At 40.2% G+C, this 72,089-nt stretch overlaps 1 pseudogene; it reads right to left on the bottom strand.

Annotated features, from left to right (window-relative positions):
* Positions 1 to 44,505: 44,505 nt before the first annotated feature.
* LOC139002474 (large ribosomal subunit protein eL28 pseudogene) lies at positions 44,506 to 44,873 on the bottom strand (annotated as a pseudogene).
* Between the last annotated feature and the right edge of the window lie 27,216 nt (positions 44,874 to 72,089).

Below are 72,089 nucleotides of genomic sequence, written 5' to 3'. Positions count from 1 at the left end.
TGCACCTATAGGCTGACTTGTCTCTTGTCAATAGCTTCAACCTGAAACAGTTGGCCCCCTCATTTTCTGTAGGACCATAGACATGTCCCATGTGACAGTTGTGTGCCATTTGGTCAAGCCACCATGAAGGAGGTAGGCCAGTGGTTTCTATCCTGATTTGGCAATGTCTAGGCCAATGGGCCCTCAGTCAGTTTGCCTACCCTGGGGGCACTTGCCTAGTGCCTATTTAGAGAACCGATACTTTTTGTACTTTGAAGAGGGCAAGGAAGCAGGCTGCCATCCCAGAGATTCTACCTGGTAATCTGGAATTTCGAGAAATCTTACAGCCTGATTAGTGGAATAAACTCACTAGTGCCTCCTAGTCAGTCACCTTGGTCAATAGAAGTTATCTTTCAAATTAAAAAAGTGCCTATAGAGATCATTAAAAAGTTTTTTAGGGCTAGTAATACAGAATTATGTAAAAAACTCCCTATCTGAAGTTGTTCAGTTTTAAAGCAATGCAAAATTTGCAAAGCAAAATATAGATTTGGCAATACTATATTTAAACTTTCTTACCTCAAACCAAAAATAGTAATAAATCAATAAATGGGAAAAATATTCATAGTTGCTATGGTAGAAAGATGATTAATATTTCAAACATATAAAGAATTTACATAAGTCACTAAGAAAAACAGTAAGATATCAATAAGTAAGTAGGTTAAGGATAGAAGTAACTTTACAAAAGAGAAAGTTTAGCAATTGTGATCATGAAATTATCAACCTCACAAAGTATTAAGAAATTTAAATTTTAAAAATAAGCCATTTTCCCTTAAAGAAAAATACAGTTACTTTTTAATAACAGTACTCAGTAAGAATATTCTAAAGCCAGCAAAGCCATGTATTTCTGGCATGGCAATGTTTAATAATAGCTTTGGAAAGAATTTTAGCAGAAATTATCAAGGACCTGGTATGATTATTTTATTTCTGAGACGCTATTCCAAGGAAATAACTTGGGGGAAAATAGCTATAAGCATAAATGTTTTCTACAGTGTTGTTTGAGGAGAGGGCAGATTGTATGACTTAAAATCCTTGTCTGATTATAAAAAATTTAAGAATAAATAACACTGCCTGGCTGGCATGGCTCAGTGGTTGAATATCGACCTATGAACAAGGATGTCATGGTTCGATTTCCTGTCAGGGCACATGCCCAGATTTCGGGCTCAATCCCCAGTGTGGAGCATGGAAGAGGCAACCAATTGTTGGGGTCCAGCCCCAGCGGGTCCAGGGGTCCCCAAAGGTGTGGACAGAGTCAGCGAAGAAGGAATGACACGGAGACAGCGTTCAGTTGATCAGCAGCCTAGGCAGGATCTCTAGCCAAGTTCTGGTCAGGATCTCCAGCGAAGTTCTGGTTAGGATCTCCAGCCAGGTTCTGTCTAGGATCTTTTGCCATGTTCTCTCACTAGGTTCTCCAGCCAGGTTCTAGCCTGGATCTCCAGTCAGGTTCTGTCGCCAGGTTCTAGTCAGGTTCTCTTGCCATGTTTTCTGGCTAGGTTCTGTCTCTAGGTTCTGTGTCTAGGTTCTGTGTTCTGTTGTCTTGTTACATCTGTATTTATACCAGTTGATTTTAATCCTATCAATTTCTATTCCAAAGGTTAGGGTGTTTCTTATCTCCATTCCAGGGAGTAAAGATTATGTAGCTTAAGCGTGACTGTTTGTAGTTAAAGTGATTAACTACCCGCCTGGCACTTAGTTAAGGGGTTTTATCCCCTCCCTAACTTCAGGGAAAAATCCCTACCTGGGGAAACAACCTTTCTCGGAGAGGTGACCTTGGTTAAAATACATAGCACTAAGGGGAGCAAACATATTAAGAACAGTATGCCATATACGCCAGGTCTCTTGAAACATATGCTGTGCAGATGTTCCTTCTCTGCAGCAACTGTGTCAAGCAGCAAGGATGGACCAGCTCCCGGCAAATATATATTAATACACATAATTGGGTTACAACTGAAGGTACTATTACCATCCCCATTTTACAAATGCCAAAACTGAAATTCAGAGAGATTGCATATGTAATTTGCTTCAAATCATAGCCTAGTATACACTTGGAACCTGAGAAGATGTGAAGCCAACTGGTCTGGCTCCAGGGGGCCCTTGTCCCGTGCCCACAGTTGATATGCTACAGTAGCCTTAGTCTAGCTCAACACTTATGGGCACACCCAGAAAATACTCTCTAGAAAGGAGAGCTAATGTGCTACATTAGACAAACAGACAAGTGGGGAGAGTGTATAAGTACTCAGTACCCAATTTACTCAGTTGATCAGAATTTTTGAGCACAAAAATCACCTCCACACACTGCCTATGGAGACTGGCCTGAGTTCTAAGTCATGGCAGCAGTGGCAGCTGGCATCCAGAATGGACATAGTAACCTTGACAAAGAGAGAAAGTCATTGCCCCGAGTCCACTGTTCCATTAATTCTACTAGTCACGGTGCAATATAAATAGGAAAGTCATGGCACCGATACACCATAGAGAGGGAGAGGGGAGGGATGGAGATGGCAGTACAATTAACAATGGCTGGGCTGTGAGCTATACCTGCATGGTCTTGTAACAATCTCATGAAGTTGATATTGTCTCCACTTTATAGATGAGTAAATTGAAGCCCACGTAGGAGAAGGTAATTGCTCAAGATCACACAGCAGGTAGATGAAACCCAAGTCTGTCTGTCTCTAAAATTTTTGCTCCTTCCATTGCATGCTCCAGAGTTAAAGCAAAATAATACTTTTGAGATCACCTTGCCAAAATTCCTCATTTTACAGAGGGAACTAAGACCCAGAGAGGTTTAAGTGACTGCCCGAGGTCAAACAGCTAGTTAAAAACAGGGGCCAGGACCTAGGAAATAATTTCGCAGTGTGCATATCTAGGTCAGTGGCCCTTTTTACATAACCCAGTGGCTGGAGTTTGCAGCACTTATAAAAAGGAAAGTAAAATAATCACACAGGGCTGGCAACACTTACTGCCTGTTTGCTTAATATTCTGCTGCTCTTAGCTGTGCGTTATGAAGCGTTTAAAATGTCAAAGTCCGCCCTAGCCGGTTTGGCTCAGTGGATAGAGCATCGGCCTGGGAACCGAAGGGTCCGGGGTTCGACTCCAGTCAAGGGCACATGCCCAGGTCGAGGGCTTGATCCCCATTAGGGGGCGTGCAGGAGGCGGCTGATCCATGGTTCTCTCTCATTAATGATGTTTCTATCTCTCTCCCTCCCTCTCCCTTCCTCTCTGAAATCAATAAAAATATACTTAAAAATAAAAATAAAAATAAAATGTCAAAGTCCATCAACTACTGTTCCAATCCTTGAAAGCCTTTTGGGATCATCTGAAACTCACATCCTTAGAGCCACCCAGAGAACACCTTTGAAAAGAAATACGAGCAAGTCATAGTCACAACTGTGAGACATATTCTTCTCTGGATATATAGTTTTGGGGGTTGAAGATGAATAAAAATTGCCTAATATACAATTCTTACTTTTTCGTAAATTCTCAAATACCTTCCATACTTTCTCTGGTGTCCCCTAACCCTGACCCTAACCCTGACCCTAACCCTGACCCTAAAATCAAAATTAACTGAGGTTGCTTGGTTAAGTAATTTGTCCAGTGTCAGATGAGCTGTTCAGTGACAAGGCCGGGATGCCCGAGTCCATATTCTCCCATACTGCCCTGAGAGATCAGAGGAACCTCATACAAAGCTCCAGAGCTTGATGCCCAGGGCATCTCAGATTAAATTACATAAGTGGAAAATTAACAAGATGATTGAACCCAACAAAGAAGGCTCTAGGAGAACATGTGGTAATGGAAAATACATTAGGATTTGGCTGAAGGCAAAAATATCTTTTTTAACCCTTTGAGTGCCAACCAATATCCTAGGAACTATGCTAATGATATGCTAAGGCTGTTCAACTGCTCGCTATGACATGCACTGACCACCAGGGGGCAGACGCTCCAACTGGTAGGTTAATTTGCTGCTGGGGTCCGGCTGATCGGGACTGAGCAAGATGGGCCAGACACGCCCTGGAACCCTCCTAGAGTCCCTCCCCAGCTGGCCAACCTCCCACATCTCTCCCTGGCCCCGATCATGCACTGGTGGGGTCCCTTGACCTGGCCTGCACCCTCTCGCAATCTGGGACCCCTCAGAGGATGTCAGAGAGCCAGTTTCAGCCCGACAGCGGAATGACCGGTCGCTATGACAATCACTGACCACCAGGGGGCAGACGCTCAATGCAGGAACTGCCCCCTGGTGGTCAGTGCACTCCCACAGGGGGAGTGTCGCTCAGCCAGGAGCCAGTCTCACAGCTGGCAAGCACAGTGGCAGTGGCAGGAGCCTCTCCTACTTCTGGGGCAGTCGGATATCCCCCGAGGGCTCCTGGGCTGCAATAGGGCACAGGCTAGGCTGAGAGACTGCCCCCCAATGCAAGAATTTTGTGCACCAGGCCTCTAGTGCATATATAAAATCCTATTATGTAACTCCATCTCATGTGACATTTATTCGACATTACAGCGTGAGAATTTTTTCATTCTCTTTTTTCAATTAAGTTCTGCATGATATTATAGCATATGGATATATATGGCCATTTTGTTAGCCTCTACTTTTTAAAAAATGTTTTATATTTTTGTGTGTGTGTGTTTTTTTTTCCAGAGAGAGGAAGGGAAGGGGAGAGATAGATGGAAACATCAATGATGAGGGAGAATCATCAATTGGCTTCCCCATGAACTTCCCCTACTGGGGATAGAGCCCACAATTCAGGCATGTGCCCTGACCAGAAATCAAACCAGTGACCTCTTGGTTTCTGGGTCAATGCTCAACCATTGAACCATGCCAGCTGGGCTATATGAGGTCTTTATATATTAAGAATATTATTTCACTTACATGTTCTTTTTCATTATCTATATTTTTAAGCTTTTGCTTACTTTATCTAAGTATTACTTATAAACATAAAAAACAAGAAATATTCTAATTATAAGAGGGAAATACTTAGCATATTATGCTACATTTCTCTGATGAAATATCATTCATTGAATAAAATGTTTCTGAAAAGTTTTCAATAAAATGAGAAAAAAAGGTGTATTTCATGGTGTTACAAGAAAAGACAATAAAAAGTTAGATGTTCAGTTTCACGATATATGAAAACAAACAACGTGTATAAAAGATTGGAAGAAAATCAACTCTTAACAGTAATGATTTTATTAGTATTGTGGCTTTGGTTGTTTTATTTTTTCCCCATGGTTGGAATTCACTATATTTTCAAGAAAAGAAGCAATACATTTGAAGAAGGAAGAAGAGAAGGAAGAAGACACTCTGGAAAAAAACTTGAAAGAGGAAAATGGAAACTAATCTTCCCCACAGCATTTTCCATTACTATGACCCCTACGAGAGCTTCTCTAGGAAACTGCTTTTCTCAAACCTGAATGTCTTGCTCCAGAATGAGCCATCGTAGCAGAGGGCCAGAGCACACACAGTTGACCTTCCCTGGCCCTTTCTGGCCGCGCAGAGTGAGCTGGTCTCCCTGTTCTCTTAGACTAGAGGGACCACCGGGACCTCAGAGCACAATAAGGGTGGGACTTGGTTCCAGGACTCAGGGACTCACTAATTCCCAGCTGAGCCAAGTTAAACCAGCAACTGAAGATCAAAGCCTTGTGCCCTACCTCCTGGACCGAGAGTGGGGGAGGGCTGCTGATTCATGCAGAGCCACACCTTCACCAGCTGTCACCCATCCAGCTGCAGAAAGGAGAGAAAGACCAAAGCAGCCGGCTTAGCTGACTGCACAAGGGGGACCTCTTACATTCCATCGAGTTAGCTTCCCAATTCTCTTTTCACCAGATTGTCTTACCTCGTGGGGTTTTATAACCCCTTTGTGACAGACCTTTCTACTTACGACCACAGCATCCTATTTTTATTATTTGCTGTTGAACTCAAAGCATATTTCCAAACATCATGATGTTCCTTAAGGGAAAGAAAGGGAGTTAAGGCCAGGATTTATAATCCCTGCATTGCAGGTAAAGGCACTGGTTCTCAGCCCTGGCTGCACACTGGAAGCTCCTGAATCACCTGAGGAACTTCACAAACTACTGACACATCAAGGGTGGAAAAGCACCACAGGTGATTCTAATTGCCTCCACGGTTGAGAATCTCTAGGTCAAAGTGATGAGTTAAAGCAATCTAGGTGAAGACAGCTAAACCCACAAACATGAAGGGTTTGAGGAACAGACCTGGTGCCTCTCACGGAGCTGCAAAGAACATTTGCAATTGTAGAATTCCAATTCACTTCTTTTACAGGTGAGGAAACGGGACCGGCAGAGGTTCTGCAATGTGCCCAAGGCCACACAGCCCGCAAATGGCAGGGTCTCCGATCCCTGCTCTCCAGGTCCGGGCCAGCACCCTTTCCACTCCAGGCTGCATCTCTATCTAGAACCACCTTCCCTATTTTCAATGATGACAGAGAGAGGGTTAAAATATCTTAAACAGATATGCCTCACTACTACAGGATGAGGCACAGATAGATTGAATAATATAAAGGGAGCCTAAGGCCCCAAGCCACAGCCCTGACATCCTTGCTATTAATAGAACACTGTTTACATTGGAGTGGAAGAGCTTCTTAATGAAGTTGGTGTATGTGCAGAATAGTGTTCAATCAGTGGAAGATTGAGAAAATATTAGGAGGAAATTTGCTGCTACTCTCATTATTAATTTGTAATGGATCTTTAATACAACAACAAAGGAAAATATGTTTGACTACCTGTTAAGCCAGTAGAAATAATGAGAGAAAATCAGTGTACTAAACAGCATTTTAGAGACAATTACTAGAGATGTGTTTAGTAGTGAAAATTCTATCAGCAACAAACTCAAATAAAAACTCTGTCTTTAACAAAGTATATGACCTAATGTTAAAATATTATTAGAGAAAAAGTCAAACTGTAATGACGTATAAAGATATAGATATGTGAGAAGTTTATCCGTTAATAAATATAACTAGTTCAGGAATTTAAAGTTTAATTGATAATTTACTTACAATTTTGTAAATTGAAAAGAAAAAAGGAACCAATAAACACTGCATGGGAAGAAACAAGAATGAAGGATCTGGTAATTTCAGATGCATATTTACATGGAAAAATGTCTCAGATTCTCTGGGATGATAAAATATCTGTTGAAAGAAACATAAAAGGAAGATGATGGGAAATTTAATAAACCCAAATTATGGAATGTGTTTCTTTCCATGGCACAATTTAGTTGTGGTTACATACAACAGATAAAGATAAAGAAATGCAATCGGAAAAGAAGAAAAGTTTAATCTTGCTGAAAACTATGTTGTCAACAGCCAGTAACATTTATTTTTAAATAGTTGTTCTCTTTTGTTTGCATGCATTCGTATTTTGTTAACATAACAGGCCAGATACATAAAGCTAAGGAAACAAGCAGATATCATTAGAGTGGGAACTGGAATTGGAGGTGGGTGGGCAGGGAAAGACTGTGGGGTTGGGGCGTTTCAATCTTCTGTTCTCAAACCTATAGTTAAGTGACAGGTTCAGAGAACAAAACTCTTGTTCTGCAGCTGGAGACGAGTTCAGCAGGTTTCTAGACCATAGAGGGAATTCACGGAAATGCCAATCTATCCACAGTCAACTATTAGTCAAATAGTATAGATGACAGATCTGGAAGGACCCACTGAAAGCCTAGTTGAAATATTTAGTTGCAAAAGAACACCAACAGGAAAATACAGCTGCGGGGAATGAACTCTGGTCAATCGGCATGGCCCGGAGCAGACTTCAGAAGTGATCCTGATCTGCGCCCAAGGCCTATGCTGATTGGCCAGTGGGGTCTCCTCCTGGCCCTGTTCACAGCGCAATGGAGCCTTCCCACAGCTGTTTGGACCAGCTTGTGGCACGTTGTTGTGTCTGTTAAATATAATTAAGAACTGCTTGCTCTAGGGGAAATGAAGGATTTGATTAAGGGGGAGTGTTTCTTCTTCCTTTCTTCTTTCTTGTTTTGTTCAGCCTTATCCAAATTTTTTAACTGTTTTTTAAATCATGTCACGTTCTGGGGCAATTTTCGCTTTTTGTCATAGACAACCAAATGCCAAAGGCACATATTTATGGCGTGTGAGGAGCATGTGTGTGTGTGTGTGTGTGTGTGTGTGTGTGTGTTCTGAGATAGAATAAAGGAGGCTTGGGAAAGGGATCTCATCCCAAACTAGCTTATTTTGGACCCCAAAAACAAACAAACAAAAACTCATCAAACCAAGCTGACAAGCAGATTATGAAGAACTCTAAGCAAATGCCAGTGGCGTGTTCCCCGGGCTCTGAACATCATTTGCACTCTGCAGCTATAATTTCTTGGTTAACAAGTCAACCCTCCCAGTTCTCTCCGTGGCTTCAGATGTGTCACTATTATATACAGCTATGGAAGGACCGTGGAGGGTGGGCTGGGGAAGGAGGATATGTGACACCAGCCATCAATCTTTTACAAACCACAGGTTCTAAAAGAGCGAGGGATTTATGAGCGAGCAAGTCCAGGAGCCCCCGCCAGAAAGTGCAGAGATCCAGGGTGTGGGATGACTGTGGACATGTCAGAAGCAAACAATGAGGAGAGACAGATAACATGACAAAATAGCTCTTCCTTGAAGACTGATCATTCTGATTGTTGTCCAACTTGATTTCAAGAGCATTTTTTTAGTTCTGGAGTTTTTTTTAATGAAATACAGGATGGGGCAAAAGTAGGTTTTCAGTTGTTCATACGGAAAATCTATATCTATAAAAGCCTAAGCAACCGTCCAACTGTTTGACCAGTAGCTATGATGCACACTGACCACGAGGGGGCAGATGCTCAATGCCCAGGCATGGAAACATGGAACAGACTGATGAATCTCAGAGGGAAGGGGGGAGGGGGGAGGTCGGGAAGAGATTAATCAAAGATCTTATATGCATACTAGAGGCCCGGTGCACGAATTTGTGCACCAGTGGGGTCCCTCAACCTGGTCTACAGGGATCAGGCCGAGACTGGCAGTCTGACATCCCCTGAAGGGTCCCGGATTGCGAGAGGGTGCAGGCCAGGCCGAGGGACCCTACCAGTGCACAAATCCGTGCACCAGGCCTCTAGTAGTACAATAATCCTATATAATAAAAGGGTAATATGCAAATCGGCTGAATAGCAGAATGACCGGTGGCTATGATGCACACTGACCACCAGGGGGCAGACGCTCAATGAAGGCGCTGCCCCCTGGTGGTCAGTGTGCTCCCACAGGGGGAGTGCTGCTCAGCCAGAAGCTGGGCTCCCGGCTGGCAAACACAGCGGCAGAGGTGGTAGCCTCTCCTGTCTCTGCAGCAGCAGCGCTAAGGATGTCCGACTGACGGACATCCCCCGAGGGCTCTCAGACTGTGAAAGGGCACAGGCCGGGCTGACGGCACCCCCCCCCTCCCCCCCCCCCCCCCCCCCCCGCCCAATGCACAAATGTTGTGCATGGGGCCTCTAGATAATAAATAATAATACAAGAATAAACTCTGTGTTTGCATACTCACCACTATAAATCTACTTTTGCTCCACCCTGTAAAAATAACATGCCAAAAAGTGTGACTGATACTTGAAGTATGCTGATGGTTGGCTAATATTCCAATAAGGACATTTATATTTACTCAATTCTTAGTGGAGTTCAAGCACATGTATTGGATGTATCTGCTCTGAGGGACATGCAGGGTCTTGAATACAGTAGAAATTCAGCAAATACGAGGGTATCAAATTGGTTGTATTCTACAGAATTCGGCATCCCTTCCTCCTCCTCTATTGTCTTATCAATTATCAAATGCTCTTGCTTCATCCCCCATGTTTTTAAATCAGTCTTTTCTTTCCTATTCCCAGAACTGCACCCATTTTCAACAGTTACCATGAGTAATGCCTCAAATACCCCAACACCTATTTAGCCAGTCTTCCAGCTTTTACTTTATCAGATTACTCTTTGTTAGCATTCATAAGCTCAAAAAGCTTTCAATCACTTTTGAGATGAAGCTCAAATCCTTCCGCTGATGTTCTGAGTTCACCACAATCTCACTGTGCCTCTCCTAATGTTCAACAAACCTCAAAAGGGAGAATACTTGCATGAAACCAAAGTCCTCGCTGGACTTGGTAGCAACATGCGCATTTCTACCACTGTCACTTCGCTTTTGCTATGCACGCACTCTGCCCCACCTAGAAGGGGCCTTATAGTCCCTCCATTGCATCCTTCCACCTCCCATGCTTCAGGATCAAGTCCCACCTTTTCCATGGAACCTGGCCTCCTCTCTTTCTCCTAAGGTAGATTCTTGGAATTTCTCATCACTTTCTGATTGGCTCTCATCACCCATCCCAGGCCATTAGTATGATCTCCTCTCTCAAGTATTGCCATGCTTTCTTGAGCTGCTCTCTATTTATTCATCAATCCATGCTTTCATTCAACAATCATTTACTGGCTATCTATTTTGTGTCAAGCACTATGCAAGCTCCCATGTATAGAAAGATAAATCAGAAAGAATCTGTTTTTGAGGCCCTTTTAATCAAAAAGAAGAATTCTAATGCACTATGCTTAGTTCAATAAAGCATATTTATATGCACATTAATATGACCTTATGGTTAGCCTCATAAATTCCTGAAACTAGAGCCTATACACCATGGATTTCTTTCATGATCCCCATTATCCTTGTTGAGTAGTACCAGGCTTTGGAACATCCTTGCTGAATGTAATTGAATGTTTCAATAACAGACTAGGGCTCAAAATTATCTAGGCAATTAATTTCAGCATTTCTTCATTCTGCCAAAAAGAAAACTCAGGTCTAAATGAGATTTACATATGGTACACAGAATATCTCTGAAAGATCCACAGATAGCCCAACCAGCATGGCTCAGAGTTTGAATGTAGACTATGAACCAGGAGATCACAGTTCGATTCCTGGTCAGGGCATATGCCTGGGTTGCAGCCTCGATCCCCAATGTGGGGCTTGCAGGAGGTAGCTGATCAGTTATTCTCATCATTGATGTTTTTATCTCTCTCTCCCTCTCCCTTCCTTTCTGAAATCAATAAGAATATATGTTTTTTTTAAATCCACAAGTAACTAGTTACCTCAGGAAAAGAAAAACAATTTGAAAAAAGAGTCACATAAAAAGAACATTTTTCCATAGACACATTTTTGTACTTTTGAATTTTGAACCATGTAATTTACTGAAAGTTAAATAATGCATTCTAATCAATATAGTTTCAATAAATTGATAAGGACAAAATAAAAATGCCTAATTTTTCTGTTTCTCTTGTCTTCCTGAGGATCATTGGTAATATGATAATGTAGAAAATCTTTACTATAGACTCAGATGAGAAAAAATATGGGAAGAATGCAGGTGAATGCATAATGCACATAGCGTTTCAAAGATAATGCCTAATTCTCTCTTTCTTCCTGCATCTGTTCTAGCCTGGATCAAAGTTGGCCCCAGAAAAAACAGTAACAACAACACACACAAAAAAAAAAACCCTTGGGGGTGGCATCAGCCATCTCTGGTTCTGCAGGCCCTGATGCTTTCTTGCCCACTCTGAAAATAACCAACAGCAGAGTCTGTGGGGTGATCTGGAAGCCTTCCGGACCCTGCCAAGGGCACCTGCCCTGGCTGGCCATGCCTGTAATATAACTGGGCACAGTACGTTCTTGACTGTCAACTGAGCCCTACTCAATGCCACTTCACCCCTGTTTATCCCTATGGATCTATTCATCTTTTCAGCTCATGAAGAAGGGGCTGTTTTTAGAGTACTGACCATGATATTAAGATATCAGCTGCCAAGCGTTTAGTTAAATGACACAATACTGATAACATCCTTTTCTACATCTTTCCAACAGCTGGTAATCTTTTGTCAAGAACCAAAAACATATTAAAGTGGGTATTCTTTGTGTAACCAATATTATACGATGGCAAGTTTTTACAGGATACCCTTTTAACAAAGCACCATGTGACTGGGTTATATCGAGCTCAGTATCACACACTCAGAGTTATTAACAAAAATTAAGAACTCTCCAAACTATTGAACACCTATTAGCTGTCCGTTTCTTTTTTTCCTTTGTGAAAATCACAGTCAGCCCACTTGTGATCACGTTCCCACCGACATGCCTGGAAACAATTAAAAACAGATGTCCAGACCGAGCTCCAGACATCTGGGGATGGAGAAACTGGTTGCGTCATAAACACGTCTCTGTGCATGAGGCTAAGCTCCCTTCAGGTGTCTTTTTTTGTTTTCTTTATAATACCAAATATCTAACCCCCAAATAATAAACTAAAGGCAGCTTTTATTTGTATTTGCTTTGACATCTTTTTTGTTTTGTAATTTGCTTTAACTGGTTTTGAAATATGAACTCTTATCTTGAGCTGTTGAGTCCTTCATAAAGATTGCAGTCAGACCACACATTTATACCCTGAAACTAGAGATTTGTCTTGTGTACATTATCTACCCTGGAAATGCCAGAGCCCACTTTGTTGCATCCAATAAATACTCTGTTATTAGGAAAAGAAAGAGGGGAAGAAGGATAACTATATTTAAAACAAGTTTTTTGTTTTTGTGGGTTTTGAGGTTGTTGTTGTTTTTTCCTGCACTGTTGTTGTAAATTTGGTGTTTGGTTACTGGTTTGTTTAGGTTTTGTTTGTTTTGGTGTGTGTTTTTTTTTGGGGGGGGGGGTTGTTTTTTTGGTTACTGTTTCTCTGGTATTTGCAGTTTCTGAAATTATTTGAACCAAAGCAACATTTGTCCCAACTTCTCTGGTAATAAAAAAAAAAAAGTATGTCTGATCTTATTCATACGATCAGAACACAAGAGTAGGCTTTGAGCATGAATAAAAGGGTAATCCCAAAGAATTGATTTGCTAAAGAAATATTTAAAATTGAGAGAAATATGGCACTATTTACTCTTACGTCTTTGAGTTTTGAGAACTGTTGCCATGCTGATAGTCTATTTGTCAACTACAGTCACTGGGGAAGGATTCTAACTCATCCCATTTGGGAAGAATAGGTTTAAATTGGCAAGTGTTGAGATCTCCAGAGCAAGTGGATAAGTGAAAGATGAAATCAATGACTGTCTTTTCTACTTTTCCCTTCCTTTATCCACCCCACCCAGTCTCTCACTCCCAGGAATCCACCTGCCATGAATGTCTGTTCCTCTCAGGCAACTGATCTGAGCAGGAGGGAGCTACAGGAAGCCCATAGAAGAGAGGGGTTTCAATATATTTTATGAGTTTTTTAATAAATCTGCTTGGAGTCTTATGGATAAAAATTTTAAGCCCCTATGATTCATGGAAGACTTTTCCCCCCTCACTTCCTTTCCACCATTGCCTTTCCTGCTTCCCTACCCACACTTTCAAACACTTACTAAATCAGAAGCAGCCACTGGCTCCTGGAATGTTAGGATTACATCAAAATGCGAAGAGAATGAACCCAACCATAGTCAGGTTTGGGTTTCAAAATTGACCTATGAGATGCATGATAGATAATAGTCATGCTCTCCAAAGGTTTTGATTTTAAAAGCTGGGTTTTTGAGTTTCAATAGACTGAACCTATGAAGCACACAAAGTTTATGATAAAAATAATACATTGGAACTAGCACAGCTGAAAATTAAATTACAGTCCCATTGGCTAAGGTAGGAAAGTTGAGCAATAAAGGCAGATGATGATGCAGGTCTGCAAGAGAGTTCTCTAAACCCTGCCCTATGCCCACCCTCAAGGCAAACTCTGGAGGAAGGGGGACTGATGGAAAACCCAGATAGGGGCCTGAGGGCAGGGGAGCTTGAGATTCCAAAAAGAAGCCAGGAAGTTGAGAAACCTCAAGGAGAAGTCACCTTTGTCAGCAGAGTGCGGCAGCCAAAGAGGTGAAATGGCAGTAGGTCTAAGACAGCTCCTGAGTCTCAGCCCCAGAGAGGTGGGAGAGAGCATCCAAAAACTTTCCCTTGCTCTCCTACCTCCACAAAGGGACCAAGGGGCTGAGAAAGCCTGGGAGCCAAAAGGAACTTTAAAATCAGAATGAGTTTATCTTCAGAGGAAATGGTGAAACTGTCCACAGCTCATGAATGCTTCAATGAACAGAAAATGAACGTGGAGGACCAGATGCCCCTCCCCTCCAATTCACTGACAGCAAAGCCCTCCCCTACATTTTAGATGCAGCCCCAGGGAGAATTTACTCCTAGCTGACTAAGTTTTAGTGCCCATTATAAGGTAGAATAAGGACTCTAATGTAGAAACTAAGTGAGAGGTTTTGTAAATTATAATTTTTTTCACACTTAAGTTTGTGAATAGTGAAAACTATACAGTTGCTCCACTATACTAACAGGAAAATAATCATAATACACAATGGCCACTCAATAAAGAATGTTTAAAATTTCTTAACATCCTGATGAGCCAGGATGGGTCATCCTGGATAGGTCACTCTCAGGGTCACTTAAGAAACAAGCTTGCCTGGCCAGGGTGGCTCAGTGGTTGAATGTCGACTACAAACCAGGAGGTCACAGTTCGATTCCCGGTCAGGGCACATGCCCTGGTTGTGGGCTTGATCTCCAGTGGGGGGTGTGCAGGAGGCAGCCGATCAATGATTCTCTCATTATTGATGTTTCTCTCTCTCCCTTCCTCTCTGAAATCAATAAAAATATATTGTTTTAAAAAGCAAGAAAGAAACAAACTTGATAAAGTTTAAGTAAGTACGTAGCCATCTCCAAGTAATTATTATCTTACTCTTTTTGTAATAATTAGATCTTTGTTAATATAAAACAATTCTAGTTTCAGCACCACAAATGAAAAAAAAATCAGAAACAGAAAACAGAATAAGTGAAAAGCAACTATCATGGTGCAATCAGGAAAGGTAAAAAGTAAGAAGTACTTTCCATAGCTCAGCAGGGGTGAGGAACCTCTTTCCTGCCAAGGGCATTGGGATATTTGTAACATCATTTGCGGGCCATACAAAATTATCAACTTAAAAATTAGCCTGCTATCTTTGGTCAAACATTTAATTAACTTATCCCTAATGCCTTGGCAAGGCCAGACCAAATGATTTCGCAGGCCTTATGTGGCCCATTCCCCACCCCTGGCTTAGAGCATCAAGAAGAATGAACTCCTCCACAATGATCTTGAGGACCCGATAAGTAGTAAGCACTTGATAGATTTTTCTTAATAAATAGCTACATTTTTAGGATATATCCTAAATAGCCCGTAATTTTCCTCCTTTTCATTGTTCTCATTCCATGAAAAGAAAGCAATATTTGAGCCCTTTTAGTTATCACTTCCTGTTCTATTTTCTCGATTTCTCTGTCATCATCCACAGGCTAATTATTTTATTTATTCATCCACCACACTTAACAACTATGTATTGAATGCTTACTAAGTGCCAACTAAGTGCTTCTAGGTTCTAAGAATACATCAATTAGCAAAAAGACAAAAATTCCTCCCTCTAGAAACTTATATTCTAATAGGAGTGCCAGACATTAAACAAAATAAAATGTTAGGAGACGAGTGTTATGGAGAACAACAAAGTTGGAAAAGGAACAGAAAGTATTGGAGAGAGATGCAAGTATCTTAAATGCAGTGCCCTGAAAATATCTCATTGAGATGGTGACACTTGAGTAGGCACTGGAGGGAGGCGAGGAAGTGAGCTATGCAGAGATTTGGGAAGAGCACTACTGGTGGAGTTTAAAGGCCTTGGAGGAAAAGCCTGCCTGGTATGTTCATGGAATGGCAAGGACATCAGTGTGGCTGGGACTAAGAGAATGTTGGGAATAGTTATAGGAAATGAGGTCAGAAAAGTAATGGGAACCAGATTGTCAAGCCTTTCGGCCACTGTGAAGATTTGGCTTTTACTCTGGAGGACTGTAAGCAGAGGGTGACATGACCTGAATTACATTTTAACAGGACCACCCTGGCTGCTGAGTTGAGAATAGACTAAGTGCAGCTATGGCAGAGACAGGCCATTTAGGACTACTGAACTAGCTCAGGCAAGAGACTATAGCGGCATGGATTAAACTGAGAGCCATGAAGGTGATAAGAAATGATTAGATTCTACAAATATTTTGAAGACAAAACTGACATGATTTATTTATAAGTTAAATGTTGAATGGAGAAGAGAGGAGTCAAGGATGACTCTGAATTAGAAGAAACTAGAAGGATGTAGTTGCTGTTAACTAAAAATAGGAAAGCTGAAGAAGAAATTAATCTAGAGGCAACAATCAGACACTCTGATCACATTTTCAAGTATGCCGTTGGATGCAGACCTAGGCTGGAGATATTGATGGAGGCTGATCAGTGCATAATGATGAGTTTAGACCTATGAGGCTAGCTGAGGTCATCAAGAGAGTGAGTATAAACAGAAAAGAGTTCTAAGACCTGAGTCTTAGGGAACGCCAAAGATATGTCAAGAAAATGACAAGGAACAAGCAATGTGACTTCCTTTGAGGTAGTTACTCCTGCCTCAACCAAAAGAAGGGATAATCCTGTAAGCATCAGAAGGAAACTGATCACTTGAGAACAACATTGATATTGACTGCTGCCTGCCTTTAAAGAATTTTTTGCTCTTTAGTGATAAGAAGTGTAAGGAACAAGAGGTAAAACACAGAATCTTACTAAGCAGGTGAAACTGAGAGGAGACCTCCAAATAAAAATGATGGTCCAGAAAAGGGTGAGGGGGTTAAGAAAAGGCAAAACAAAATAAAAACAAACAAACAAAAATAGACCTCATAGATAAGACAACAGTATGGCGATTACCAGAGGGAAAGGGGGTGGGGGGAGGTAGAAGACAGTAAAAGGGGATAAATGGTGATGGAAGGAAACTTCACTTGGGGTAGTAAACACACAATACAATATATTGTATTATTGTATAATGTATTATAGAATTGTACATCTAAACCTATATAATTTTATTAACCAGTATCACCCCAACAAATTCAAAAAAAAGAAAAAATAGTTACTACATATATAAAGCACTTAGAACAGTGCCTACCACATACTAAGGGTACAGCAAACTATGAATTACTACATAGTACCAGCCAAGTGTGTGTTCAAAACATACAACTCCATGAATACACAGTAACTTAAATATATATTTAATAAGAAACACTGGAGACTAATCTTGAATCTGAAATGTATAGACTTATCCAAATCCTTTTAAATACCTTATCTTATTACATTGAAAAGATTCTTTAAAATATTGTGATCCAAAATAACCCACAAGCCAAATTTTTATTTTAAAGGCTCACAGGTTGATAGTGACCCCATTCCTGAGAGAAGCAAATTCTTCTCTGGAGGCATGCTACTTCATCCAGGTTGCAAAGAATTCCCATAGATAAAATTCCACTGAACATGGTCTCACATTCAAAAAATGGCTGAGTACATGCGCAAACAAGGAACCCTGAGCAAAAGTCAATAGAAATGATAGACAGACCTGGAAAGGCTTCAGTTTTTTATATAGTTTGAAAATATATCCATTTAAAAAATATTTCATGGTTTATAAATGTTTTATTATATATTTAAAGAAAGGGGGGTATTGAAATCACTAGTAAGGGGAAAAAAAGCTATAAAATGACCAAGCACTTTTGAAAAGCACAAAATAAAACTGGTAGAAATGAAAATGGTAATAGTTGAACTTTTTACAATACTATACTAGTAGATGGGTTAAATAGATTAAACACATCTGAGAAGCAGATTCAAGATAGAGGTAAAATTATTATCCAGATGCAGCAGAGAGAGACAACTAGCTGGGACTGGGAGGGTAGAGGGCCAGAGAACATCTAATGTACAACTGACCAGAGTTCCAGAAAAGTATGAGAATGAAGGAGAAGCAGTATTGGGAGACAAAAAAAATAACTGAAAATTGTTCAGATCTGATGAACAACAAAATTCAGATTCAGGAATTAAAATGGATTCAAAGTAGAATAAATGAAAAGAAATCTGGAGCTAGACCCTTATAATGAAACCATAAAATAACAAAGCAAAAGAGACCTTAGAAGAAGCCAGAGCAAGAAAAGAATGTGTAAGTAAACACACACACACACACACACACACACACACACACACAATTATTATACAGACAGGATACAATGGAAGCCAGAAATAGTAGACTAGTATCTTCAAAGTGCTAAGGGGGGAGGGGGAGAGGGGAGGGGAGAAATGCCAATCTGTAAATTATAATTCGAGCAAAGCCAAAATAAAGACATTTTTGAACAAACAGGAAAATTAGAAATTTTACAATCAACAAATCCTTATTAAATAAAATAAATCAATACACTACAGGGGGACTTCAGAAGGAAAATTGCAGAATAAAGCTGAGACACAAAGTCATGTTGAGCAAAGAAAGTGGTTAACATTTTACAAAATCAAAATATTGACTGTATGAAACAAAAAGAATGAGGTATGTCATTTGTAATGTTAAAAATAATGAAAGAATTAAAATAGCACATGGGAAGGAAGAGGGTGATCAGATTACTTGTGCTATTTGCAAGGAGGGTATAAAAACGAATTAACTTATTAAGTGGGCATGTTAAGTGTCTAGGGTAACCAAAACTAAAATTATAATTTATTACTTTTAAACTAGTAGAGGGAAAACAATAGAGTAAGAAAACAAATCTATCTAAAAGGAGGCAAGAGGTGGGAAAGTATGGCAAAGAGAAAACACAAAATAACAGAAATAAATCCAAACAAGTCCAAAGTGTGATGGCCTGGATAAAATATCCAACCTGGGGAAAGTATAGGCCTAGCTGCTGACTACTTCTAAGAGACATACTTAAACACTGAAAACATACAGACACAGAAGGGTTGAAAGGTAAAAGACAGGAAAATACTAGCCAAAAGAATGATAGGTAGTTGGCTATATTAATATAGAACCACAACAATAAAAAGACTTTAAGAAAAATTATTCCTAAAGATAACAAGTCATATGATAAACATTTTAATTCACACAAAAAGATGTGATAATTCTAAACTTTTACATACTTAATAATAGATCCTAAAAATATAGTTCACATTAAAGGAGAAAAAAAGTTTTAACAAAACTATACAGACAATTTTTAAAATCAACCGTCTTTCTAGGATATTTTATTACAACCCTATAGATAATTGTGATAAAGAAGCAAACATAAATAACAACAAAAAGTAAAGATATAAGACCAAACAGCTCAATTAACAAGTTTGGATTTATGTATTACCCAAAAATTGAAAAATATATATTCATTTTAAGATACCCAGAATATATTTTGAGTTAACCGTGTACTAGACTTAACACATTTCAAAGAATTTGTAGCATATGAACAAGTTCTTTCACGAGTTCTTAAGTTTTGGTTAAAAAATTCAATAACACAAAGAAACCTAAACCAAATAAAAAACACAAACAAACAAACATTCATTTGGAAATTTAAAACATGCTTTCAAACAAGTATGAGTAAAAAAAAATTATAATGAAAATAAGGAGAACGTTAAAATGGAAAGATAATGAAAATTTCCATATTCAAACATGAGATACTGACATGTTACTTAGAGAAGTTTTTAGCTTATTATATTTTTTTAAAAAATGAAAATACACAAAGCATCCATCTAAAGAAGTCAGATTTTTAAAAAAAACTAAAAAAAACTTTAAGAGCCCGGCCGACATGGCTCAGTGGCTGAGCGTCAACCTATGAACCAGGAGGTCATGGTTTGATTCCCCATCAGGGCACATGTGCCGGCTGCGGGCTGAATCCCCTGTGTGGGGCATGTAGGAAGCAGAGAGCAGTGATTCTCGCTCATCATTGATGTTTCTCTCTCTCCCTCTCCCTTCCTCTCTGAAATCAATAAAAATATTTTTTTAAAAAACTAAAGGAGAAGAAAGGCAAAAGTAAAAAAATAGAAACCAGTAAGATAGAAAACAAGAAACAATAGATATCAATAAAGCTAAAAGTTTGCTCTTGGAAGAGACTAAGTTGACAACCTCTTATAAGATTAATTAAGAATAAAGAGAGGATAAAACGAAACATTTATTAGGGATGGTTGTAGGGGCATAACTACAGGCACTACAAAGATTTAAAAATATAAGATATAATGAACAACAAGCCAATACATTTCCAAAAATTAGATGAACTGAAAAATTCATAGAAAGAAAATTTAACTTATGAAAACTAACTTGTAAAGAACCAGGAAACCAAATTAGTTCTTTGACTCTTTATATAATCAAACTTTTCTCACAAAGAAAAGTTGTTTTATGTCAAGTTTAGCAAACTTTTAAGAACTTATTCCAATTTTATCCAAAGTGCCAGAAAAGACAAAAACTAGGAATGCTGTACAATTCATTTTATTATGCTTAATACCATAAATCCCAGACAGGAATTGAATAAGAAAGGAATATTACAAGCAAATCTCTCACATGGACATTGATGCAAAACCTAAACAAGGTATTAGCAAAACAAATCTAATAATATATTTAAAAAAACAAATTGAGCCTTGTGTCGTACAGTACACTAAAAGGTTGCAGGTTGAATTTCTAGTCAGGGTGCTTATAGGAGATGTTTCTCTCTCTCTCTCTCTCTCTCTCTCTCTCTCTCTCTCTCTCTCTCATCAATAAAACCATATCCTCACTTGAGTAATAATAATAACTAAAGATAATAATAATAATTTTTAAGATCAAATTGAGTTTAGCCCTGGAAAGCAGAATTTAAATCACCACTTTTAAAGATTGAAAAGAAAACCATTTGATTTTTTTCTCAATATTGGTAGGTGGAAATAGCATTAAAAAGCAACATTTAGCAAACTAAAAATTGACAGAAACATCCATAAAGAGAATTTAAACAAACAAATACAAATATCATACTTCAAGGTGAAACACTGAAAGCATTGGCTTTAAAATCAGAAAAAAGACACAGATGACTTCTTTTATTTTCCACTAGACTTCAGGGCTTAAACAGTACAGTAAGAGTAAAACAAGAAAAAGATTCAAGAGAAATATGGATTGGGGGGAAAAATGACTATTTTTCTTCATAATAAACCCCATAGTATCCACATGTAAATTATTGGCATAATGTTCAACAAAATTGCCAAGTACAAATTAAAAGTTAATTGCATTTCTATAAATCAGCAAAAAATAATTAGAAAATATAATTTGCAAATGATATTATTTACAATAGCAAAAAAATGATGGGGGAAAATAAGCAGAGTGAGCACGGCACTAAACATCTCGAAGAAGACAAGATGCTCAAGAGAGTTGTAATGATCAAAAGATATGGTCAAAGAGGGTGACTGGATTTAGTACTTCCTAGTTGAAGCCACTTGAGGTGCCAGCAAGGGCTAAGGTGTGGGAAGAAAGCAGTGGCTGCAGGCAGCAGAGGCAGCAGCAACTTAATTTTTCCTTTGAAAAAAATGATAAATAACTTAAATGGCAGAATCAGGTTGTAAGAGAAATGGGGAGGAGTCTATGGGGCTATCAAAAGCTTCTTTTTGCATGTTCTGATTTAGATCAATAAATATAGCATGGATACTCTTCTTCCCCTTTTACTATAACAAATAACAGCAGGTTTTATTTGAATTTATTATATGCTAGAGGCCCGGTGTGTGAAATTCGTGCACTGGGGGTGGGGGTGTCCCTCAGCGCAGCCTGCACCCTCTCCAATCTGGGACCCCTTGGGAGATGTCCGACTGCCGGTTTGGGCCCAATCCCACAGGGACCAGCAGTTGGACATGTCTCCCACAATCTGGGACTACTGGCTCCTAACCACTCGCCTGCCTGCCTGCCTGATTGCCCCTAACTGCTTCTGCCTACCAGCCTAATCACCCCCTAACCACTCCCCTGCCAGCCTGATCGATGCCTAACTGCTCCCCTGCTGGCCCAATCGCCTCTAACTGCCCTCCCCTGCCAGCATGGTCTCCCCCAACTGCCCTCCCCTGCCGGCCTAGTTGCCACTAACTGCCCTTTCCTGCATGCCTGATTGCCCATAACTGCCCTCCCCTGTCAGCCATCTTGTGGTGACCATGTTGTGACCACATGGGGGTGGCCACCTGTGTAAGGGTGTAATGGTCAATTTGCATATTACCTCTTTATTATATAGGATAGGGTGGCTTGAGAATGCGGTGGATGGATTGTATGAGGAAGATTTAACCACCACTGCCCACAACTCCTAGATACAACCAGCAAGGGAACATCACTGGAAAAAAATCAGGAAACATTTGCTTTCAAAATCCATAATTTTTACAACAAATAAATATCAGCTACAGATGAGTGTGCTCATGTTTTTGTATGTAAATCTGAAACACTTTGGGTCAGACTATATAAATGGCCATTGTGTGGTCGAATGAATTGATGGCAGCAACTTCATATGATGGAACCCAGTATTTCCTGGGTTTGCTATGTGGAAGCCACTGATGATGTTGAAAGGATGCCTTTAGTGATAAAGGGGATGGAGTGTTACCAAGTACTTGATGCTTTTGCAGAGAAACCGAAAGCAAGCACAGCTCTCTAAGTGCCAATTATATTTTGCTATTATTGCCATGATGATTCTATTAACTGTGTTAAGAAGCTATAAAGTAAAATATTTTGCTGGTTACTTCTTTAGTCTACTTGGGTAGATATCTCTTGACAAATGAGTAAGGGCTCATTTGCTTATAAAATGCAGGAGTGTATTAGTGTGGTTTAGAGGAGCATCAGATGCTGCTCAGAATCTAACTGGCATAGATGGCAATTCCAACATTTTTATGCAGGCCTTGCTTCTCTATTAAAATGGAAAGTGTTAATTTGCCAGTAATCACTCCACTTTCTCCTATCGTCTCACTAAAAGGACAGGCCCTTGCTGCATGGATAGAATGTAGTAATGCACTTAGTGCTAGGCCATGATTTTAGACCTCCAGCTGTTTTACTGGTTGTGTAACTAAAAATAAGATAATGTTATGCTGGGTAACCACGGCTTTTGTAGGCATTCACATTTTACAAATCACTGCACAGTATGCAAACCATTATATTTTTTAAATGCTTCAATTCCAGGCTTGGAGTCGAAGCCTCCCATTCTTAAAGGAGGGCTCGCTAGACTGTGAAGTGGGATGGATTCTGGACAGGGACGCAGCAAGGCTGAGTTAGTACTTCAGTTATTTTTCCCTAATCCCCATCCCTGCTGCTCAGTTGGGAATAAGCATTCCTCGCCATCAGTGATGTAGAGCGAGATCTTGAAAGGTTGGTGGGCTATTTTTGTTTTTACATTTTTATTTGATCTGTAAACCTCCTACTTACTGAAATAATGCAAACCAGAGAGCAGTATATTGTGCAAGAAGAGTGGCAAGAAATCATATGCTTCTCTAAACAGGCTCATATTAAAAAGAAAGGGTCAGAGGAAAGAACTTTGTTGGTTCATGTCATGCAAACACATAAAAGCCCTGTGATATTTATACTTCTGTGATCTAATCAGAAGCCCAGAGCATGCTGTCTTTAACCGAATATTTGTTTTGCATGAAAGCGTTGATAACTAAGTGGAGCGATCCGAAGCTGCATTTTTACCATAGCATCTGCTTTCAGAAACACCGGTCACTCAGAACAAATGCCGCTGGACCATGTTGCTCCACGCTGAGAACAGATCCCAGCGAGGGCTTGATGAGACTTTGCACAGTACCTAAACTTGCTTTCCAGGTTGTATGGGCTATTTACATTTTTTTTAATTTTGAAATGGTCTGTTTTTTCCAAACTACCTCATCCCCTGTAGGACCCTGGGTTTCTGGAAAGGCACCTAACACTCTGGAAATGTGGCCGCATGGAGGACAGGACTTTTCTAAGGGCCCTGAGAGACTAAATAACTCTGGGGTCAGTGGGTCCGGGCAGGCCAAACGTAAAGCAAGATACCAGTAATGAGAAGGGCATAAGTGCCCACGCAGTGTGAACTGATTTTAGATGCAGATTTTAACTAACTCACTTCTGATCATCAGATGGGTGGTGGGGAGACCGATCACAGAAGTGGGTAAGAGGAAACAGACTGAAGTCTGTGGTCTCCACCATCAAACTCTGAGCAAGGGGCCAGAGAGGGAAGAAAGGATTTGGCAGTATGGATTTGAAAAACGAAACTTAGGAAATGAAATTAGGAACAACTCCACCTGTGAGTTTTTAAGACAAGATTTCTGTATGGAATTTATAGAAGGATACGGTTAAGATTATTAATTTTGTGAGAAAAAGTGAAACTTCAGGAAAGATCAATCAAAATCAGTGTTCCTGGGAATTCAGGAAAAAAATTAGAATGTATAAAGCCCATTTTTTCCTACCAAGCAATGAGGTACTTGTCTTCCCCCATCACTTCCTTCAGTGTCCGTCTGAGTAGACAAAAGTCTGCGGCACAAGCCTTTGATGACAGGCTGTTGACAGAGGCCAAGGCTCAGAGTTGCCAGTCAGCCAGGTACAACCTCTTCCCTTGTAGTCACTGAATGGCTGAGTCACACCTTCCCCTCCCAGCCACTCCAGCTTCATCTGAAGGGTGTGGTGAATATTCCTTAAACCAAAGATTCAGCCTCACTTTTTTTCCAGAGAAAGTGAAAGACTGAAGGGATTTAGCTTGGGTTTTGCTGGTTCTTTCGAAGCTTTACAAAATCTATGTCTTAGGCCAAACTCAATAGTATTATACCACATATGATAAAGTTAGTTTTTGCTTTTGTTTTTGTTTTTTTAAATGTCCTAAGGAAGCCCTATGGCCTTCACATGCATTTTCAAACAATGCCCAGTTCTTAAGCTCACCTTCTAAGCCCTGTTTGTTCAAAGTCATTTTGCTCATCCTGTCAATATTTAAGAACTTGACTTTCACGTTATAAAAATTAGACAACAGACATTCTGTGAAGTTGTCCAGGTGGGGCAATGCAATGTCTTCACATCTCTACCAGGCTCCTTCACTGATGGCCGTTCAGGTCCTAGAGCTCAATGTTCTGAAATGTGAGCTCTGGTTCCTGGCACATTGAAAGCATGTCACATCTGCTCTCTCCCCCAACCTCAGCTTCCTGGATGTCCCATGTTTCAGGCTAATGACAACGTAATTGATTTATTTTATTAGTTCTTACTGTTGCTTGAAAAATATCTCACAGAGTAGATAACATTGAAGAAGGCACATAGCCCCTCCTTTTCTTCAGCTCAGTGACAATGAGAAGTCACGCAGCCCATCTGCACTCTGGAAGATGCCCAGTGCTCCGAGCCCTTCCATACTTTCTTTCTTAACTCACTATGCATTCTGGAAACACAACACACCAGAAGTAATTCTCATTCCTCTCCCAGTCTCCCAAAAACCTTATTTTCCTTGGAGACACAAGTCTCTGACAAGGAAAGTCTTCAATAAACAAATAAAGCAGGCCTTTTTTTTTTTTAAAGTTCTCAATTCATTAAGCAGCAGATATCACATTCAAACGGTAATGAAATTAGGTCCCCCCCACCCCTTCCATCACTCTACTGAAAGCCATTAGTAGTTGCAAATTGATCAGGCTAAATTGTCTCATCACATTTTCTGTACCACAATCTAGGAAATGTAAGGTTGCAGAGAGCGAAGGCACGTGTGCCGTGGGAGAGGATCCATGCCCCCTTGGCAGGAGGGATTTTTCTGCTGAAAAATGGGTGATTCCGTGGGGTTCATGGAGGGAAGAGGTGACAAAAGCAAGGGTTTTGCATCAAACTTGCTTATGTGTATAACTAACACCCCCACTTTCACTCATTACATAAACCTATTAGCTGCTATTGTTTCTTGACCATTTCTTTAGCCAGCATCTCCCACTTCCTATGTTAAACACAACCGGACAAATAACAGAATAAAGTTGTGTTCAGCCCCCATGGTGGTTGTGTTTTTGTATCTACTTTCTCTGAAGACATATGGAGAACAGCCATATACTGTGTATAGCTATAGAGAAATGCTCACTGGTCTCTAGGCTTTGCCTCTGAAGAGCATTTCTACTGCCTCAACATTTTAATATTTTATTATTGTTTATATAAAAAATCCTTAAATTGTAAATGCTTAAATATGACTCACCATTTGCTGAATCTACAAGAAACTGATGTGTGTGGGGTTTTTTATTATTATTATTTCTGCTTCAGAGACAAGAAAATAAGATATTGGGTGGCAAGCAGAATTAATATTCTTCCCAAATCCTATTTCTCAGCTTCCTAAGAGGCAGCACAAAGAAGGAAGAACATGGACTTCTCTTTCTCAAAAGCAGATGATCCTGGGTCCCAGTCCAGTCTTGCCCAGCCTTTCACCAGTTGTGTGACTTTGGGCAAGTACTTAACTCCTCTGGGACTCCATTATTTTCACAGACTATGTACTTACTTTATGAAAAGTCAATAGGGAAAATTGCACGAAAGATTTAGCATCATATTAGTAGATGGTGTCAATTACTATTAGACCCAAAGCAGTCAAGGAGGCAGAGCTTCTATACATAGCTGGTTCAGTAACTCTGTTGGAATTGGCTGGCCTTCCATGAAAAGCTGGGGTTTCAACCAACTAGTTTTAGTTTAAGCATTTAAAGAGATCATTTTGACCCCATTCAAAGGCACTTCTCATCATCCTCTATTAAAGTAGACAAATAGAAAACAACACATCCAGAATACAATGTCTTTTTTATATAGAAGAATTAAATATATTGCTTTTGTAATGGATATTGTTGGTTTCCTTAAAAAAAAAAAGTATCCATTCCCACCTCATCCCAATTTCAGTCATGAAAATTGGATACCAACCTACTCCATTTCCAGGGTGGATCCTGGTTCTGTGCCAGTCAGTTTAATTATTGGTTCAGAGATAAGTACATAACCCAAAGTAAATTAATTATAGGGATGGCCTGGATTTTGTTAAATTGTTGAAGAAAGAGAAATTTTCTCTTCCTCTGGGAAGGTATCCTTGCCCATGGAAAGCCAGGAACTCTGCAGGCATTCCTACTCTGAGGAAATCCAAACTGAGGAGGAAGCCAACAACCAGAGCAAGGCAAAGCCACAGTCATCTCAGAAAAACAGGGCTGGAGAGCTAACCAAAGCAGCCCTGAAACTTACTGGAATGGGCTCTTCAACTTCTTGAGTCAATAAATGTCTTTGCATCCATATAAAATCGGGGTATGTGATATGTGTGGCCTAACATAGCGTAACTGTTACGGCTTTATTGTTATGACTATTATAGCACCACTCTTTACCAAGGGTTGATGTATAAAATGCCATTGTATATGTGTCTGCAATTTCTGGAAAACCAGTCTTGAAAACATTACGATACTATTGCCCACTAAACCTGAATCCACATGGTCAGTATACCCTTCAAATGTAATCTTAGAGAGGAATTACTCTCACCTTTATACACAATTGGCATGCCCTTTTTTTTCAAACTATGATCTGTACTCCAATGTAATTTCCTTTCCGCCTCAACTGTCTAGAAAAGCAGAGATACATAATGTTGGCAGGTTTGGTCATGAGAATTGCAGGGATTCTTGATAATGTGTGAAAATGAGAAGATTTAGGTAGCTGAGAACACACTTATCAAGGTCCCCAACAGCACCTGCATCAGGGAGCAGCATGAGTCCTGGACATGCTTGGGAAGACAGAAGGTTGAGATGGGTAATAAGTATGCTCAAAGGTTTAGAACAGCTTGGACAGAATCATTCACATAGTAGGCCCTTCATAAATAACAGTTCCCTCCTAGGGCAGCATTTCTAAAAATGTAGCAAAAGAATCACCTGCAGCAGATTAACTTGTAGAGTATGACAGAGTGGCTGAGAATGCTGATTCCTGGGCCTCGGCCTAGACCTATTAAATCTCATTTTGGGTGGCCTTGGGAAATCTGCACATCTAAGAGTTCCTCAACTGAATCTCAGGTATCCTAAATTTCCTAAATGTCCCTGCCCATAAGACTGACCTAGAGCACTTTTTAATATTCAGGCCATAGTGATCTATCCCAGAACTCATGAATTAGAATCCTCAGGGGAAGGATCTGGGGATATTCATATTTAACAAGCACCCCAGAAATTCTTATGATTAGCTCATTTAGAAAAAGCTGCCTGGAGGAGACTAGGCATCCATTGGCAGTACAGTCCAGGGGCTCTCCCAGCAGATCTGCTGGGCAGTAGAGAAGTCCAGGGAAACGACATGGCACTGGAAAATACTAAGTCATCAGATCCAATGTCCCTCAAGATGGTGAACATCTGTACACTTTCCATCCCTGCTGATGGGCCAGCTGCCCAAAGCTGGGCAAGCCAAAGCCAGGTGACATGAAGCACTTGCCTGCAGTGACCCTCAAACCCTATACTCCTCACTCTTATCATTGGGTCTCAACTGTGGCTGATTTAAGTCCCCGCAGGAAGTTTAAATGAAAACTTGATGCAAGGCTCCAACTCATATGAATTAAATCAGAATGGCAGGGGCAGGAGACATTGGCATTGTTTATTATACGCTCCATCTCCCATCTTTTTAAGTTAAATTTATTGGAGTAACATTGGTTAATAATATTATATAAGCTTTAGGTCTATAATTCTATAATACATGATCTGTATATTTCACTGTGTGCTCACCAACCGAAGTCTAGTCTCCTTCCGTCACCATATAGTTCACCCCTTTACCCTCTTTATCCTCCTCCCACCTCCATGTGCAGCTGGCTGGGAAACACTGTGAGTGATTACCATTCTCAGTGGCCCTGCCTCAGCATTTTTATTAAAAAAAAAAAAAACTCTTTAACTGTTGTTGTGAATCGGTGTGGAAATACTGTAAAAGTTCAACTGATTTGCCTTGGCTGGTGTTATTCAGTGGTTGGAGCATTGTCCCATGCACCAGAAGGTCATGGGTTCAATTCCCCGTCAGGGTACATACCTAGGTTTCAGGTTCAATCCCCAGTTGGGCACATCCAATTTATGTATCTCTCTTACATCAATATTTCTCTCCCTCTCTATCCATCCCTTCCTCCCTCTCTAAAGTAAAATTTAAAAATAAATAAACATTTTAAAAGTTCAATTGACTTATTAATTAAATCAACCAAAGAGTTCATTTTCAAAATATCCAACATATAGATGGGTAGGCTTTTTTTAAAATCCTTCCTCAATAATCCTATATAATAAAAGCCTAATATGCTAAGTGTCCAGTGGTCCAGTCGGCCATTCAACCAATCAAAGCATAATATGCTAATGATATGCTAAGGCTGCTCAATCACTCCCTATGACGTGCACTGACCACCAGGGGGCAGACGCTCCTACCAGTAGGTTAACTTGTTACTGGGATCTGGCCAATCTGGACTGAGCGAGATGGGCCAGACATACCCTGGAGCCCTCCCACAGCCCCTCCCTGGCTGGCCAACCTCCACGTCCCTTCCCGGTCCCCATGCACCAGAGGGGTCCTTCAGCCTGGCCTGCACCCTCTCGCAATCTGGGACCCCTCGGGGGATGTCAGAGAGCTGGTTTTGGCCCAACGGCCAAACAAACAGTCGCTATGATGTGCACTGACCACTAGGGGGCAGACACTCAATGCAGGAGCTGCTGTCCCCTAGTGGTCAGTATGCTCCCAGAGGGGGAGTGCCACTTAGCCAGAAGCAGGCTCATGGCTGGTGAGTGCAGCGGCGGTGACAGGAGCCTCTCTGGCCTCCGCAGCAGTACTAAAGATGTCTGACTGCTGGCTGCAAGAGGGTGCAGGCTGGGCTGAGGGACACCCCACCCCCCACAACCACACTCCCACCCCCGCCACCAAGTGCAAGAATTTCGTGCACCGAACCTCTAGTGAAAAATAAATCATAAGGATTTCTAGATCCAGAATTATGAATGTGCTTACCTCTTTAGTATTTAGTATTCAGTATTTATCATTCCTAGAGAATGGGAAAGGACATTTACATAAGTACTAAGAGGTAGATCCTTAACCTTTTACCTGACCAATGTTTTTACCCTCTGTAGACTTTGGTCATGTACAAGTGAAGCCACCCATACTCAGGAAGTCCTCCAGGCACCTTGGATTGTACAAGCAGGAGTGCACTGTAGAGAGTTTAGGATCACCTTTTCCCTCACAATAAAATATCTTTTTTAATGGAAACAGTGAACAAAGAGCCCTATAGGTAAAAGTTTCTCATCGCAATGTGGACACTAAAGAGAAATTTAGTGTTTCTAATAGCATCTCTCTAAGGCCTTTACTAATGGCACACACTCAACATGAGCTTACTCTTTTACCAGCTGGCTACTCAGCCCCACTACACAGCAGTCAAAGTACTGAAGGATCAGTGAGTCAAATGGAAGGACTACGGAAAGGTTTGTTGGGGGAAAATTAATGAAACCAACCCAACTATAGTAGGAAAAAATGAGCTCTTGGGAAATAGAGCAGAAAATTATTTAGATGACTGTGTAGTTTACAAATTGTTTATAGACCAATAGAGCCTGGATGTGGTTGAAAGAACATTGGAATTAGTGACCAGTCCTAAGACCCAGACCCAGCCACAAAGTATTGTCTCTGTGACCTCAGGCAAGCCTCTGAGTCCTTTTGAATCTCAGTTTTCTTATCTGAGAAAGGGGAATGATTGTACCTAGCTCATTAGATTGTAATATAGGTAAAAAATAATAATAATAACACATAAGAAAGTCCTTTGAAAATTGTCTTTGCTATACAAATGTAAGATGTTACCATGATTGCATGGCATAACAGCAAATTGTAAAAGAAGGCATGCCTATGTGCATAAATTACAGTAGGGCATCTAGAAATGATATATATCCCATGTTGTGAAAACATTTAGCTGAGAACTTTGAGCAATTAGGTACTCCATAGCAAATTGAAGGACATGAAGACCTTGGAGAAGGTTCAGAAAAGAGCCACAGAGATGATTAAAGAGATGGAAAATCAAAACCATGCTCAGAAAAGGTTAAAAGAACCAAGTTCATTCTGCTTGGGGAAGACGAGTCTACTGGGTAATTTAATAATTGTTTACAAGCACATGCAGCCTGGTGTCCAGCTGTTCTTTCCAACAGACAGAGGAGAAGAAAGTATCATAGACCCTTAGCAATGGCAGATTTGACATGTGAGGTTTCAAATAATTGTGCATGACCCTGACAGTGCATGACATGTAATAATTTGTAATTTTTCTAAGCCACAAATTCTAACCACAGGTGTGTGAATGAAACCCATTAGTTTGTCAATGACTAAGTCTGTCCAACCACCCAACATAGAAATCTCAATTTCAATATGTTGTTCTCCACTAATTGCCATTCACACAGTAATTTTCAGACATAGCAATAATAATGGCTACCCTTGAGTGTTTACTATGTACCAAGTAGTTTGTGCTAAGAGTAATATGGGAATTATTTCATTTAATGGAGAAGGAAAATGAGGCATGAATAAGTTAAGAAATCTGCCCAAGGTCACCCAGAGAAACCAGAACTCAAATTTTTAATTTCTGTAGCTAATTTTGTTTCTTTGTGAAAAATGACCCTCAAAATAAAGTCACCAATCAGTGGTGATGAGAGCAATAAAGGCCAAATGGAGAAGTCAAATGAAGTAATGGTTCTTACCAGAAACCAAAAATTTTACTGAATTTTGGTGTAGGTGGTATTTATGACACAAACTAAACCACCTCAGATTTTGACATTTCACCCGCTATTATTTTTGCACATTTGGAGATTTTCTATATCTGCAGGCTTTATCCAGCCTTCTTAGTCTAATTCAAGTGGATTCTAATCATCTTCCTGCCAATGCTGGTCTAGATGCTCTCTCTTTTTCCTATAGCAGTCTGTGCTTGCTGTCTATAAAACAAAATTAAGTCAACATCACATAAGTTCCTGCTTTTTGTCTATTTCACACCTCCCCCTATTTTCATTGTTTTCCATAATCTGATTACAGTGCATGAACTTTCTGAGTAAATTCTTCAGTTATTTTTCAGGGTCTGAGATGAACCAAGAACTGAGTGTTGTTAGTCTGTGAGTTGGTGCTGTGGTAAGTGCCAAGGGAATTCTGTGCTAGGTTGAGTTCTTACCCTGAGAGGTTTTAGAAGTAAATCCAATGGAAGTGGAAATTAGATCAAACCCAAGAGAAAGTCAAGTTCAAGACAAGAAGCTCAATATCCAGATACCAACAATGAGAAGCCACCACCAGGAAATGAGGCAAGAAGCCAGAAGTCAAGGAGAAATAGATGGAGGTGGATAAGAAAAACTAATAGGATTTGCCACACAGACCTCAACAAAAAAAAACATTGACAAGACTCATTCATATTAGGACACATGGTATGGAGGTGGCTTGCCAATTTAAAAGCACAGAATTGGCCAGGGCTTATGTTCTATTTGTCTAGAAGGGCAGACGATGATGAACACTATCTCAATACAATGTGTCCTACTACTCTAATAGTAAACACTGTGGAATCACAGAGAAAAATTCCTTAGAGTAAACTTGTTGGAAAAGATGGGGCTAAGACTGAGTTTTAAGAGAGAACTAAGAAACAGAAGGAAAGATATTCTAGGGGAAAAAAACAGCATATGCAAAGACTCCCTACATTGGTCCTATAAGGGATAAGAAAAGCCAAAGGTCAGTGTGACAGACATTTTGGGGAAAATAAACCTTATGATGTGGCATAGATTTAGAAGATCGAGGCTAAAAACCTAAGCAAAGGAGCAGAGGCAGGAGTAAGTAAACTTGCTTAACCAACAGCCACAGTCAGCCTGGCATAAGAGAAGATTCTGAATGCTGAAAGGGAAGCCTTGACAATAAGCAAGAGGGAGCCACTGATAGAGGAATCCCACAACCTAGGAAAATTTACCAGGCGAGCATACACACTGTGGACTTCCGGGAGATGCTGTTGCAAGGAGGCCAACTAGGAAGTCAGTCACCCAGTCACTGGCCAGAGCAGGATCTGTAAAACTATTTTTTTAATCCAAAGGCAATATAATAAAACAACAATGACAAAAAGGCCTAGAAAGAGTTTGCAAAGAGTAAGTAAAAGTAAAAGAAGTCAATGAAACTAAGAGGGTTCCTTGAGCTCCTAGGAGAATTAAATACAACTGGGGATAGAGCAGCCCAGTGTCCTGATGTCTTCTGATTTGAGGAAAGAGAGAACCCAGGAGGAAATTATGGGTGTTTCCCACCTCAGAATGCCAGGGTAGACTGCCCCTGGACAGTGAACGGTTTGCCCAATGGCCTCCATGGCCATGCCCTCTTGCTCTGCTGCCTATAATAATATCATTAGAAATTATATTGTCTTGTTCAATTAACATTTGACAAAGGAGGCATGGACATATAATGGGGTAAAAATAGTCTATTTAATAAATGGTGCTGGTAAAATTGGACCAATACGTGTAAAAACATAAAACTAGACCACCTTCCTACACCATACACAATAATAAACTCAATGTGGATTAAAGACTTAAATGCTAGACTAAGAACCATAAAAATCCTAGAAGAAAACATAGTCAGTAAAATCTCATGCATTTCTCATAGCAACATTTTTTCTGATATATCTCCTAGGGCAAAGGAAACAAAGAAAAAAGAAATAAATGGAACTACGTCAAACTAAAAAAGTTTTGTACAGCAAAGGAAACCATCAACAAAATCCCACTGAATGGGAGAACATATTCACCAATGATACATCTGATAAGGGGTTAATATCCAAATTTATAAAGAACTTATAAAACTCAACACACATACACACACACACACACACACACACACAAACACACATAATCCAATTTTTAAAAGTGGGCAAAGGATCTGAATAGACACTTCTCCAAAAAGGATATACAGATGGCCAATAGACATATGAAAAGATGTTCAATGTCACTAATCATCAAAGAAATGCAAATTAAAACCACAATGAAATGTCACCTTGCACCTGTCAGAATGGCTATCATCAACAAATCAACAAAAGACAAGTGCTGGCTAGGATGTGGAGAAAAGGGAACCCTAGTACACTGCTGGTGGGAATACAGACTGATGCAGCCACTATGAAAAACAGTATGGAGTTTCCTCAAAAAATTAAATATGGAACTGCTATTTGACCCAGTGATCCCACTTCCAGGAATATATTCTAAGAATCCAGACACACCAATCAGAAAGAATATATGCACCCCTATATTCATTGCAGCATTATTTACAATAGCCAAGATATGGAAACAACCCAAGTACCCATCAGTAGATGAGCAGATAAAAAAGCTGTGGTACATTTACACAAGGGAATACTACTCAGCCGTAAAAAAAAAAAAAAAAAAAAAAGGAAATCTTACCTTTGGCGACAACAGGATGGACCTGGAAAGTATTATTCTGGGGGAGATAGAAGAAGGTAAAGGAGGGATAAATGATGATGGAAGAAGACTTGACTGGAGGTGGTGAACACATAATACAATATACAGATGAAATATTATAGAATACCTGAAACCTATATAACTTTATTAATAAATGTCACCTCAATAAATTCAATAAATTTTTAAATGAAATTATATCATTATTTAGTTATCATTAGAAATGCAAGAGGCAGAAGAGTACAGTGCTAGAACCCACATTTTGAAACCACAGACCCAGGTTCAAGTGTGGGCCTTAGAGGTACTAGCTATAACTTGATCATGTATCAGTTCCTTCACAATACAGATAAGAACGCCACATGGGATTGTGTGAAGAGGAGCCAATATTATGTGTTGTGGGCAATCAAGTTACAGTCAAATTGTGGCCGTGGCTGGCCCCTTATCTGCACCTGGACTGGAATTCTGGGCAGGACCAAGGCCAAGCAACCAGACAGAAACACTAACCCAGTGAAGAAATACAATCCAAGCTCATAGCTGGGTCCTCCTTGCTATCAGGGGAAGCTCAGATGTGTGGAGTCTTTCAGGAGCAAAACAAGTTTTCAGTAGGACTAATATTTGATACGGGTGATCTGCAAACAGCAGGGAGGGTCTACACAGAAACAGGTGAAGAGCATGATAAGTGCTTCAGAAAAAGCTTACAGCACAATACAGTTGTGAAATTTTATTTCTTTTTCCTGGCAGAAAATGCTTAAAAATCAAATGAGTAGCAGACACATGTAACTATCTATTTTATAGATAATTTAAAATATGATTAGGATTCCTTATTTAGAACATGTCTACTTTATTTTCTAATAATGAAAACAGTATTGGCCAAAAGTTGAATTAATCTGTTTAAATATCAATGTGCTGTGAAATCCCTTTTGACCTTAGAAAAGACAATTTAAGAGCATATCTCCAATCAAATTATGTGAAAACCCAGAAAAAGGGGCTAAGCAAATCCTCACTGCTATTATTGACCCCACTCATTTATCCACTAGGGTTTATCCCCTGGAAGATTTCCCACTCCTGCCCCAAACTTCTAGGCTATTTCCTGCCATCATGAGTTTATGTGCCACTGAGAAACACTAACATATTTTAACAGATTTAACAAAACCTAATTAAGAGGTTTTTTCTAAAAAGTAGATGCTGTCTTCCAACGCCAAATTGAAGTCATTGTTTAATGTCTCTTTTTCTGATGACACTCTCCCACCAGAATTCCCCTGCATTTAAAACAGAACAGGTGATGCCCAGGTGGTGTGGCTCAGTAGTTGAGTGTCAACCCAACAACCAAGAGGTCTGGTTCAATTCCTGGTCACGGCACTTGCCTGAGTTGCAGGCTCGATCCCCAGTACAAGGTGTGCAGGAGGCAGCCAATCAATGATTCTCTCTCATCATTGATGTTTCTATCTCTCTTCCCTTCTTCTCCTTTTCTCTCTGAAACCAATAAAAATAAATAAATAGAACAGGTGACACCTGTTCTCAGATTTCCCTCTATTGTCTTTACCCAGCAGACCCAAAACATTGCCCTTCTCCCTTAATTAGTTCACACTTTTAAGCACCTTATTCAAACAAACACAAACCCTCTACAGCGGTTCTCAACCTGTGGGTCACCACCCCTTTAGCGGTCGAACAACCCTTTCACAGGGGTCGCCTAAGACCATCCTGCATATCAGATATTTACATTACGATTCATAACAGTAGCAACATTACAGTTATGAAGTAGCAACAAAAATAATTTTATGGTTGGGTCACAACATGAGGAACTGTATTTAAAGGGCCAGAAGGTTGAGAACCACTGCTTTAGGGTGCTTGGCATATCACATTTAAGAGTGAGATCTTCCCCATCCACTGGATTCAATAAAGCAACACTGTCTCCTCCCCCCCCACTACCTCCCACCTCCAGTCAGTCCAAACCTCTGCAGCTACCTAACTGCCTTCCTTGCTGTATTTTTCTCCATAAACTCATCATAACTGGTATTTACATATTTCACTTGTTTATTTGTTTATTGTCAGACTCTTCCATGTAAACTCCACGAAGGCAATCCTTTTGCATATTTTCTTCACTATAGTATCAGGAGTCCTTAGGATAATTCATGGTACATTGGGGACACCCAAGTAATATTTGAGTGAATGAATGAATGAATGTTTTCATGAAAAGAAAATTCAGTGTCAGAGTGAAATAAACAAGAAATTACTAACATGTCTTGGCTAGTTTCTTCGGGAAAATTCCTTCCTTCCTGAGCCCTTCCATGTGCATGCACAAACAGCCAAGTAAAGGCTATTGTGAAATTAGGCTTTCCCATAAAGTATTTGAAACCTGGGCCCTCAGCAATAAAGTTTGCTGATACAACTTGATTATAACATGGCAGTTCTGTTTAGACACCAGGAATATGCTTGAAATGCAACTGTATGGTTGGTTTTTTTAAAGGATTACTCAATAATATGTAAAAAAACTGGTTGTCCCTGATACGATAAGGCCACCATCCTTGATAAGAATGAGGATAACATTCAGCTGATTCCATTAAGGAGCCCTCTGGCTGCCTCCCTACAAGCCTGAGGCAACAATACAGACAGACTCTGTGGCAACTGGGGTACTAGCTCCTAGAAGTGCTGTCTCTCCTCCCACTGGGTAACAAAGAACTCTGCTTTCTCCAGGATCAATGGGCTGTGTGGGTGCTGGTCCTGTCTGTACCCATCCCTTACCTAGAGGGGACAGGCACTGTGACTCTAACTCCCCTAGAGATCCCTGACACCTCCTAACTCTTTCCCCTACAAGTCTCAAGACAGATTTGTTTTTATCTTCGAGTCTATGTTTCTATGCAAAGGTCTGTTCTCCCAAAAGAAAAAAAAAAATTGCTTCAGTTCTGCTCTGGAACTAGAAAATCAGTCCTTAGTCAAACTAAAATCAAAGGGATGTAGTCATAGTTGCCATAAGCTCAAAATAACATCAACAAATAGTTACTGAGTATAAGACATTGGGCTGCTTGACATAAAGGAAGAAAGGTGGGATATGAGCACTTCTTCCAAAGACATAAATTTCTAATCTGTATCAAAGCCAAGTCTAGCCCATTCTTCATGCCCACCTGATCAACGTAGAAACCCAGGACAGGCTTCTGAGATGACCCCAAACTTGAAAAATGATAGGCAAAATAGCGATAGACTCATAGATAGAGAGCAGGCAGACAGCTCCAGGGTGGGGGGCAGGGTTGAGAAAAAAATCAAAAAGGGAGAAAGAGAGAACTCATGGACATGGACAACAGTGTGGTGATTGCACGGGTAGAGGTGGGAGAGGGCATAGAGGGGATAAATGGTGGTGGAAAAAATAAAATTACATTTAAGATAATAAAAATAAATAGATAAAATTGATAAGCAGATAAACCCAAAGCAATCAGAATAAAACTTTATAACCAAAAAATGAGAGAACAATCCTTCTCTAGCTCCCAGGGAAAGTGGAGACAGGAGGAGGACAGAATACGTGGCCAGGCTGGGGACTCACCCTCAAGTCAAGGAGAGTCTGGCGATATGGCCTCTCCCTCTGTGAGGACACAAGTTTATGTTTGGTGAAGAATATTTTTAGTGGAATGCCAGGTAGCGCTACTTAAATTAAGCTCCACCTTCTGGAACTTTCTAAGCCTCTCACCTTTTCATTTTCCATTTTCTAACCCTGACAGGGGAATGTCCAATAAAGGACCAAGATAGGAAAGTTAGGCAAGTTCATCAATATAATCATAAGGCTTTGTCTTGTATGAGTCCCATTCTGAGAATCTGGGAGGCCTGAGCCTAGGCACAGATAGTGCCATACTCTGGGGCAAACCAAGGTTGCCCTCTGGGGTCACCATCAAAATGGAACTAAGACCCTGGGAGTAGAAAATGATTGGAGCAAAAGGAGATGGGGAGAGTGGGGGGAATGCTTCCAATTTTCATCTGAGGCAAATTTATGGGGAAAGAAATAAATGCTTTCCATCATTCTCAGGTATGTTCTAGATCAGGGGTTTCAAACTGTGGTTCACCACCAGTTTTTGTAAATAAAGTTTTATTAGATCACAGCCAGGATCGGTTTGTTCTGTACCATCTATGACTGCATGTGTGTTACTGGAGTAGAGTTGAGGAGTTGTGATGGAGACCATATGGCCCACAAAACCAAATATATTTGCTACCTGGTTCTTTACAAAGAAAGTTTGCTGACCTCTGGTTTCAAACATGAGAAGGAATGCTGCCAGCTCACTCTGGACCTTTTGTCAGAGGAATAAGTTTACTCCAGGATTTTTGGTTTTCTTACTTCCTGTTCCCCCTTTTTGAAATTGCTTGTATTTCCCCTGTCTTCTCTCTCCATTCCATCGGGCCTAGGCTTGTGTACTTGGAACCGCACTCATCTGTGGAAATGGGTGACATGAAGGAGAGAGCGACCACCTTCTGTAAAAATGAAATACAGTGTGAACATATTTTAAGCAAAGCAGCCTACTGCACTCTTTGGTAAACACTGAGAGTTTATCTCTCAATGTCCTATGTTCAATCAATACTTGTAATAATCTTCATAACATTATGTATCTCTGAATGTTTTCTTTTTTAAAAATAGATATATTTTTATTGATTTCAGAGAGGAAGGGACAAGGAGAGACAGAAACATCAATGATGAGAGAGAATCACTGATTGGCTGCCTCCTGCACACCCCCTGCTGGGGATCGAGCCTGCAACCCTGCATGTGCCCTTGACTGGAATCGAACCCAGGACCCTTCAGCCCCCAGGCCAATGCTCTATCCACTGAACCAAATCAGTCAGAGCTGAATGTTTTCTTTTTAAAAAATATATTTTTTTATTTATTTCAGAGAGAAAGGGAGAAGAAGAGAGAGATAGAAACATTACTGATGAGAGAGAATCATTGATTGGCTGCCTCCTGCACTCCCCCTACTAGGGATCAAGCTGCAACCCAGGCATGTGCCTTTGACTGGAATTGAACCCAGGACCTTCAGTCCGCAGACTGATGTTCTATCCACTAAACCAAACCGGCTAGGGTTGAATGATGTTTTCTTATTAAAATAAAAATAGCTAACATTTATTGAGCCCTTACAGGATGTCAGTTGCCATTCTAAGAGCTTTATGTGAACTATCCCATTGGATCCTCATAATAGACCTGAGGACACTCAGCACACACAACATCACCATTTCACAGATGAACAAACTAAGTAATAAATAAACTACACAATAAATCCAGGAGCAGGGTTTCAAACCTCTCCTGAGCTACACTCTATTCACCTTATGAAAATATGAAAATAAACTTAATCAAAAATCTAAGAAAAAAGTAAATTCTTATAAGACATTCAATGTTTAAGTATCTATCAAATGTTAATACCAAAGCCTAACTTGGAATAACAATATAAATTTTTTATTTACATAAATTATTTTATAATTTTTCAAATAAATATCTTCCATGAGACTTTTTCAAAAATGTAACTTTAAGTAATTTTTATGCACTCCTAGCTGGGTCTTTATTGGATTTTGATGTCTTCATTGGATTGAGAAGCATTTCAGAGTCATTCCTACTAAATTCAACATGAGGATATCATAAACTAATGATTTTCTTATTACATCTGAAATACAGACATTGAAGGAAAGCAAAGCAAATGTAATTTTCCCACCTTTTACTTATGTGTATTTGTTAAAATACTTGCAAAAACTCTGGAGCTCCCAGAAACAGCATCTCAGCATCAGCAGTCTTTTAATTATTGCACTTCAAATGCTGTTGACTTATGAGGGACCTTCAAGTAGCAAGACTTTCTTTGTTCATGGACATACAAAAATAAGCTAAAAAATAGGACTCATTCATGATACTTAGATTAACAGCTTTGGAAGGAAAGCTTTTGAAGTTAGAACCAAACTCCTAGATGATCAGGAATTGGCTCTGCTTCTGCCCCAAGTTCTTCTCCAGAGAATCTGACCCAAAAGTTTCCAATTATCTCACCAGAGAATTTCCCTTCAATTTTAATCAATACCAACATGGCAGACTCATATCTGTGCCTGGTTTTAGGACACATATAGTATGAAAAGGTTTTTTTAAAAAACATGAACTTCTGGTTTCTGGTCCAGCATGTAAGGAATGTGAATGTGTTCACTCTGTCCGAACAACAGGTAACAAGCTGAACAAACCAAAAAATGAACAATTATGCTTAGATCTACCAGTGAAGTGAGGACACAGGGCAAACCACTATCCTCAAAATTGGAGAGACAGGCAAATACAGAGAACCACAACTTACCTAATGAGAAAACAGCATGGGACACAGTGTTGGAGCAGGACAACTGGAACTGTGATTGAGGAATTTCTGGAGGTTCAGTGTGGACAACTGTGATAGATAAAAACTTCACAGGGGCCCAATCATGGGGAAGCCCACACTTTTGTAAGTTTTATCTCCAGGAGCTCTACCAGGTCCTCACAGTAATATTGGGGGGGCGGGGGGATGCTCTCTTTCTTCCATCAGGGGGAGGGAAAAGGAACCATTTTGAGATTTGCCAGAGCATTCTGTTGCTCTTAACAAGGCCTGCCTTGCGAAGAGGCTATTTTACCAGAGCCTGACCTATTTGAGTTTTACCAGAGCCTAATCTACCTGGGGGAAGGAAAATATACAAGTTTAGTCAGTTCTAGCCTTCTATGTGGGGGAAGGAAAATATACAAATCCAGCTCCCGCCTGTCATCCTGTTCCACCTAAAGGGAGAAAAATAAACTAAGAAGCACCAGTGAAGTTCACAGTTCAGGACACAGGCTCACCAAAAGGGTAACACCTCATCACCTGACCATAGAATTCTTCCCCTCCCCTACACCCTAACTCGCATTACTAAAGACCTACTTTCCTTAGTTCTCTTTATCCAGGACATCATGTATGCCTTTCAACAAAAAAATTACAAACCATACAAAAAGGCAAAAAAGACAGTTTTAGAACCATAATGAGATATGGCAAGAATATCAAAATTATCAAACAAGGAATTTTTGAAAACTGTGATTAATATGCTAAGAGTTGTGGTAGAAAAAGTAGATAACAATCAAGAACAAATGGATCATGTAAGTAGAAAAATAGAAATTCTAAAAATCAAAAAGAAATATGAGAATTAAAAATAACTCTAACAGAAATAAAGAATGTCCTTAAAATGCTCATTGGTAGATTGAACACAGCTGAGGAAAGAATATCTGAGCATAATAATATGACAATAGCCCTGGCTCAGTTGGTTGAAGTGTCGTTCCAAATACTGAAAGGTTGTGGGTTTGATTCCCGATCAGGGCACATATCTAGGTTGCAGGTTTGATCTCTACTTGGGGTGCATACAGGAAGACAACTTATCAATGTTTCTCACATCAATGTTTCTCTCTCTCTCTCTCTCTCTCTCTCTCTCTCTCTCTCTCTCTCTCCTTCACTCCCTCTCTCAATAAGCATGTGCTCGAGTGAAGAAATTTCCAAAACTGAAAAGAATAGACAAAATATAAAAGAATTGTAGAAGAGCTACAAAAGATGTAATATACATGTAATAGGAATACCAGAAAAGAAAGTGAGAAAGGAACAGAAAAAATAAATAAATAAAAATAAAATAAATAAAAAAGAAAGGAACAAGAAATATCTGAAGTAATAACAACTAAAAATTTTCCCAAATTAATGTCAGACACCAAACCACATAACCAGGAAACTCAGAGAACACCAAACAGGATAAATACAAATAATAATAATAATTTACAAATGAAAAAGCTATGCCTAAGTATAGCATATTTAAACTACAGAAATCAAATATGTAAAAAACATATTAAAAAAAACACTTTACCTATAGAGGAGCAAAAATAAGAATTATATCAAACTTCTCAGAAATATGGAAGCAAGAAGAGAAAGGGGTGAAATATTTATGGTGCTGAAAGAAAAGAAGCCACAAAGATATAATTCTGAAACCTGCAAAATTACTCTTCAGAAATGAAAGAAAATTAAAGATTTCTCAAACAAAAATTGAAGGTATTTGTTGCCGGTAGACCTGCCTTGCAATAAATGTTAAAAGACGTTCTTCAGGGAGAATAAAAATGATATAGGTCAGAAAATCAGATCTACAAAGAAGAGAATCAGAGAATGAAAACATGAAAGCAAAATAAGGCATTTTTCTTATTCTTAATTGATGTAACAGGTAACAGGCTCAAAATAATCATATCAACAATGTATTCAATTATGTATGCTTATGTATATGCTATGTATAAGTATATGCTTATGTGTATACATGTATACTTCTATACAATTGCAATGAATGATAGTAATGACATAAGAGATGGAGGGAGGAATTAGGAATATTTTGTTATTATAGGGTACTTGCACTACCAGTGAATTGGTATAGTGTTATTTGAAAGTGGACTTGGATTAGTTGTAAATGTATATTACAAACTCCAGGGCAACCATCAAAAACAATAAAAAGAGAAGTAAAGTTGATATGCTAAAAAAGAAAATAAAATAGAATAATATAAAATGCTCAAATAATATCATAAAAGGCAGAAAAAGAGTGGAAGACAAAAATAGAAACAAAGAACCAGGGGCAACAAACAGAAAACAGTAACAACTATGATAGATATTAATCCAACTATATCGATAATCATCTTTTCTTTATTTAAATATATTTTTATTGCCCTATCAGGTTTGGCTCAGTGGATAGAGCGTCGGCCTGCGGACTCAAGGGTCCCAGGTTCAATTCCGGTCAAGGGCATCTACCTTGGTTGCAGGCACATCCCCAGTAGGGAGTGTGCAGGAGGCAGCTGATCGATGTTTCTCTCTCATCGATGTTTCTGACTCTCTATTCCTCTCCCTTCCTTTCTGTAAAATATCAATAAAATATATTTTTAAAAAATAATAATAAAACAATAAATACATTTTTATTGATTTCAGAGAGGAAGGGAGAGAGAAACATCAATGATGAGAGGGAATCATTGGTTGCCTCCTGCATGCCCCCTACTGGGGATTAAGCCTGCAACTCAGGCATGTGCCCTGACTGGGAATTGAAACTGGGACCCTTCAGTCCATAAGCCAACACTCTATCCACTGAGCCAAACCAGCTAGGGCTCAATAATCATCTTAAATATCAATTATCTATATACACAAATAAAAAGACAGAGATTTTCAGAGTGAATAAAAAAACAAGGCTTAAACTATATATGTCTGCAAGAAATCCACCTTAAATACAATGAAACATATAGTTTAAATGTAAAAGGATGGAAAAAGATATATCATGCTAACACCAATCAAAAGAAAGTGGGAGAAACTATATTAATTTCAGAGAGCTATATAACATTCAAAGCAAGAAAAGTTATCAGGGATAAAGAGGGGCATTACCAAATGATAAAGGGATCAATACTCCAAAAAGATTAATAATCCTTAATGTGTATCCACCTAACAACAGAGTATCAAAGTAACATCACACACACACACACACACACACACACACACACAGCAAACAACAAAAAATGATAGAACTGCAAGAAGAAATAGATGAATCCACTATTATGCTTGGATAATTTAACACCTTTCTTTTGCATAAAGCAAAGCTTCTATGATACAAGCTGTGATGTAGATGAATTAAGAAAACTCGACATTATCATTATCTTGATTGCTAATATTCATTAAGCACTTGTCTACAATATTTCATGGAATCTAACATTCCACTAATCATCAGACTCTATTATTTTATCAACCACCACGAAAGAAAGAAAATTTCAGAGATGTGAAAAAGTGTGAATCTCAGAATCAATGAAAAATAGTATGTAGCAAGTACTCTATGTAACTAATTTTATTTAATTCTCAAAATAGACTTCTAGGGCTAGTACTATTACTTGGGCCATTTTTCAGATGAGAATATAAAGGTTTAAGTTTCTTATCTATGAGAAATCCATGCCTGCTTGTACTTTAGAATAGAATAGAAAAGGGATTATGGGACAGAATCCAAGTAGAACTCAAATAAATCAGTTCTTACCTCTTGCACTTGGAGTTTTGCATTACAAACAACAAAAAATGCAATGACCTCTTTTCCCCACCATATATGATATGCAAGAATGCATATCCCTTTGCTTGTGCCCTATATATACAAGCATTTCCCAGAGTACAGAAGCGCAATTAAACATTAACCTGCTGCCTTCCTCTTAAAAAGAATATAATATTCTGAGGACTAGTCTGGTTTTCTGGAATTTAGTGGGTTGTCATTCTATTTACTCTTCTTTTTTGTGTTTAGAATTTTTATAACAAAAGTGTTTTTTGTTTGTTTTGTGTTTTGAGAAAAGTTGACTGATACCTTCATTGTTTGTGAGTGAGGGGTCTGCACAGAGCTCTTGGTGGGGCCGCCGGCTTCCTTTTCACCATCACAGGCTTCTGGCTGCGCGGGATGGCGCTGGCCCTGCGGATGGCGGCCAAGCGCAGATCCGGGCGGTACTTGTTCTTGCAGATCATGTACGGGATGCTGCCCAGGGTGGCCCGGGCGTTCTTGTTGATGGTGGTCTGCACGGATCTCCGCTTCGTGATGACCACCACAGGCCCACCGTCTTGTAACGAAAGGAGTTGCGGGCCTTCGGGTTATTGGGTTTGGTGCTGTGCCTCTGCTTGTTCCTCCTGATCAGGAAGCTGGAGCAGTTCCCCACAATCCTCCGTTGCAGGTGAGCAGACATGCGGCAGCTGCTCACTGTGCCGCAGCCGGACAGGAAGAGCTAATAAAAGTTTTTTTAATCAGAATACATTGTTATAATGGTAATAGTCAACATGTATTAAAACTTTACTATTTATCATACACTAATCTTTTTTGTTATTGTTTAAAGTATTACATATGTCTCCTTTTTCCAGATTGACCCCCCTCCCCACCACTCCCACCCCTCAGAACTAGCCCCTACCACCCCAGTGTCTGTGTCCATTGGTTATGTTAATATGCATGCATACAAGTCCTTTGGTTGATCTCTAACCCGCCCTTCTCCCCTGCCTTCTCTCTGAGGTTGGACAGTCTGTTCAGTGTTACCTTGTCTCTGGATCTATTTTTGTTCATAAATTTGTGTCGTTCATTATATCTCACATATGAGTGAGCTCATGTGATATTTATCTTTCTCCAACTAGCTTATTTCACTTAGCATAATGCTCTCCAGTTCCATCCATGCTGTTGCAAATGGTAAAAGTTCCTTCTTTTTTACCGCAGCGTAGTATTCCATTGTGTAGATATACCACAGTTTTTTAATCCACTCATCTGCTGATGGGCACTGAGGCTGTTTCCAAATCTTAGCTATGGTGAATTGTGCTGCTATGAACATAGGGATGCATATGTCCTTTCTGATTGGTGTTTCCCGTTTCTTGGGATATATTCCTAGAAGTGAGATCACTGGGTCAAATGGGAGTTCCATTTTTAACTTTTTGAGGAAACTCTATACTGTTCTCCACAGTGGCTGCACCAGTCTGCATTCCCACCAGCAGTGCATGAGGGTTCCTTTTTCTCCACATCCTTGCCAGCACCTTTCGTTTGTTGATTTGTTGATGATAGCCATTCTGACAGGTGTGAAATGGTACTCATTGTCATTTTAATTTGCATATCTTGGATGATTAGTGTCTTTGAGCATGTTTTCATATGTCTCTTGGCCCTCTATATGTTCTCTTTCAAAAAGTATCTATTTAGGTCTTTTGCCCATTTTTTTTTTTTATATTTTTATTGATTTTTTACAGAGAGGAAGGGAGAGAGATAGATAGTCAGAAACATCGATGAGAGAGAAACATCGACCAGCTGCCTCCTGCACACCTCCCACTGGGGATGTGCCCGCAACCAAGGTACATGCCCTTGACTGGAATCGAACCTGGGACCCTTCAGTCCGCAGGCCGACGCTCTATCCACTGAGCCAAACCGGTCTTGGCCTTTTGCCCATTTTTTAATTGGATTGTTTATCTTCCTTTTGTTAAGTTGCATGAGTTCCCTGTAAATTTTGGAGATTAAACCCTTATTTCAGATAGCATTGGCAAATATGTTCTCCCATGCAGTGGGCTTTCTTGTTGTTTTGTTGATGGTTTCTTTTGCAGTGTAGAAGCTTTTTATTTTAATGTAGTCCCATTTGTTTATTTTCTCCCTAGTTTCCATTGCCCTAAGACAGGGGTGGGCAAACCCTGGCACGCGTGCCAAACATGGCACGCCATTAACTTTTGCTAGCACGCGAAACCCTCTCTTATAATCTTCCATTTACAATTTTTTTCTTAGTATCGACTTTTTTATTTTTCAGATAAATTCAGTGTAGGTGCATCTTAGATAAGTAAATAATTTTACATAACAAGTTATCTTAAAGACCATAGACATGGATTGACGAGAGAGGGGAAGAGCAATTTCTATGCCTCTGCCTTAACTCTCCCTGCCTTCCTAGATCTGACCAGTGTTTTGGTTTCATCCACATATGCTTCTGAATCTTTGTTCTCAGTGATGAATTTTGTTAAGTCTCATAATAGGAGTAGCCTGACGGATGAAAGTAGTAGCTCGTGCATATCTCTGAAGGTCACGAAATATAAACCTGATGTAAAATCTCTGTCATCAGTGATGCAGCAGCAAAAGTCCCACTGATAATATCAAACGGAGTCATAACGTTTTCTGTCGGACTATCAGTGTACATGTATACATTAAAAAATAAATGTATTTTTCATCATCATATGCTGTGTTTTTTTGGTCTGCGAATAAATTTTATTATTTCTTCAAGGTTCTTCACATACGTACACCTTCAGAGACATGTTCTCAAAAAATTAGGGTTGGCACGCAGAAGAATTTTGAGTCAGAGATTTTGCTGGTTTTGGCACGCACTCACAAAAAGGTTGCCCACCCCTGCCCTAGGAGCTGTATTGGTGAAGATATTGCTACAACAAATGTCTGATATTTTGCTGCCTATGGAGTCTTCTAAGATTCTTATGGTTTCCCTTCTTACATTTAAGTCCTGTAATCATTTTGAGTTTATTTTTGTGTATGGTGTAAGTTGGTGGTCTAGTTTCATTTTTTTTCATGTATCTGTCCAATTTTCCCAACACCATTTATTGAAGAGACTGTCTTGACTCCATTGTATGTTCTTGCCTCCTTTGTCAAATATTAATTGAGCATAGTGGTTTGGATTGATTTCTGAGTTCTCTATTCTGTTTCATTGATCTATATGTCTATTCTTGTGCCAGTACCAGGAAGTTTTGAGAACACTGGCTTTGTAATATAGCTTGATATCTGGTATTGTGATCCCTCCAACTTTGTTCTTCTTTCTCAGGATTGCTGTGGCTATTCAGGGTCTTTTTTTATTTCAGATGAATTTGTGGAGAGTTTGTTCTAGGTCTGTGAAATATGCCACTGGTATTTTAATGAGGATTGCATTGAATCTATAAATTGCTTTGGGCAGTATGGACATTTTAATTCTGTTGATTCTACCAATCCATGAGCATGGTATGTTCTTCCATTTGTTTATGTCATGTACAGAGGAGAGGGTTGCTTACCGTTTCTGAGGCTTCAATGAAGAAACTGTTTAATCAAAGTCTTGAAGGAGATTTAGTGTTGAATGTGAGAATGAGATGAGAAGAACTGCGTGTGTCAAGACAAAATGGATGAAGGAGTACTATTAGGGAAACACTAGGAAACCACAAGTGGCAATTCCTAAGCAGTGTTCCACACACACTGCATTTGTGACAAATGGCCAGTTTTTCTGAACACTCTACCATGTTAACCCATGGACTCCATGTGCCTATAGGTATTTTTAAGCAGTTTCTTGAGATAAAATATAATTGATTCATTTGTATTCACATAGAGAATGAGTGCCTCATCCTGCCAACACAGAGTGCTCAGAAATCTAGTGTGTGTGCATGCACTCAGAGAACAAAGGCATCTGGCCTCATGAAATTTCTCTTCTTTTCAACAGTCAGAGAGAACATGACCCATCAAAAGCAAAGACAAAAACAAAAAAGGTTGGGGGGGCGGGGCGGGTAGCGTTTGCATAAAGGGCTAAAAACTTTTAAACTAATTTGCCTTAAAAAAATAAGCGGGAAAGAAAAAGATTAAACAAGTGTCACAAACCTTCAGTAATTTTTTGTTGAATCTGGGCTGGGTTAAGGAGGATCAAAAACATTCTCTCCTTGTAAAAGTATGTTTGAAAATGAACATAATAAGAGTTTATTATAAAAAGGGAAGAAAAGAAAGCTTGATTAAGCAGCATATTCTTGACATTTCCGTAGCAGTGGGGCTGACTGTCCGAGCCCCCATGCAGCCTGGAGTCCCATGCTGAGGCCTGAGGCGCCTCCCAGGTGGCTGCCCTGAGAAGGGCAGTGGAGGCAGAGGCTAGCTGAGTAGGCAGAAGGGGAGACTGGGACAGGGAGGAAAAGAGAAAGGAGAATGAGTACAGTGAAAGTGGACTCTGGAAAGAAAATACTCACTGAAAAGTTGACAGATTAGCAACCCCTTGTGATGGCTGGGGCTTTCAGGAACAAAGTTGCTGAAAGATTGACTCTCAAAGAATGAACGCTCAGTCCATAAGACCCTGAACATACTGGCTCCCCCAAAATACTTTTCAAGTATTACATTGAAATACTCTTGAATGAATTGTGTTATTTTCAAGATATTTGGCTTTATTTCACACAAATTCACAATTTTTCAATCTTCCAAATCACTTTTTTAACCCACATGAGAAATAAAAATCTATAGTAATGTATGAAAATTACTGGCCTGAAACACTTCTTTTTCCAGTTGGCATGTGGATTAGATACCTGGGAACTTTTACATTGGAATATCATCTATTCACCCACTTTGATTATCACAGTGATAGCTGGCTGAAGCCAGGCAGTAATAGATTCAAACTTGTGCCTTAGCCAGTTTGGCTTGGTGGATGGAGGGTCGGCCTGTGGGCTGAAGGGTCCCGAGTTCAATTCCGGTCAAGGGCACGTACCTCAGTTGCAGGCTCGATCTCTGACCTTGGTCAGGGCCCATGTGAGAGGCAGTCAATCTATGTGTCTCTCTCACATCGATGTTTCTCTCCATCTTTCCTCCACCCTTCCACTCTTTCTAAAAAAAAAAAAAAAAAAAAAAAAAAAGGAGAAAATATCCTCAGGTGAGGATTAACAAAAAACAAACAAAACAGAAAAAGTTGATAAGAAGAGTGCAGTTTGCAAATGAAATTTGTTAAACTCATTAGTCAAAAGCATAGAAAAAGAAAACCCAGCCAATAGTTCATTGGAATAGAAAATACTTTTTTTGTTTATTTGTTTGTTTGTTTGTTTGTTTTTTGGTTAATCCTCACTGGAGGATACTTTCTCCATTTATTTATCTGAGAGAGAGAGAGAGAGGAAGAGAGGGAGTAATAGAGAGAAAGAGAGAGAGAAACATCAATGTGAGAGGACAGGGATCAATCCTGTAAGCCAGGTACATGTTCTTGACCAGGAATTGAACCCTCAACCCTTTAATGCACAAACCGACACTCCAACCACTGAGCCCAGCCAGGGTGAAAAGGTTTTTCTTAATAAAAGGACAGTATGAAACTGATGGTTAAAGTCGAATTAATTTTTCTCTGACAGTTACATTCCCTGACTAGGGAGCACCAATACAGAAGTCACTTTCAAAGCCTTGTTCATGTAGCAAGATATAAAATCCCAAATGTTTTCAGTAGGTCCTTTTATCTGTTACACTTATCTGTGCATTTGTTCACCACGCTGAGCCCCTGAAGGGTATCTATAAACTAACTGCGTAGAATAAGGACAACTATTTTGCTCTGGACTGATAAAGTTTATAAAATTGTCTGGAGACGTTTAATCAGGCTTAGAAACCAAATCTCAGTTCAGGCTTGGAGGAATGTATGTTCCTTTGAGAATGTGTTTTGCCACTTTGGCCTACCCAGCCCCTGGCCAGGCCAACGAGCCCACAAGGAAGCCCCTCGGACGAGCAGGCACTTCTCCTGCAACCTGGTTCATTTCTCTCCTCTGTTCCCTCAGTTCTCCTAAGACCATCCTCCCAGGATCCTTGCTGCAAAAAAACTGCCCAGTCAGAGAGCTAAGTCACAAAAAGTTGAATGTTTGTCTTTTCTGGTTTCCTAGGTGTGTTGTTGGCTGACATGCAGCATTAATGCCAGTTTAGCTGGCTGACATTTCTGGCATCCAACCCAGGTTGTGAACCCCCAGATCTGTCCAGCCCTCCTCCCAGAACCAGACTTGTTTTCCCAGGCACTTGTGAATATGGAGGCCTGGAGAGAAGGGGGTGTACGTGCACAGGCTCACAAATACAAAATCAGCTTCCACTGAGGATGCAGCCTGCTGCACAGTGGGAACCAAGAGATACAGGGCTGCCCATGTAACAGATGCAAGTTTCCCGTGCTCCGGTTCAGCTGGGAACACAGGCTGTAACGCAGAAATAAATCACGTGGAACTTGCTGTCATCTCTCTGCCTTCCTGCTCAACCCTCCAACACTGCCGCTTGACTGGCTGGAGTCGCTGGAGTTTTTCAATGAAGGCTGGAGACTGGCATTGGCAGCACTGCCTAATTTTTAGCTAATACCTCTGTGGGTTCTGCGTTCGCATCTGGCCAGTGCTATCATGCTGGGTATGATTATCATAGGCTGCTGCTCTTTCCCAAGCAGGAAGCTGGAGTCCTGTTACCAACAGCCTAAACAGAGGCTGCTTCCAAACACAACAGCACATCACAGCCAGGGAAGGGTCTGTGGTGTGGGACTTCTCCCAAGGCATAAAAAAGAGAGAGGGAGAGAGAAATGTGTTAACTGTGCTAACAGTGCCAAGTAATATGCTTCGTTAAAAATTTAATCACCTACAAGTGCAAAACAAGTGCAAAGCAATCATGTTGTAATTAGCACAGCAATTAACACCTCCCTTTTCGATAGCACATGCATCCTAGGAAGTGCAGGATTGCAAGTGTTTATGCTGCTGACAGGCTCAGTTCCTATAGAGAAGGAAAAACTTGCTGAAATAGAATTTTTGGGATTTTGGCATGTGGGTTGTTCTGTGTTCGTGAAATCTCAGAACCAGCTGCCATTTTGGTTTTGTGCAAAAGTTGTGCTGCTATGTGGTGTAACAAACCAACTTCCCTACTTTTGTGCGTTCCCTAAGCTTCTTTTTAGCATCGCCTTCCCTTTTTCTAAGATTAAAATATTAATAAATCAGTATAGGGACCAAATCTGCATGCTAAATGGTGCTCCATACCTCGCCCCAAATTGTCATCCTCAGTCTGTTATCAGAATTGTACGAATGGTATTCACTCTATCGCTTCAGAGGGCTCTATGGCACCACGCCTGGCCACTGCTCTGCTTAGGGGTGAAGAGCCAGTTTTTTGAGGAAGGGGAAGGGAAGGAAGGTGGACCCTCGCTCCTTACCACCACCCCATATCAAGCCCAAGTCTAAGGACATGACACAAGATCAGTGTGGCACTGCCTGCTAACCTGATTCGCAGGTCCCCCCATGCTCATCTAGCGCATAGAGTCTTTAGGGGAAGCAGCTAGAAAAGTAGAGCAAGCAGTCTTCAACTCCCATTGGACAAAGAGAGTTGAGATTTCTTTAACTTTCCAGTCTATGTCATGTCTGTACCCCAAACAGATGAATGTGTGGCAGCGTGTACGGTCTGAGACGTCACTTATTGGAAATTAGCCGAAGCCCCAAAGTCTTCTTCACAGTTTAGATATGACTCTGAGACCTAGCTAGTGACTCTAAAACTCTAAATGTGTTTGAAAAGAGTTTCATAAGAATATTTATTAAAAACTAATGAAACATCCAGGGATTTAAGAAATAAATGACTAACATGAGGAAAAAGCAAATGAAGTATTTAGAATATATTTGTTTTATTCCTGTTGGCCATTGGTAATGCATGTGCTTTAAGGAGCAGAGGAAATATTTGGGGTGTGATGTTTGGGGAAGAGAAAAGCCTCACATTTCTGCAGTTAACTTGCTAGCAACATTGTAAAGATATGAGGAGTGAAAAGCAAGAGTAAGATGGCTCACATTCCAATATGCTGCAGACTCTCTAGAAAAGGGCAGGCATTCACAGGGCTTCTCACTTTACTGGTTTGCTATTTCATTTTCCCAGCAATTCTTTTGTTTCAGCTCCCAGAGAGCTGAGAAAAGAAACCTCAGCCAGATTGAAGACATACTTTATAAGTGGGGCAATTGCAACAGAAAATTCACACTGGAAAGCTCAGTAGGAAGTAAAATGAAACCCCTGTTTCAAACACAAAGAGGACAAATGTCTTATTATGCTAAGAAGCCTCAAATTAAATATGGAGAGCTAGTTGGAGTAGACAGTTCCCTGAGTCAGAGTTTTTATTCATTCTTACAAAAATACATCTTTTGAGACGGATGTTCTTTAAATATTGCTATCATTTGTAAAACTGGTTGAAAATGTCTGCCATATCGTAGCCTTAATCCAAAGACTCGGATGATATATTCCCGCATTTGCATTTATTTCTAATAAATTTTTCCTCTGCTCCTCAATTTTTATTTTCTCTTTTATCAGAAAGGGTTAAATGCCAGAAAGTTTAAAAACAAAGTCATTATGCAACTTTGGTAATCTTCTCCTACATACTTGCTAGTTCATTCATTTGTTTAATAAGGAGTACGTACTAGATATGCCAGACATTAATCTAGGACCAGGCATTCTTTACAATATAAAAAAAAACTAACAACAAAGAATAAGAACCGGAGGCTGTAAGCAACAAGAGGAGCTTTTTTCACTGTCACATCCCCAGTGCCTTGCACAGAGCCCCTCGTGCCTTAAAAATCTGTTGAGTGAATCAATAAATGACTCAATCACTGATCAACCAAGCTCATCCTAAGCTGACAGTCTAGTAGAAGTAAAGTCAGTATATATATCTAACACAACTTCTAGATCAGTGAGTACTCTACAAAAGAAAAATTTGAAGTGCAAAGGAAGGATGGATATAATACCCCCATTTTAGGTGCTGGAGGGGGAGGAGAGAATAAGGATGATAGAACAATAGGTGTTTTAGTATTGCAAACCCCCAGTGTCTCCATAGGAATAATGTTGGGTGCTGGGGTCCAACCCCAACGGGTCCAAGGATCCCCAAAGGTGTGGACGGAGTCGGCGAAGAATGAATGACATGGAAACTGGTTTCAGTTCATCAGCATAGCGAGGTTCTCCCTCCAGGATCTCCAGCGAAGTTCTGGTCAGGATCTCCAACCAAGTTCTGGTGCCATGTTCTCTCGCTAGGTTCTCCAGCCAGGTTCTCCAGGTTCTCCAGCCAGGTTCAGTCACCAGGTTCTTTAGCCAGGTTCTATCCAGGTTCTTTTGCCATGTTCTGTCTAGGTTCTCCAGTGAAGTTCTGTAGCCAGGTTCTGTCCAGGATCTTTTGCCATGTTCTCTGGCTAGGTTCTGGTTAGGATCTGATGATGATCTGATGTTTATTGTCTTGTTACATCTATATTTATACCAGTTGATTTTAATCCTGTCAATTTCTATTACAAAGGTTAGGGCGCTTCTTATCTCCATTCCAGGGAGTAAAGATTATGTAGCTTAACTACCCGCCTGGCACTTAATTAAGGGGTTGTATCCCCTCCCTAACCTCAGGGAAAAATCCGCACCTGGGGAAACAACCTTTCTCGGAGAGGTGACCTTGGTCAAAACACATAGCGCTAAGGGGAGTAAAACATATTAAGAACAGTATGCTATATACGCCAGGTCCCTTGAAACATATGCTGTGCAGACGTTTCTTCTCTGCAGCGACTGTGTCAAGCAGCAAGGATGGACTGGCTCCCAGCAGTTGGGAAAATGCTGAGAAGGTAGATCAAGGCCAGAGCCACAGAAGCCTTGAGTGCCTGCCAAAGAAAATTAAGTTCAGAAAGGGACTCCAATAAAGGTAGATTAATCTAGCTACAATGAATAAAACTGATTAGACTAGAAATTGACTGGCAGCAAAGAGACCAATTAGGGAACTACTGGAATAATTCAGGCAAAAGTTCAAGTTCACCTGAACTGGGTAAGGGCAGTGTGAATGAAAAGGGGGTAAAAGCAAGAAACTGGTGAATTTCTAGCAGAAGCTATCAAGTGAGAGCTGAGCCATGTCAAACACCACACTGAAGTCTCAATGCCAACTGGCAGGGAAGGTACTGGTTCCAGTCAGAGAAATTGGAAACATGAAACAGAAGCATTGGGGGCAGAGAAGATAAAGATTTTGGTTTTAGATAGATTTTTGAAGGGTTGGCTGGATAATTGGTGGCAAATGAAAGGTACTAAGAAATGTCAAACTGAAGTCCAAAAAAAGATGTCAGAATCAAAAGTAAAAATTAAAATTTAAGATCTTCTGCATATTGTTTTGGAATCAATCGTGGGGCTGAAAACAAGACAAGTGGGGGAGTAAGAAGGGAAGCCAGGGAGGACATGAAGTATGGTAGCAATCATCTCAGGTAGAAACTATAGTTTAACTTTAACCTGGCTGTTTGGCTTCTGTACTTATTTGCTTTGTTTAACAATAGAAAAGTTATTTTGATTTTCTGAATTACATAAATCATCCCATTCGATTAAATACCTTATTGATTGTAATGTGAAATCCCATTAGTAGTGGTCATACTGGTCTTAGAAAGCACATTTTCCTTTACCTGGGAAGGACAGCACAATTATCCCAAGGTCAGAGGGCTCCAGTTAACGTGTCCCTGTTGACTCAGTGTTCCAGAGAACCAAAACTGTAATTTAGATAACATGCTGCTTCTGCTTCTGTAAACTGCTTTTTTGCAAACCAGGTTCCTCATTCCAAACCTTGAGATGTAATCAATACCTTTTTGATCTTTGCCTATATAAGTCTGGTTTTGCCACCATCTTATCACTATGAGATTTGGGGAATGGCCCCTCATAGTCCAGGATTGCAATAAATGTGACTCTTTAATTCGACTTCTTGAGGCGTCCTTCTGTGATTCGAGGGGTACATTACAACAGACAGAGGGTAACTAAAGCTATGAAGTCCAAGGAGATGCGAATTTCCAAGTGCGTGTGGTGCCAAATGCTGCAGACAGATGAAAGTAGATGGAAACAAAGGAAAGGCCAGTGGATTGGATTACCAGATGTAGATTGGTGACCTTGGAGAATACAATTTCAATAGACTGGTAAGGTCAGTAGATAGATTGCAAAGGATTAAGGGTGGAGAGGATGGCAAATCAGTGGAAAAAGAGAGTAGAGATAATGCTTTCAAAAAGACATGCATTTAAGGAAAAGAAAAAAAAAAAGACTGTCTCAGGAAAGAACAAGTTAAAGGTCAGTTTCTTTAAGACAAGTGTGCCTCAAACTTAAAGAGGGCATTTATCAAATAAGAATCAAGCAGAAAGAGATCATTGGTGAAGCAAGTTTTCAGAGCAGACAAGAGGAGATGTGATGGCCTGGGAGCCAGAAGGGGAGACTGTAACCCCAGAAAACTAGTAGAATTTCTTCCTCTATGGCAATAGGAAATGAGGAAAAACTTAATGAAAAGAAATAGGGAAGTGGAGAAATAAGAAACTTTGATGGACTCAACATTCTCCTTAGAATAAGAGTCAACTAGGACTTCCACTTCTGGGAAAATGAAGTAGGTGTACTTTTCCATGTTGCTTCTGCTAAATACAATTAAAGACACTGGGCATTAGATATAAAACAAATATGACTCTGAAGGGTGGAAAGAAGGAAGCAGACCAGCTTAGGATCTGAGGACATAGAATGATATAGTGATGAGTTCTGTGAGTTTTCCTTTTGCCTCATATATTCAAGATTTGGAGCTAAGAAGTCAATCTGGAAACTCCAAGCACAGCAAAAACAAACAACAACCAGAGAACCAGAAAAAGGCAGCCTAGCAAGACAGAAAAACTCTACAAAAAACAAACATCAACAACAACAAAAATCCTGTGGCCCCATCCACACTCACTCCAACAAAGGCCCAGTGGAGGGTAGACTTCCACCCACATAGGCTATAACAAGTGCACAAACACACCCACAGGACTGTAGTCCTCAATGAAGACCAAACAAGGAGTTGGAACGTTTATCCCCACCAGAAGATGTGTCAATGGAGGCTACAAGAAGAGCAGTAATAAGGCACCCTACCCTCCACAGGGTTCTCAGTAGAGGCCTGGTGGAGAGCTGGAACTCCTGTGGATGAAAAGGACCACATGCTAACCTAACTCAGGGAAGGCCTGCATGGCAGCCTTGCAAACTCAGAGACCTAAAGTAATCACAAAAGATGGTCTGAAATTAAAACATTTTAATTAAAAAGCAGTTTATAGTGGGTAGTCATGCCCTAGGGCCTGGGCCATTGAGATTCTGCTTTGCGACAATTATCGACATTTTGGCTCAAATAAGCTCACGAAAATTATTTACAGTTTTCAATGTCCCTTATGTTAACACTCCCAGCCCCTTTCAGCACTAATGAGGAGCCCCTTGGACTTCTACACCCACGTGGCAGTAATGAGGATGTACCACCCCTCTCCTACTGCCATAGCATCAAAAGAAGCCATCTAAAGCAGAAGATTTAAATGAGATCCAGAATCTCGTAACATCATACCACAAATGTCCAGATTTCAACTGAAAATCACTCATCAGACCAAGAACCAGGAAGATCTCAATCTGAATTTAAAAAGACAATCAATACATACCAACATTGAGGTAACAGAAATGTTAGAATTATCTGACAAAGATTTTAAAGAAACAATCATCATAAAAATGTTTGAAAAAGCAATCAAAAACACACTTGGAACAAAAGAAAATAGAAAATCTCAGATAAAATAAAAAAAAAACAGAAATTCTCAGCAAATAGAAGATATAAAAAAAAAAACCAAATGGAAATTTTAGAACTGAAAAATACAAATTTTTTAAATTTTGAAAAAGACATGCAGATTTTAAAACTGCAATAAATTCTCCAAATAGGATAAACTTAAAGAAATCCACACATGAAACACTAAATTCAAACTTCAGAAATCAACAGCAAATAAAAACTCTTGAAAGCAGCAAAAAAAGAAAAAGAAAAAAATACCACTTTACCTGTGAGGAAACAAATAATACAAATTACAGCAGATTTTTCATCAAAAATCTTGGAGGCAAAAAACACAATACTTTTACAAATACTGAAAGAAAAGAACATTCAATCAAATTTCATATCTAGCAAAACTGTCCTTCATAAATGAAGAAATAAAGGAATATTCAGTTAAAGAAAACCTCACCAGCAAATCTACTCAAAAAATGGCTAAAGAAAGTTCTCTAAGCAGAAAGAACACAAACAAACAAAGAACACATGCCAGTGTAACTCAGTGGTTGAGCATCAACCTATGAACCAGGAGGTCATGGTTACATTCCCAGTCAGGGCACATGCCTGGGTCTTGGGCTCAATACCTAGAAGGGAGTGTATAGGAGGCAGACAAACAATGATTCTCTTTCATCATTGATGTTTTTATTTCTCCCTCTCCCTTCCTCACTGAAATCAATCCAATATAATAAAGAGGTAATATGCAAATTAACCCTCACGCCTTCACAAGATGGCTGCCTATGACCAGGCTGGCAGGGGGGTTAGTGAGGGACAACCAAACGACTGAACAGCAGGCTGCATGGGGCAACCAGACCAGCAGGGGGGCCATGAGGGATGACCAGGCTGGCGAGAGGGGGCAGTTGGGGGCAACCAGGCCAGCAGGGGGGTGCAGTTAGGGACGACCAGGCCAGCAGATGGGGGCAGTTGAGGGTGACCAGGCTGGAAGGGGAGTCAGTAAGAAGCAACCAGGCCGGCAGTGGGGGGGCAGCTAGGGGCAACCAGGCTGGCAGGGGGGGTGCAGTTGGGGGTGACTAGGCCAGCAGGGGAGGGCAGTTGGGGGCAATTGGGCCGGCAGGGGAGCAGTTAGGCATCAATCAGGCTGGCAGAGGAGTGGTTAGGGGTGATCAGGCTGGCAGGCAGAAGTGATTAGGAGCAATCAGCCAGGCAGGTGAGCAGTTGGGAGCCAGCAGTCCCAGATTGTGAGAGAGATGTCCGTGGGATCGGGCCTAAACTGGCAGTCAGACATCCCCCAATGGGACCCAGATTGGAGAGGGTGCAGGCTGGGCTGAGGGACACCCCCTCCCATGTTGCCCCTAACTTCCCTCCCCTGCAGGTCTGGTCACCCCCAAATGCCCTCCCCTGCTAGCCTGGTTGCCCCTAACTGCCCTCCCCTGCTGGCCTGATCACCCACAACTGCCCTCCCCTGCCAGCCATCTTGTGGCTGTGGGTGCTGCCATCTTTGAGGGCATGGCAGTCAATTAGCATATTCCCTCCTTATTGGCTGTGGGTGCTGCCATCTTTGCAACAGTGTGAGGGTCAATTAGCATATTCCCTCTTTATTAGATAGGATACTTGTAGTATGCTGAAAACTACAAAATGCTAATTAAAGAAATCAAAGAAGGTACAAATAATTGGAGAGACATATAGTGTTCATGGATTGGAAATCTCAACATAATAAAGATGTCAATTCTCCCCAAACTAATATACAAGTTTGTGTTGGGTTGGCAGGGTTGGTTCCTTCTGGTTGGTTTGCTGAGGCAAATCTGTTTCATGCCTCTCTCTTAGCTTCTAGTGGTTGTCACCATTCCTTTGCATTTCTTAGCTTGTGATAACATAACTGAAATGTCTTAATTCATCTTCATGTGGTCTTCTTCCCTATGTGTCTCTGTGTCTTTCCTCTTCTTATAAGGTAACCAGTCATTGGATTTAGGGCCCCTCCTAATCCAGTATGACCCTATCTTAACTAACTACATCTGCAAAGATCCTATCCTATATAATAAAAGCCCAGCAACCAAAACAGGTGAACAACCAGAATGACCAGAGACCAGAACTACCGCAGCCCCTCACCCCGGCTGGCCACACCCCCCAGTGGGGACCCCCACCCCAATAGGGGGCATGGCTGGCCTGAAAACCCCCCACAACCCCTCTCCTTGGCTGGCCCCACCCCCCAGCAGGGACCCTGACCCCAATCAGAGGTGTGGCCAGCCTGCAAACCGCCTGTAGCCTCTTGCCCAGGCCAGCCCCACCCCCCAGTGGGACCCCCTCACCCTGATCTGGGACCCCCATCAGGGCAGGCCAGCCAGCCCCCACCCATGCACCAGGCCTCTATTCCTATATAATAAAAGGGTAATATGCAAATTGACCCTAATGATGGAATGACCAGAATGACCACTCGACCAGTCACTATGAGGTGCACTGACCACTTCTCGGTCCCTTTCCCCAGCCAGCAGGCTCCGATTGCCCAATGGCGAATGGGGAACTGGGGGTGGGAGGTGGGTGACACCAGGCCAAGGCCCCTGCCTCACCAGTCGCCCCCCACACAGAGGGCAACCTGTGGTGGGGGCAGGGCGGCAAGCAGGCGGGAATGGCCAACCTCTCAGTCCCATCCCCCAGCTATCAGGCTCCAATCACCTGATGGTCAATGGGGAACAGGGGCTGAGTGGTGGTGGGGAGTGGGGCCAACTGCGGGCAGCCGGAGAAAATGGCCCTGATCGCAGGCCAGGCCTAGGGACCATACCCACGCATGAATTTCATACCCACGTACAAATTTTGTGTGCCGGGCCTCTAGTTTTCAAATAAGATCACATGAATTTTGGAAGAACATTATTCAGCACACAACAAAATTTAACTCAATTCCTATCAGAATCCCCGAAAGATTTTCCTTGTTGATGTAGACAAGATTATACTAAAATGTATATGGAAAGACAAAGGAAGTAGAATAGTTAAAATAAATTTTACAAAGAACAATAAAGTCAGAGAAATCATTCTACCTGACTTCAAGACATATTGTACAGTCATAGTAATCAACACTGTGTTGTATTGGTGGAGGGATAGACACATGGATCAATAGGACAAAATAAAGAACCCAGAAATAGACTCACAAAAATTTTGACAAGGGTGTAAAAGCAACTCTGTAAAGGCATGATAACCTTTCAATAGTCCAGGAGCAAGTGTCTATCCATTCATAAGCAAAAAATTAACCTAATCAAACCCTCACATTTTATATCAAAATTAACTCAAAATGGATACAGGCTTATATGTAAAACATCAAGCTATCGACCTTTTAGGAAAAAAAAAAAAAAAACACAGGAGAAAATCTTCAGGAGGTAGGGTTGGGCAAAGAGTTCTTAGACTTGACCCCAAAAGCACAACCCATAGAAGGAAAAAATAATAAATTGATTTCATCAAAATTTAAAACTTTGTTCTGTGAAAGACAAGCAAAGACTGGGAGGATGAAAAGACAAGCAACAGACTAGGAGGAGATATTTATAAACCACGTGTCTGACAAAAGCCTAGTATCTAGAACAGTCATGGTGAACCTTTTGAGCTCGGCGTGTCAGCATTTTGAAAAACCCTAACTTAACTCTGGTGCCGTGTCACATATAGAAATTTTTTGATCTTTGCAACCATAGTAAAACAAAGATTTATATTTTTGATATTTATTTTATATATTTAAATGCCATTTAACAAAGAAAAATCAACCAAAAAAATGAGTTCGCGTGTCACCTCTGACACTCGTGTCATAGGTTTGCTATCACTGATCTAGAATAATAAAAAAAAACTCTCAAAACTCAACATTAAAAAAAAAAACTAACAATCCAATTGACAAAAAAAAACACAGAGACACAGCAAAGGGAATACACAGACAGCAAATAAGCACATGAAAAGATGTTCACCATCATTGGCAATTAGAGAAATGCAATTTAACGCTGTAATGAAACATCACTACATACCTATTAGAATGGCTTAAAAAATAGTGACAAGAGCAAATGCTGGCAAGGATGCAGAGCAACTCAGTCGCTCATACACTGCTGGAGGAAATGGTACTGCTACTCTGCAAAGCCAGTTTAACAGTTTCTTATAAATTTAAACACGCAAATACCACATGACTTAATGATTAAACTCTGGACACTTATCCTAGAGAAAGGAAGATAAAAATTATGCACAAATATTTATAGCAGTTTTACTCATAATGGGCAAAAACTGGGGGGAGGGGGGAAACAGATGTCTTTCAACAGATGAATGGTTAAATAAATGGTGGTAAATTCATACCATGGAAGACTAACCATACATGCACATATACTGGAATGTAAATATGAGCCTGTGTGCTGATACACGCAGCAACCTCCAAAGAATTATGCCAAGTGGAAGGAAGAATTATGCCAAGTGGAAAGGTTACACACTGTATGATCTGATTTATTATAATTTTGTTAGAATTATGCAAATGGAGAACAGTTTGGTGAATGCAGAGGGGGAGGCATGGGAGGGAAGTAGGTGTGGCTACAAAAGGGCAAATGAGAGGACCTTGGAGAGAGAGAGGTTTTCTGCATCCTGGCTCTGTCGATAGCCCAATTGTGGGCGTGCACCACAGCTGTGCAGGAAAGGGTACATGGATTATCTGTACTCTTTCTTACAACTACATGTTAATTTATAATTATTTTAAAATAAAATTTAACTTTAAAAAATACAGAACTGTGGCTGGTACACACTGGTGTATATGAGTATTTGTTAAGTAGAATTAATTACTAAACTAAAAAATAAAATAGAAGAAGGCACCAGGAAGAGGTGGGAGTAGAAAACCTTTGAATAGGTGCTATATTTCTTTTGACAGGAAGTCAGAGATTATTTAGAACTGCTTCACTCTCCATGTCCATATTAACCATAGAAATGCATCAAAATATCAAAATGTGCACACATAAATACCTATACTCAGCTTCTCTTGAAATACTTGTTTGTTTTCACAAAGTTTGGTTTTTTTTAAGAGGGGAACTGAGCATTCTGTTTTTCTTAGCCAAAGATGAAATCTACTATAACCCAACAGTATCAAGAAAAGTGGTAGGTTGAGAAGGGGAAGTGGTAAAAAATATGGAGGGCCAGAGAGAATTCTGTTGGCCTGAAGATTTTTTTAAAGTTGTTTACAGACACAGGTAATGGATTACATGGTCGAGTGACTGTATGAATGAACACAATCCTCAAAGATCTGAGCACACGGAACATGCGCTGCACCTTTGGGTCGTTCAGAAATGTTTCCCACTAACAGCAGGGGCAGATTTAAACTTTTGATTGCGAGGTCTTTAGATGGGTTATTATTCCTGATATTAATAACTCCACTTTGCATAGCACATGTGGTTGAAAAAAACATTTGACATCCACTCCTGTATTTATAGTATGTCACACTCAGAATTTAGAGGTATGTAAATTCTGTATCTCAAGAGCAAAGTAGAATGTCCAAAAAACGAAAAAGAAAAAGAATGCAATGGGGAAGGGAAGGACATATGTGCTTCAGGGCAGTGGCAGTAGTAGTAGTAGTAATGGAAGTGGCATTGACCGTTTACTCAACACACAATAGCCAGCTGTGAGTGCTTCACATGCATTATCACATCTGGTCATTTTCAGATAATCTCCATCAATACCTCAATCTTACAGATGAAGAAATTGAGGCCTGCATAATCAAAGTTGTACTACTGGGAAATGGTCAAATGAGTTAACAAAGCTTGATGTCCACCAAGCTTGATGTCTCTCCACCCACCCACCTACCCACACTGCTGCACTGTCCACCTGCTCCTGAGAGCAGAAAATGACCTTGAAGAGGATGCATGGCATTGAGTTTAAGGTGCCCTGTTCCTTAAAAATTGGAAAAGGGAGAGGAATTCAAGGATGTCAGGGCTGGAGCCAAGGAACTCGGCCTTCCTTTAGGGATGGTCCAAATTTCAGCATCCACTGGAGTGGGAAAAACTCCATTCCTTGATTTCCAATGGTTTCCTCACATGGTTTCCAAAATCCACTTGAAGTCTGGTGCTATTTACGTAAGGACAGAATTAAAATGAGAACCCCCTTGAAGTGTTCATTTGTTAGGCTTTGTTATGACTGTTAGCGTGGGCAATTATTTAAATGATACTGGTTAATTTGTTTTATTGTTGCACATAGTTTGATTTATTTGCTATTTATCAATTCACTTATATAATGAGCAGGGTTAGATTAATAGATTTTAAAATGTAAACTCATTTCCACTAATGTTTATGAGCTACATTTGTAGATTGGGTTAAATAAAACACAACCAGGAATTAGGATTACTATACATTTTTGAAGTAATAAAGTAGGGATTCAAATATGTTTCCGAAATAAATAAGATATCAGATTCAAAAAGAAAACTGTCTATTAGAAATGGAAGACATAGCCCAATTTTGTCACAGAAAATATGCCTCATTTTCTTCCTGACCCCCTACCCCCCACACAATGAAAATCCTTCTGTAGATGCCTCACTGAGAAAGGCGTGCATGCTATCCTGCTCTGCACTGCTGGTCTCTCTGGGCTGCTGGCTGTGGCACCCTGACAGTCAGGTCACATCTGAGACAGGTGCCGAGGGGTAGCCTCTGCCATCTCATGCCCTCCCTGATCTGGCTGCTGCCCCTGCTGAACCATGCAGGAGGGAGAGAGAAGATAACAAGGGAGATGATGAAGTTTCCCTGCAAAACCCTTTGCATGCTCAGAAACAAGCAAGCTGGTCAGGCTGATCTTCTAAGTAAATGGCTGAGAACTAGGCGCTCCCTGGTTTATGAAGGATGAACCTTTGCTAAGTACCAGGGTACTGCTGAGTACACGCCCAGAAGATTGATTAAGTGGGCCCTCAGCCCCAGGAAAGAATTGATTCCTCTCACTTGGAAGAGCAGCAGAAATACCAGTTTCCTAACCAGAGAAGCAGACAGAGCAGTGATAAGTTACCTGTAATGGCCTAAACTAGCCAACTTGTTCTTAAGTCCAGATGCCCCAGTCAAACAAGTTAACTTTGCAGAACAGAAAGCTTTTAGTAGACAGCTTAACTTCTCTAGACATTCATGGCTGTTATGGGCTGAATTATGTCCCTCCAAAATTCCTATGTTAAAGTCCTAACTTGTGGCCCTGGCCAGTTTGACTCAGTGGATAAAGTATCAGCCTGCGGACTGGAGGATCCTGGGTTCAATTCCAGTCAAGGGCACATGCCTGGGTCACAGGTTTGATCCCCTCTAGGGGGCGTGTAGGAGGCGGCTGATCCATGATTCTCTCTCATCATTGATGTTTCTATCTCTCTCCCTCTCCCTTCCTCTCTGAAACCAATAAAAAGATATTTTTTTTAAAAAAAAGTCCTAACTTGTGATTCCTCAGAATGTGACTATTCTTGAAGGAAGAGTCTTTAAATAGCTAATTATGCTAAAATGAGAGGTCTTAGGGTGGACCCTAATACAATAGGAATGGTGACCTTTTAAGAAGAGGGGACTAGGACACAGACATGTACAAAGGGAAGACCATGGGAGGACACAGCGAGAAGGCAGCATCAGTAAGGTAGGAAGAGAGGCCTCGGAAGAAATCAACTCTGCTGACATCTTGATCTCTACCTCTGGCCTCCAGGACTGTGAGGAAGTAAGTATCTGTTGTTTGAGCCACCCAATGTGGCACTTTGTTATGGCAGCCCTAGCAGACTGACAGTGACTAAACTAAGGTCTGTGTCACACTCTTGCCATCAAAGTGGAGGCTCCCAGCCCCTTGTCATAGCAACACACTGATGATGCGTTGTCATAATTTAAGTACCAGAGGCTCAACTTTTTTTTTTTTTTACTTATAAACTAAAGGAGATTCTGGGTTATCCCTATTATAATGTCACTCTTTTTGGTTGTGATGTTTTCTTGAATGGAGAGAAAGGGGTAAAATTACTGCTGGCGAGAAAATTGTGCATAGCACAGCCAGAGTGGCTCAGTGGTTGAGTGTCAATCAGGAGATCATGGTTTGATTCCTGGTCAAGGCATATGCCCAGGTTGCAGGCATGATCCCCAGTGTGGAGCATGCAGGAGGCCACCGATCAATGATTCTCTCTCATCATTGATATTTCTATCTCTCCCTCTCCCTCTCTCTCTGAAATCAATAAAAATATATTTAAAATAAAGAAAATTGTACATAATAGTAAGTTTATTGTCCTATATCTCAGCTGTCAACTACATGCCATAAAAGCTTTGGCAAATCCAAATGATTGATGTGCTATAATTCTTAACCCATAATTCTTTATTCCTATAATTCTTAGCGGTAATTCTGTTTTCTTCAAATTTATTTTAAATTTTAAATTTCTTAAATTTCTTCCATAAATAAATGTTTAATAAGAAAATGTCAGGAGGGATCAACACACTCCTTTATACATGAAAAATAGAGGGTGAGTGATCATCAAAAATCAGGGTTTTCCCTTAAGGAAGTTATGAGCATTATTTACTTATTTAAAAACTATTTACAGGTTTTAAACTAAATAATTTTAACCTTCCAAACTAGTTACTGTTTGGGATATAGAAGGAGTCAAAGATTGAATATGAGAACTTATAGGTCTGGCCTTGTATTAAGGACCTAAAAGCTTAGGAGTCAGTATTCAATGATTGTTAGGTGCACAGGTGTGCAGGCAGCAGGGCTCTACCACAGGTTAGGCTCTACCCTTCTACTTGTTCATCCTTAAAGTGGGAATAGAAATACTACTTCAGAATGCCCACTTTCTGTCATTATAGAGTGATAAGAACTGGATTTACCCTCTTGATTTAAACAACTAAGAAACAGGACAAAATATATGAAATAATAGATCTCAAATATTAGATCCCTGTGTGAAGGGAAATAATTTGAGTCTATACTTGTCCAGCAATCTACCTGGAGAGAGTTCCCAGGCCACCATGTAAGGCAAGGGGAATTCAGAAGTAGCTCAGCAATGTCCCTGAGTTGAGAGCTCAGGGTTCAGAGAGGTCAACAAGGCTAGAGTTTGCAGAGAGAGTTCTGGAGATCTGCAGTGGGTCCGCATTGAGTGTCCAGCTAAGTACTGATCACAGCATGCCTATGAGGAAATTACCAGCGGTCAGGAAAGAACTGCCCAAAACGAATAGGCAGAACAGTACCTGGAGCTAAATAATACCTGGAATAGTTCACGTTCCCACCTGCCAAAGTGGAAAAACCTCCTAATACATGGAGCAGTGGTAGCAGTACTTAGAAGTGTGTTGTGTCAGTGGGAAGAAAAAAATTAGGACCAGACTAAAAGCTGTTCTGGTCCCATCTGCAAAGTTTAAAAGTAAGCCTCAAAAGGATCAGTATGTTTCTAAGTATCTGAACTACATCCCAGCACAAAACTTAAGAACATCTAACATAATAAAAGAATATATAGGACCTAACAAAGTAGAATTCACAATATCAAGGTTCCCATCAAAAATTACTAGGCATGCAGCAAAGCAGGAAACTATGACCAGTAACAAGAAGAAAATCAATCAAAACTGACCCAGAAATGATACAGAGTAGAAAATTAGTAGATGAGAATGCTAAAACTATATTCTATACATTCAAGAAGGAAGAGGAAAGCAAAAGCATGCCAAAGAGAGATACATACAATATTTAAGACCCTAAGCCAAACTTCTAGAGATGAAAAATAGGTCTGAAGTAAAAACATATAGGATGAGATTAAAAATGATGCTTCATAATATTGGTGAAAGGATTAAGGCGATGAATTTAAAATGCTTAACACCATGTCTGGCACTTCATTTGTGTCAATAATGGAAAACAACAGATGTATAGACTCCGATTTAAATTCAGATAAACATGATAATCATGGCTAATATTTATTTAGCACCTACCTGTTTCTACACTGTGCTATGGACTTCAACTGAAATATCTCCAACGCACAAGTAAATTGTAGATATTGATATATATGTGGTGGGGGGGGACCTTCCTGTTATAATTAAGGATTGATTTACAAACTTGATTTTGGCATTCTGATTTCTCTATCTCTAGCTCTTATTTATATTTGCTTTCCTCGTTCTGTTTTTTATTTGCTTTGTTTGTTTGTTTAACCTAAAAGCTTTACCTTGGAAAAATTAATTGTTTAAAATTTTCTTTAAGTGTTATTGACAACTGCTTCTCTCTTATATTTAACAATACACTGAAAACACATACACATAATTTTTTTAAAAAGGGGGTGTAGAACAATGTTCTGCCTAGCAGAGTGTGGTATCAGAAGGAGCCCAGGGGGTAATTCTAATAAATGTATAAGGAAAATTGGAGCCTACACTGGGAAATAACAATCAAATACCGTTTAAATAAAGCAGAGCAAGCAGTATCGACATTTATAACAATATCTCTATTAATGAGCATTATGCTGTCCCAAGACACTCTTTACAATCATAAACTGCTCAGCCAGGGATAGAGGTAATTTAGGAATCAGAGGGGCATATTTTAAGGTTTCAGGGACATAAATACAAGTTTACATCAAATATGACAAGATCATAAAATATAAATCTGGGAACTTAGGGCACAGAGGAAGTTCAGGGCAGGGAAGTAAATGCTGAGGCTTTGAGGAGACTGTGCAGGCCCAGCTTTTGGTGCCGTTACAGCAGAACATGACATTCCGACATGGCCGTACTGACCCACCCACTCACATGTGGAGATATTTTGACATGATTATACAAACCACCGGTGAAACTTTTAACTCTTTTAAATTATCAAGTAATGTGTGAAACAGAGTCCCCCTATTCCCAGTCCCTGTCTCTCATTCTGTTCCTGGACTTCTCCCCATCCCTGGTCTTTCATCAAAGGAGCTCTGCCTCATCAGCCACTTCAGCACACCCTGCTTGTGGTGGAACAGAATCCACAGTCAGAAGAAGACAGAACACAATGCCTCACAAGTCACCAGCCTGCTCATCTCCACCCCGCTCCTACCCACCCAAATCACCCCACTCCTCCCAGCCATCCTCCACCAACTCCAGAGACCTCACTCTCTCTTTTCATTATTCTCTCCTTCCTTCTCCTGCCCACTCTCACCCTTTCAACAATTGAAAAATCACAAGGCCCTATCTTTTCATCCTTCTGGAATAACCAATGCATAGTGTGATTTCAAATATTCCCTGCACCCTACTTCTCCCTCAACGTGTAGTACATGGATCAGAAGCAACAACATTGCCTTGGAGCTTGTTAGATGCAGAATTTCAGGCCACAGCCAGGCCTGCTGAATCAGAATCTGCATTTTAACAACATGTCCAGGGGATTCAGGGGTATTAGAGTTTAAGAAGCATTGTGTCATCATCCTGCCCTAAAATTTCTTACTGCCTATTAACAATGAAACCTTCAGCCTACAGTTCTCATTGAAGCCTAATCCTTGAGGTAATTATATTTGGAAATAGAGCCTTTAGGGATGTAATTAAGGTTAAATGAGGTCATAAGGGTGGGACCCTAACCCAATAGGATTGGGATCCTTATAAGAAGAGGAAGAGACCTCAGATGTATCTATCTCCTCACACATGCACAGAGGAAAGGCCATCTGAGGACACAGTAAGAACACAGGCGGCCACCTGCAAGCCTGGAAGGAAGTGCTCACCTAAAACCAACCCTGTGACCATCTTGATTTTGGACTTTCAGCCTCCAGAACTATGAGAAAACAAATTTCTCAAAGTCTAAGCCACCCAGTCTGTGGCATTTAGTTATGGCAGGCCGAGCAGGTTTATACAATATCAAATATCCAAGAGAGGTAACCCATGGACTGAAACTTGTTCATAATAAAAGACCACCAGTCAATCAACAAAGGATAAATAACTAATGTTTAATTATTTGTCCTAGTTTTCTAATTCAGCTAGAAAGCAAGAAAACACTGAGTATTCAAAGGGGTCGGAGAAATGAACATAAGAGATGGGCACAAAAACATGTAGCTAGGAAGGTTTGCTACTGACAGTATGGAAACAGCATTCTTATGTTCCAGGCATCCTTCTAACTTCTTGAGTTGGCTAACTTGTTTGGGCCTCTGAACAGCCCTTTGAGGTAAGGGCTACTAACCTAACATTGCAGAGAGGAAACTGAAGAAGGGAAGGGCGAAGTTGGCCTCAACACCAATCCTGGAAGCTGTCTGTCTTCCAGAGTCCTGGCTTTCAATCATTATGCCATGTCTCCTCTCCAAGCTGGACTCCAGGATAGTTTCCTTCATTTTAACTTTTGTTCTGATGTGGTGTGTTTTTTTTTTCACTTTTGTTTTTCTGCCTCATATAAGTGACTTCTTTATAGAGAAACTCTATTCCTAAAGAATGGATTCATTAAGGGAAATGCAATCTAGCAAAGATACTGGAAAAACCATCCTTACTCGGGGCGGGGGGGGAGAGGGGGTGGGGAGGGGGGAACATCAACTAAAAATAAATGGACCAAAATAAATATCAACACATTCAGGATACATGTTAACTAGACTTTAAATGTATTCATTATAATACTGTCCTTTAGGTCCATGCCAAATCAAGTTGTGAGGTGGCATTATAGCATGGATCTTCAGATACCTCCAGAAATACCTTCCCCCTTGGAAAATGCCAAAAATAAACCCACCTGATATCAAGTTCTTTAGAACTGCAAGATGTGTAAAAAGAGTTTCTAGCTCATCAGAATTGATTATTCTACTCTTGATGTCTGTAGTCTTGAGATAAGGCTTAAGGAGAAGGCTACATTATATCTCAACCAAATGAGAACTCACTGTAAGACTCAGATCCACCTAGTAGGGCACAGTAGGCTTCAGGTGAGTGTTGTATATCCAAAGCAACCACCCAATGCCAAAACACTAGGGTTCCTTGTGAAGATGTTCTAGAGCCATGAATACTGAAAATAGAATCGTGTCATTATAATTGGTGGTGGTGGAAATGGGAAAGAACCTGCAAAAAAAGAAAAGGTAGATGAGAGGTCCATTATACCCCTAATATTTAATCATTTCTTCCAAAGAATATATCTTCTCTAGAAAAACCGGGTTTTTTTATTTACACCAAGCATTTGCTGAGCTCAACTCAGCTCATGTACTACATCGATAAAATGACCAACTCCTCCTGTCTGTGGTTGTGTAGACAGCTGTGGACATGACTTGTTTGCTCCATGTTAACAAAGATCACAGGAGTCACAGGAAAGGGCTTGACTTAAAGAATAAGCTTAGAGTCAAGTACTGAAAGTGCTGGGAACAAATTATCCCTGGATGTCCTCAGATAAATCATGTTTATGTGATAATTGTGTCAAATAGTCAATTGATGGAGCATCAAATATGAAAAGACAGTCCCGTGAGGTTACATTGCAGTTAAAAACAGTATCATGCTCAGTGATAACTTCGGAGCCTTGCCATGGCATAGGTAATAGATCTGTCCAATGACTATTCCAGTGCAGGACATTCAGATTTCTTAAGGCACACACACACACACACACACACACACACAGCACATCACATCACACACAGAAATATTTTACATAATTCCATCTCTACCCTAATATTAATTACACTTACATTGCACTTTTTATCCTACATTTTTATTATACTATACACCCTCTCATTTAATTCTTACAGTGAAGACATTAGCATCATCATCATCATTACCCACATTTAATAGGTGAGAAACTGAGGCAGAAAAATAGTAATTAATTAGCCCAAATTTACATAGCTAATGAGCATGGAGCTGGGATTCAAATTTGGGCCTCCTGCCAACTGTGAGCTAAACCACTACACTCACTGTTCCATCTTCTAACTCTTCAAGGCCCAGCAAGCCCATGTGTATATAGGCAATTTTCCCCTAGTGGCAGGAAAAAAACAGACCCTACAAGAACTTGTTAACTACTTGGCACTTTGATTCTGAAACTTAGACAAATTTGTCTACATTTGTCTTGCTCCTTCTGCAGATTGCCAAGTTTCAAGTGCCAACTCTTCAACTTAATAGCTGTGTGACCAAAGGCAAGTCGCTTTACTTCTATACCCTCAGTTTTCCAATTTATAAAATGAAGATAAACAGCCCTAGCCAGTTTTGCTCAGTGGATAGAGCATTGCCTGTGGACTTAAAGGTCCCGGGTTCAATTCCCCTTAAGGGCACATGCTCAATTTCGAGCTCGAGCCCCAGAAGGGATCATGCAGGGGGCAGCCAATCAATGATTCTCTCTCATCATTGATGTTTCTGTCTCTCTCAATCTCTCCATTCCTCTCTGAAATCAATAAAAACATATTTTAAAACGTATGAATAAAAAATAAACAAAATGAAGATAAATGTTTATTTCAAGATCTTATGAGTTAATATCTTTGTAGCATCTTAAATTATGCCTCCCTTATGGTAGATGCCCTATTATTAGTGATAGTGCTATAGTTAATAATGGTAACTATTATTATTCTCCCTAGATAGATGTTCGACACCTGATTCATTCCTGTGTCCCCCACACAGGTGAGCATACAATGGATGTCAGTATATATTGGTGGAATGAATTAATGAACAAGCAAGTCTTTATGAAGGAGAAACTCTTAAGGTAGGCCCCCTATGATGAATGAGATTTGGATAAACAGGGAAAAGAGAAGGGCATTTAAGGTACAGGAATTGATTATAGAAGCCAGAACAGGAAAATCCAGGGAGGCTAGTGGTACTATAAGGAGACAAAGCTGGCCAGAGTAGAGGAATCCAGCTGGACAATAATGGAAAATAACAAGGAAGCCCTGGCCGGTTTGGCTCAGTGGATAGATCATCAGCCTGTGGACTGAGGGGTCCTGGGTTTGATTCCAGTCAAGGGCATCTGCCCTGGTTGCGGGCTCAATCCCCAGTAGGGGGTGTGCAGGAGGCAACCAATCAATGATTCTCATCATTGATGTTTCTATCTCCCTTCTCCTCTGAAATCAATAAAAATATATTTTAAAAAATAACAAGGAAAAGCAGGATGATATCAAAAGATGGAAAGTTTGAATTGCCCAGGTTACCCCAAGTCTGTACAAGTCTCAAGTCTTTGCTGTCCTATGTGGTTAAGAGTCTTTGTAGATGCCTTGCTTAGCCTCTCTCTATAGTATTGAAATTGTAAAGCAGTGTTCTTTAACAAACAAAAGATAGAATGATAGTAGCTTTAAGCTTTTTGTGGCATATACTAGTATATATATATAATCTCATAATGGACACCTATCTTACAAGA

The sequence above is a fragment of the Myotis yumanensis genome, unplaced genomic scaffold (assembly GCF_028538775.1).
Source record: "Myotis yumanensis isolate MYYU_CA2020_CCGP unplaced genomic scaffold, mMyoYum1.0.hap1 SCAF_2, whole genome shotgun sequence".
NCBI lineage: Eukaryota > Metazoa > Chordata > Mammalia > Chiroptera > Vespertilionidae > Myotis > Myotis yumanensis.
This window is presented reverse-complemented; position numbering and strand designations above follow the sequence as displayed.